Here is a 72,089-nt window from a genome sequence, read left to right as displayed (position 1 = left end):
AGAGAAGACGTTGCCAGTTCATATCACAAATGTTGTTCTCTTGAAGCCCATGAGTGAGTGAAAGAAGGTAAGACCCTGTGTGAGGCCACAGAGTGGAAGGGACAGCCCTTGTAAAATTACCAAGTCCCAGAAGATGTTGCATGCAGCAAAGATATAAAATTAAAAAATGCTTCAATATCATGGGAAAATAATTTGATAAATCAGCATCAGGGAAGAATATTCTTAACATGTTATCCAGTTTACAAGTTTCTTTTCTTTTTTTTTTTTTTTTTATCTTCCAAATATCTCATGGGACATATTTATACTTTATTTTTTATTTTTATTTTTTTTTATTGGTGTTCAATTTACTAACATACAGAATAACACCCAGTGCCCGTCACCCATTCACTCCCACCCCCCGCCCTCCTCCCCTTCTACCACCCCTAGTTCGTTTCCCAGAGTTAGGAGTCTCTATGTTCTGTCTCCCTTTCTGATATTTCCCACACATTTCTTCTCCCTTCCCTTATTTTCCCTTTCACTATTATTTATATTCCCCAAATGAATGAGAACATATAATGTTTGTCCTTCTCCGACTGACTTACTTCACTCAGCATAATACCCTCCAGTTCCATCCACGTTGAAGCAAATGGTGGGTATTTGTCATTTCTAATAGCTGAGTAATATTCCATTGTATACATAAACCACATCTTCTTTATCCATTCATCTTTCGTTGGACACCGAGGCTCCTTCCACAGTTTGGCTATAGTGGCCATTGCTGCTAGAAACATCGGGGTGCAGGTGTCCCGGCGTTTCATTGCATCTGTATCTTTGGGGTAAATCCCCAACAGTGCAATTGCTGGGTCGTAGGGCAGGTATATTTTTAACTGTTTGAGGAACCTCCACACAGTTTTCCAGAGTGGCTGCACCAGTTCACATTCCCACCAACAGTGTAAGAGGGTTCCCTTTTCTCCGCATCCTACAAGTTTCTTTCATATATGAATATATTATAGTAATCTGAATATATACAGTTCTATGAGACAGGTAGAACCCAGTGTTCTTTTCACTACATTACACTACTGTGATGGTTGACAAAACCCTTCTCAAAGGCTTAACACTGACACACACACACACACACACACACACACCCCTACCTCTGCATTTCTTGTCTAAATGCTTTGACTGGAATGTACAACTTGCCCCAGTAAGAATGGCATGTTATAACAGGGAAATGATCTTTGTTGTTTAATCCAAAAACATAGTGGGGCAACACTGCGTCAAATGATAAAGAAAAGGAATACTTTCTTCCTCAGATAAGTACCCCTCAGGCATAAGCTGGGATGCTTACTAAACATTAGGATTTTTCTTTGTTGCCCAGACCTCTGAAGCAGACGGTAATTAAGCATACTAATATTTGAGTAGCACTGTCCTTGACTAACTTGCTCTTTGGTTGATATATGTATATATATATATACTCTCCCTTCCCTATTACCTACCATGTCCATTGAAGATACCAATGTTGCTATGGTAGAGATCAATTACAGACTTATTTTGCTGTGGGCACTTAGCCCATAACTCCTTCATGTTTAACTAGTGATAGGAAAAGGAATTATAGTCTGATCTAAAAAACCTGCAAAGGGTGCTGAGTTATGCCCTAGACATCCATGTGGCTGCATCCCCGAGTCTGTCTCTTGAGTGCATTCCACATAGAGGATGGAGGTCAGACTTTGATGGGGAGAGGGAAGATAAGAGGGAGTCTCAGAGAGACTCTGGTAATTATCTGGGGACTGAGATCTGTTTTGATTCCTATGTGTGCTTTTTGTAAGTGGTGTCCTTTTAGATAAAAAAGACAAATTTTCTTTTGTTTATGTGACTTATGTTTGGGATTATTGTTTTTTTTTTTTCTATTAGCTGTTCTGCTACTACTTCCGTATCAGATTACTCTCCATCTCTTGCCTCCCCTCTCCCTTGTTAACCAAACACTATCTTGCACAAGTTTCTGCTCTTTACATGAAAGCAAGTGTTAGAATCAGCCACAAGGAATGGAAAATGGTTGGTCTAAGTCAATCAAAGAGGATCTGTGTCTTTGTCAAAGATTGGTCTAGGCAAGGTCATGTGACATCATTCTGGTCAATGCCATACAAAGGGAAGTCTGTGGAGGGGGTTTCTGGAGAAATGTTTTCTTCATTCTCAAAAGCAGATGTTCATGAAGAAGCAGATATTTTCTGCTGCTGACATATTTCTTCCTGTATGTGTTGCTTGGAACTGTGGCTATCATCTTGAGATAATAAAGGAACTAACCTGAGGAGACCATGCTAAGTATGACTGAGCGGAAACATAGAAGGAAACCTGGGTCCTTGTCAAGCTCATGGGGCTTCCTGATTGACTAAGCCTACAACCTCCTCATCTCAGGACCTCTTGTCATATGAAAATCGATTTTGATTCATGATCTGAGTTGGAAAGAAAATGGCACCTACTCACATTTGGAGTTCATGGACACAGCTCAGAAGTTTGAGGAGACAACTTGTACGTTAGCATGGAGATTCCAGGGCAGCATTTCCAAAAACTTAACGTGCATTTGAATCTGAGGAACTTGTTAAAGCACAGATCTGATTGAAGAGTTCTGGCCTCAGACCATAAATTCTACATTTTTTGTGTGGTCCCAGCAGATACCACTGCTATTAGTCTACAGACCACGATTCCAAACATTGGAGGCTAAAAACCCATTCAACTCAACTTTCCTCTACCAGGGTTCCATTTGGGTCAGGCCACCAAACATTGAGCCAATTACTATTCTGGAAAAAAAAAACACCAAACCCTTTTTTTTTTTTTTTTGGTAGAAAGTTTGAGATTGAGTTCTCTAGGATACAATACTGTAGAAATGCTATTTGACTCAGAGAATAGAAACCTGAGAAGTCTCATTTTGATTTTATGCTATCTTGTATCTGTGACAGAGACAAACTTCACCCCTCCTAAAAGGAGAAAGATTTTGAAAAAGTAATGCTCTTTTCCTTCTATGCATAAAGTGCAATAGGAAATGAGTGAGCACACGCCAGCAATTGAATGTAAATGTTTAGACAGCCATAGCAAACCTAGAATAATGGATGTTTCAACTTTAAGAAAATATGTTGTCATTGAAACTCAGGGATAATGCCACCATCAGTCCCTGCAAGCAGCACCTTTTCTGAATAGTGGTGAGGGAATGACACAGAGTCATTTAATATGAAATCTGACTTGTCTCATGTAAGTTATGAGGGCATTGGACTGGTCAAGGGTGCAGATGCTGCTGTTAAGGAAAATGTGACTAATGTGTCTATATGAATCTTGAAAGTGTCACTTTAGTCTCAGGAATACTCTGGTTCAACTAAATTACAATCCTTCAGTTTATTCATTAATTCATGGAACAAATATTGAGAATTTTCTATGTGCCAGATACTGTGCTAGGTGCTATAAAAAGCTATAAACAGATAAGTTCTCTAATCTTTAGGAATTTAAATACAAACAGTGAAAAACACTGACATGGAGGTACATTATAGTAAGTTATAGTGAAGTTATAGTGAAGTTATAGTATAAGGCAGTCTGTGGATGTAGAAGCTGTGGGGTTCTGGAGAGTATTTGCCTCATCTAAAGGCACTCAACGGAAATGAAAATTAAACTCTGTCTCCCCATCGTATGCCTCACAGCACATCCGTGGCAGGATTTGGCTGATAGGTTTGTTATGTTTTGGTTACTCTTTTGGATTAATATTATTTTAAGGAGGAATATTCTGAAGTTAATACTATTTTGTTTGAGGCTAGGAGCATTAGGAGGCTTCAATCAGGAACTTGAGGGGCCTATTTTGGACCCTGTGATTACATTGGAGTCTAGAGATAAAATCGAGTGGTCAGAAACCTAAAACCTACATTGGATTCAGCAGATTGGCAAATGGTATCATGGCTGTAACTGGGGTCTTCAGATTTTAAGCTAACATTCCTACCCTCTACTTGCTTGGAAATAAATTTAATAACCAGCCTCTCATCACTGGAGTCACTTGGTAAAGCAAAAACCAACTTCTGTCTCAGAATGTTTTAGCATTCCCCCGGGTAATATGCAGGATTTCCTAAGTCTGGGTATCTGACTGTTCTGCTGGTAGGAGCATGGAGATGGGACCCAAATGTCAAAAGGGCTAAATCCTTCAGTGCATTTGAGAAGTGTTAGGGAGAGATTATAAGGCAAGTGTAGGAATGGACCTCCTCAGAAACAGTCTGTGGATACCTACAGTGTTAAATAGGTGATGGGGTTGAAAGAAGGCACCTGTGGTGATGAGCAGTGGGTGTTGTACGGAAATGTGGAATCACTGTATTGTATATCTGAAACTAATATTACACTGTATATTACCTAGCTGGAACTTAAATAAAAACTTAAAAAAAGAGAGACACTTGCAATAGTAATGTGATCTATTCATTCCACCGTGAGCTACCCTAAGGGATGTGTCTTTAGGGACTTGAATCTGGGAGAGATTGTAAAACGTACTGGAAAATTTTTTTTTTTCTTTCTCATAAACTTTGGTAAAATTATCCATTGGAATACAGGCATATCTGATCTCCTGTGCAGTTGTAGGCACTAGGATATTAATCAAGTCCAGTAGGTTTTCACTATCTAAATCTGTCTCTGTTTTCACTGAAGTTGTCCCAGAAATCTGCAGGACCACAAGCCACAAAAAGAGGATCCATGCACTGCTGGAGAGTAGGGCTGCCAGATTTAGAAAATAAAAATATGAAACAGTCAAACTTGAATTCCAGAAAAATAATAATTTTTTTAGCATAAGTGCATTCTACATACTTCATTAGACTTCGGGTCATTGAACATTATTGTATTCTACAGAGTTCTACCTAAGAGAAATTGTACCAGAAAGCCATTTGGAAATTGACTTTCACCTAATATGGGAATTAGCTATCAAGAAGTTCCTGGAGGGATCCCTGGGTGGCGCAGCGGTTTAGCGCCTGCCTTTGGCCCAGGGCGCGATCCTGGAGACCTGGGATCGAATCCCATATCGGGCTCCTGGTGCATGGAGCCTGCTTCTCCCTCTGCCTATGTCTCCGCCTCTTTCTCTCTCTCTCTCTGTGTGACTATCATAAATAAATAAAAATTAAAAAAAAAAAAAAAAAAAAAAAAGAAGTTCCTGGAATTATAATTACCCATTGTAAACCAGAAGCCTTTCCATCATTCATGTTCATAGAAGGAATAAACCTTTTATGCTACAGAGGGGCCTTTATGAAGGAGAGATGACCTGACTTGTAGAAAGTGTAGGAGTCAGTAATTAGGATGGTTTTATGACCTCCTTTCTCAGGAAAGAGGAGCAGTTGACAATTTGGCTTCTGATCCCCATTTACAAAAGGTGTCGGAAGTTACTGTTTTGAGGTTTATAGCATTAACAATTTTGTAAGACTTCGAGAGTCTTTGTGATTCCTCATCTCTTTTATTTTAGTAATCTCTGATTTCCCAGAGCAACTGGCAGTGAAACCCTTAAAAAAATTAAAGAGTGGGTTTCTGGTCCAGGAAGCATGGCGAAGTAAATTAACTAAAAATTCGCTACTACGGTTTTCAGAAGTGTGGGGTAACATCTAATGCATATTATTCTAAATGCATAACTGAGAAAAGCAAGAAAATAAAATCTCAGGTGTTGGAAACTAAGCTAGAATGGGAAACCAGAGCAGAAAACATGTGAATTGCTGTGGCTGACTGAGTTGAGGCTGTCAGCTTTGATGTTACAGCATGGATTTTAACCCTTGTGAAGTGAAAGGGGATAAGTGTTGCTCCTTTGTGAGGTGGCTCTTACACATCTGCCCTAAGTTAGACACTTAAGTGACCCACCTGTGGACTAGAAAATTATTTCCCACTGGGACAAACAAAACACAAGGTATTTTTCCTGTTTGTTGGGTTCTTAGTAAGAAGTCAAAACTATGGATGTCAGCCTCCATCGTTTTGGGGTTTGAGTTTTATAACCACTGTAGTCTGAGACTTCAATTCTTCCACTATACAAGTGAGCAAAACAGATTTTGGTGGATATTTAAGCAATTTCCTCTGCATTATTCTTTTATATTTTAATAATTTCAGATTGTGGAAGGCCATTTTTATATAAGTTGCAAAACCCCTAGGCCATAAAGAGAATTGATTAATTTAGCTCTATAAATATAAAAAAATTATTATCTAGCAAAATCACCATGAAGAAAGTAAAAAGATATGATTAATCTGGGAAAAAATAAAACTCATTCTGTTAGAGAAGGTTCTAACTCCCAGATGTATGAGGATGGCCTGAATCAAAACAAAAGAACTATGTCTATGTATTCTTCTAAGGGTTTTATAGTTTTAGTTCTTACATTTAGGTCTTTGATAATTTTCTGAGTTCATTTTTGTATATGGTGTGAGGTCGGGGTCCAACTTTATTCTTTTGCATGTGGATATTCATTTGTTACAGCACCATTTGTTGAAAAGGCTTTTATTTCCTCATTGAATTTTCTTGAAATCTTTGTCAAAAATAAATTGACTATAAATGTAAATATTTACTTTGGATACTCAATTTTATCAAATTGGTCAATGTTTGCCCTTTTGCTAGTACCACACAGTCTTGATTATAGTAAGTTTGTAGTAAGTTTGAAATGAAGAATTATGAGTCTTCCAAATTTTCTTTTTATTTCTTTTTAACTGTTTTAGGTATTTTGGGCTCCTTGCACTTCTACATGCATTTTAGGATAGGCTTATTCATTGCTGCAAAAAATATAGCTAAGAGTTTAGTAGGGATTGCATTGAATCTGGGATTAATATGGGAAGTATTGCCATATTAACAATATTAAGTCTTTTGATTAATGGGCATGGAATGTCTTTCCATTTGTTTAGGTCTTTCATTTCTTTTAACTTTTTAAAGAAATTTTCAATGTAAAATTCTCACACTTCTGTTGTTAATTTTATTCCTGTTTTATTTATTTATTTATCTATTTATTTATTTATTTATTTATTTATTTACTTTTTATTTTTGAGAGAGAGAGAGAGGGAAAGAGAGAGAGAGAGTGTAGGTAGGGGAAAGGAGCAGAAGGAGAGGAAGAGGTACAGAATCCCAAGTAGGCTCCATGCCCAGCATGGAGCCCAACACAAGTCTTGATCTCACAACCTTGATATCATGACCTGAGCTGAAATCAGTAGTTCAACACTTAAATCTATTGAGCCACACAGGTCCCCCATTTTATTCTTTTTGGTGTTATAATAAATGAAGTTGTTCTCTTTTCTTTTCTTTTTTTTTTAAAGATTTTATTTATTTATTCATGAAAGACAGAAAGAGAGAGAGAGGCAGAGGGAGAAGCAGGCTCCATGCAGGGAGCCCAAGGTGGGACTCGATCCCCAGTCTCCAGGATCACGGCCTGAGCCAAAGGCAGGCGCCAAACCGCTGAGCCACCCAGGGATCCCCTGTTGTTTTCTTAATTTCATTTTCTTAATAATAGCTTTCTTAATTTTTTATTGTAAAGGTGTATAAAACTTCAATTGATTTTTGTATATTAACCTTGTATCCTGCAAATGTGCTAGATTCATTTGTTAGCTTTACTAGTTCTTTGTGGATTTCTTAGGATTTTCCTCATACAAGATCACGTAGTTTACAAATAGAGATAGTTTTACTTCTTCCTTTGCTTATCTTTTTTTAATATTTATTTTTTTTAAATATTATTTTAATATTTTAATATTATTTTAAATGAGCAGAATTCATTTATTTGACAGGGAGAGAGAGAGAGAGAGAGAGAGCACACAAGTAGGGGGAGTGGCAGAGGCAGAGGCAGAAGTAAGCTCCCCACTGAGCAGGGAGCCCAGGATCATGACCTGAGCTGAAGGCAGGGGCTTAACTGACTGAGCCACCTAGGTGTCCCTCTTCTTCTTTTTCAGCTGGATAGCTTTTACTTATTTTTTACCCTGGCTAGACTCTCCAGTATAATGTTGGATAGAATGGCAAGCATAGATATCTTGTTTTGTTCCTGATCTTAGAGAAAAGCACTTTTAGTCTTTATTAAGTATGATGTTAGTTATAGCTTTTTTGTAAATTTCCTTTATCAGGTGAAATTCTCTTCTATCCTTTGAAAGTTTTTTTTTAAATAATGGAAAATGTTAGATTCTGTCAAATGCTATTTTCCGTAGCTATTAAAGTGATCACGTGATTTCGTTCTTTATTAATATAGTATATAGCATTGGTTAATATTTGCATGTTGAACAAACCACGCATTCCTAGGATAAATCCCACTTGACCATGGTTTATAATCTTTTTAATATGCTATTGGACTTAGTTACTGGTATTTTGTTGATAATTTTTCATCTATATTCATTAGGGATATGGGTCTATAGTTTTCTTATAATGGTTTTGTCTAGTTTTGGTATTGGGATCTTCTATTCTTCATAAGAATTTGTGAAAGATTGGTGTTAATTCTTCTTAAACATTATGTAGAATTCACTAGCCATCTGGGCCTGGGCTTTTCTTTGTGGGAATTTTTTTGATTACTAATTGTTTCTTTACTTTTTTGTGTTTCTTCAGAGTTTTATTTCTTTTTTGGGTCAGTTTTAATCTTTTTATATGTCCAGGAACTTGGCCATTTTATGTAGGTCATCTAATTGGTTGTCAAGTAACCATGATTAGCATCTTATTTTCACAGGCAGTTGTAAGAGTTGCTGAAGGTTGTAGTATGGGAACATATGATGAAGATAGTTATGGATTAGGGGAAAATAAGAAAGAACCCACCAAAATTGATTTGTCTATAAGCGATAGGGGGAAAAGTGTAACTATGATATTTAAGAATGTTTTGGAATAAATATGGTGCTCACATGCAGATGCCATGCAGTTGTACAGGTGTATCAGTTGCCCAGTCTACATCCATGGGAAGTGAGCTTACTTTCATTCTGATTGGTTAGTGCCTGCACTGTACCAATCTTAAATTTTTAAAATATGACTCTTGGATAAATACTAGAAGCAAATGTAGGATAATTAGAATAATAGTAATGTTCATTTAATAGAATGCTTAATTCTAGAGTATGTGATGTGAAGAACTAGACATTATGAATTCTCTGCTGGACAAAATGAGAATGCACAAAAAGTTAGACCATTGATAGTCAGAAGTAGGAGAAGCTATTGCTAGAAACTAGAGCAATAAGGAGCATTTAGAATAGGTAGTCTTGTTAAAGGAGAAAATAAACAGTGACTAGAAAATAAAATCTTTTAGAACTTCAGAGAAATAAATGTAAGATGGTAAATTAGTTTAGAGTAGATATAATGGAGATAGCAGAGTTGATTCTTGTTTTATATATTGATGAGCTTTCCCAAGTAGGGTTTTCCCTTATGTATGACACTTAGAATTACAGAAGGGACATCTGAGGTCATGCAACTCCTCCATCTCTGATGAACAATATATGTTTGTAGTTATAAATACCAGCTCCTGACTTCCACACTTTCCATACTGTGTAAGGCAATGTGCTTCTGGTTCTCACCTGTGGTTGAAGGATCTGTTAGCCTTTTTGCTTTATGCTTAATATTTCTTGAGGCCTTCCAAGGAAAAAGCCATCTTTGCTATGATTTCTATATAAGATTAACATATCAATTATATTCTTAGACTGGATTTAAGACAGCTAAGAAAATGATCCCAAAGCATTTTGTGATTGGTCCACTTCCTAGGATACCTTACTTGTCTTAAATCTTGAAAAATTGAGCTACTCCATGTAACTTAAGTTTTCCCAAATGTTATTTAAGTATCATACTTTTTAATTTTAAGCATCTTAAACAGCATCTTTCTGAAATCTGTTACACTTCTCAGCCTTGTTGAATAGAATATATAGGACACGATTTTATCTTTTTTTCAGAAGAAAAAAGATTTTTTTATGATTATATAAAATATTTTTTATGATTATATAAAATTTTTTTTATTGTTCACACCACTTAAAAGATTGTATACTATTCACTTGCATGAAAATTTATAACTTACCAAAGAGTTTTTTTTATTGTTGGTTAATAAGTCTATTTCAACTTTTTTCCCTCCTTTTCATGAATGCTATCATGATGAGCACCTTTATATAGGCTATTATTAAGCATATATATTATGTGGTGTTACTTAAAATCTGGTGTCTTTCAAGGTCACTGAAGAACATGGGGTTACTTGGCATTACCCTAAAGGTATAGTTAATTATGCTTTTATTCTCATAATTTCCTATTTTAATGGTTTTCTTTTCTCCCTTGATGTCAGACTGTTCCTCCCTCCAAATGTTCCTGTTTTCTTAACATTTATCTCCTGAATTCTATTTTTTCATATTTCAAATTAGTTGTAAAATGGGAAACCAGGTAACTGAGTATGATATACTTGCATATGAAGAAAGGTAGGTATAGTGTAAGGAGAAAATTACTCATGTTTTATTAAATAGAATTATTTACCCAGACTAGAAAAAAATTTTTAAAACAAAACTTCTGGTTTGTTGGATGAGGTTCTTGTTACTTGACAAAATTAAAAAAAAAAAATCTAAAAATAATAAGAAGGTTTCAGTTGAGGCATGCCCCTGGTCACAAGAAAGTCCGTTGAGATTTGTGAGTGAGGAGAAATATCTTATTTTTATGACCTGGTGAAGTGGTGTGAATCCAGGAGGGTTTAGGAAGAAGGGAAGCATTAGAATTTATGGATTTGAGGAGATTGGGATGATCTGCTTGGTTGCACTCTGGCACTGCTCACTCCCTAGATGTATAAACTGCCACCTGATTTAATGTGTCGTTGAATAGTCATTTCATCTAGGGCTCCATGACATTTGTTCCATGACACACAGGCCTCTATCTGATCTATTTGGAATGTAATATATTATCAGTCATGGCGGCTAATGCTAATTGCTGAATATCAAAGCTTATAAGCTAGCTTCCACTTCCTAGGTGATTATCCCAGCAGTTCACAAGGGAAAGTACAAATGTACAAATCATTATACATGACTTTGAACTCCCTTGCAAAAACCCTGGGGTGGTATTTTTGAAGTAGATTTGGCTGAATACAGGGCACAGAATTGCCAAATGTAAATTTGAAGATTGGATGCCAGGGGGTTTCTTACATGGCTAATGACACCTAGAAAGCTTTTCCATGAGAAACCAGGATGTATCTTCTAGAATAGAGTTGACCAATAAGGCAGGCTGGGATGGCCAGAGAGTTCATATGGAGGCTGTCTCTTGTCCTCGGTAGACCCTGTGTTTGGCAATCTCTGTTTTACCCCAAGATGCCCCTAAATTCATTTGGGTGGGGATATGAAATATGACATCTCTGAGTGAAAATGATACGAGAAAATGTTATATAATATGAGAAGACAGCTTTTGAACTATTTTACTAAATGTGAAACTCACACATATATAGAGACACACACACAAACAGACAACACACACACATACACACTCACACGCACCAAACCAGAAGATCTGAGTTTTAGTCCTGGCTATAGCAATCATTTATTCTTTGATCTTAAGTCACTTAACTTCTCTGTGTCTCATCTATGATATAAATTGGAATAGATAATGGGCAATAGTTCAGTTTATAATAGATTAGAAACCATGTGCTAACTAGGGAGTAGGTGAAGTAGTTATAGCAAAAAGATGTTACTGGACTTCCTTTAAAAATTATGGGGGCACCTGAGAAGCTCAGTTGATAAACTGTCTGACTCTTGGTTTTGGCTCAGGTCATGATCTCAGGGTCATGAGATGGAGTCCTGCATTGGGCTCTATGTTCAGCAGGGAGTCTGTTTCCCACACCCCGTCCCTGGGCTCATGCTCTTTCTCTCTCTAACAAATGAATAAATCTTTAAAAAATTATGTAAAAGCTTTGATTTCCCCAAACTATATTTCATAAAATTTCATAGTACTCACTAGAGTGGTCAGTCTAACAGAATGCAATGATAAGATATTCTTTATTGACTTTGTGTTCATCCATTCTTTTTTTGATTCTATATAAAATAATTATATTCACAGATTCACTTATCTTAGTACATGCAGATTTACAATCCATACTCATGTTAAGGTTCTGCTCACCTTTTGTGTTTACATTATTTTGAATTCCATCATTCATAGTCCTTTAAAAATATCTACTTATGCACTTAAAGGACCCTCCTTTGAGTCAGTGGTACATGTACTTTAATTGGGAGAAAAATGTAACCTAATGGTAATGATTAAAATAAAAAATTTACCCTCAAATATAAGCTAAGGATAGGAACCCCACACCTGAGATAAACTGCATCTTGTTAACTAAATCTAATCTGGAGCATAGTGACTAAACTAGTCCTTGCAGGGTATGCATAACCTTTGAGAAAATGACAATTAAGAAATTCATGAGATGTCTGTTGAAATCCTAAATACATTTACATTCAAATTTGTAAACCATAGTTGAACAAAAGAGTATCATTGCCTTTCTCCTCTGAAATCATCCCTTTATCCACCATAGTCTGGTTAAGAAACACCGGTCTTCACACAATACCTTGAGACAAACAAGAAGCTGCATTGAAGGCACTGCTACAGGTCACATGGTTGAGTCCCACATAAACCAGTGGTTCTCAAACATGGCTGGATGGCAGAACCCTGGGGGAGCTTCTAAAACATATGGATTCCTGGATCTTATTCCTATCTTCTGAGTTCAAATCTTGGGTTGCTGGGTCTAGAAATTGGTACTTTTTTAGAGGCTGGAGAGCTAGCCTAGCCCTTAGCTGCATGGAAAGAGGGGCATACACATTATTTTGAAAATTCTATAGGAACTTTTTAGTTTCCTCAGATATCTTTGGCTGCATGACTTCAAACTTAACAACTCTTATAGTTTGGAAATTCTTTTTCAGATCTAACCCATGTCCTTCATGCTCAGATTAAGTCTATTTTGTTTTGGAGACTAAAGAACAACTGTTGATATTCAGGCATCTTTTGCATACGGGAGCCTGGCAAGCCTCACTATTTCTTTTGTTTAGATAGCTAGTTTTATTTCCTTTACTGTACTTTTTGCATATCATTTCTATTTCCTAACTTTTAAATTATTTAATATTCTCTTTCAATGCCCATTCTTCTCCAGCTGGAGAGAAACAGGGGGAGTAGAATAAGCAAGAGACAGGACTCAGAAAGCCTTCCATGTGTAAGTTGCTAGGTATCTTACCCTTGTCAAGTCATTCATTTAATCATTCATTCTTTTGAAAAATATAAATTGGCTAGCTATTGCTAAATAACGAACAACCACAAAAAAAAATCTCAGTAGCAGATAATGAATGTATTTGGCTTACATATCCATGGTGTCTGTTGATCTCTGCTGAGTTTGTTCATTTTCCTGTGGGTTGGTTCAAGGTTACCCATGAATGCTGGGTCCAGCTAATGTGGTCCTACAATACACATCTCTTGTACTCCTGCCTGGCCCAGTAGACTGACCTGGACATGTTCTTCTCATGGAGATGATAGCGGGACAAAAGACTAATGGAATTATACATTGTCTTCCAGCATTTGGAACTGGTAATGAAACAATAATTTAATTTGCCTCAAGTGTCTACCATAAATGTCTTCCAGGGCCATTTCTTTTTTTATCTTTTGTAAAATTGAGACAGTGATGCCTGCTTTTGATTCCCAACCTTGGAAGTTTTTTGGATGAAATCTGAAACTGGTTCCTGTATGCAGAAGACAGAGAGAGGCCAAAGAAAGAGACCACTGCAGATCCATAGGTAGCAGGTGGGTTTTTTTGTTTGTTTTTTTGCTTGTTTTTTTTTGTTTGTTTGTTTGTTTGTTTTTGTTTACAGAGAGGGCAGAGAGGAAGACAGAGAAAGGGAGAGAAAGGAGGGACAGAGGGAGAGAAAGAATCCTAAGCAGACCTGTGCCCAGGACAGAGCCCAATGCAGGGCTGGATCTCACAACACTGAGATCATGACCTGACCCCTGACCCAAAATAAAGAGTCAACACTTAACTGACTGAGCCACCCAGATGCCCCTATAGGTGGTATATTTAGTAAGTAAGGAAGCTGACACATGAGGGTTATTTTGGGGGCTGCAAGATGAGTAGATGTCAGTACCCACCTGCCAGATCTTAAGTTTATATAGAGGACTTAATGGGGTTAATTCATGTACACGGGGCAGATGGACTTAATAACACATTATTCTCTCAAGGCTGCATCTTTGAAAATGGCTCCAGCTATGGGGATGGTGGGTAGAGCATCCATTCCAAGGACAGGGGCCAGGGTGGGGAACCTGTGATTGCCTGTGTGCAGCTCTAGTGTCAACTAGAGGTCATGTCCTCTCGATGTCCTCCTTCAATACCTACTTTGGGAACTTCATTGTTTTGTAATAGGATTGAATGCGATGTTAAATAGCTTAGTCAGCTTTTTTACCATGGAATCTTTGGGCTTTCCAGACCTGGTTTTCAGCAGAGCCTACTAAGGACAGTGGAGGGAGGGCAAAGCTGCCAGACACTAGGTAGATAATGGTCAGGATGGAGGCCTCTGACTTCATGGAACTTATAGACAGACATGCATCAGAGAGTCATAAATGAAACGCGCACACACAATTTAAGGTGCCAGGAGAGTATATATTGGGAGTGATTAACCTCCCAACACAGAGAGGTCAGACAGGTGTTCTCCAGGCCATTGAGATAGAGATGAGCCCTTAGAGTTAACTAAGACCTCACTTAATCAAAAAGGTTGTGCTGGGGAGGGGATTGGGAGCCTAGGAACATGGCCAAAACTGATAGGTGAGAGGGACCTACAAGGCATGAGGCCAGGCAGGTGAGGCGGGGAGGAATTTGAGGGACATAGATGGGCACTTTTGTCCTGTAGCGTGAATCCTAATGGGCTGTTTTCTAGATTGCATGCTGAGGTGCTCTGGGATGCCGTGATGAATTCACAGGGGTGTCGTGTTTTAAAATCTTGAGGGAAACAGCAACCTCTGTTGGACACCATGTGAACTACTACTCTAACTTGCCTGCACCTAATTATTTGATAAATGGAGCAACTAGGTATTCTTTCTGGCCTAGGGGCTCTGGGGAAAAAATGCTGGGACATAAAGTCACTGTGAGCTGAGCAATTTGGGAACCTGTCCTAAGGGTGACCTGTAGCCATAGAGGGTGACTTTTGTTCTAAAGAGGATGCTGATAAGATTTGCATATGGAAAAGAGGACTCCAACTAAAGGTGGGGAGTGGCTTAAGGGGAGCTGATACAGAGCTGATGTGGAAGCACAGGGATAATGAGACAGAAATAAGAATGAGTCTGGCCTGGGAGGCCCTGAAAGCCAGGTCAAGGGTACCCTTGGCTCTTCCTCTATGGTCCAACACATAGGTTCTAATCCTTATTTGACCTGCACAGAGCATGTGTCCTAATGGGTTTTTTTTTTTTTTTTTTCAAATGGGAAACTTTATCTTGGGTGTTTTTTCCTAGATATAACCTGAAGTTGAGTCTAATTGGCCTATAATAGGCTTGCAGAAAGTTCTGAGTTGGTGCAAGTTCCTATACCCTATGCACAGTCTTCCTTTACCCATAGTAAGGAAAAGGACATGAGATATATGACATATTCCAGACCAGATCACATGAATTGAAATTCCAGCTCTGCTACTTACAAATTCTGTCACCCTTGGGATGTCATTATGCTCTCCTGCCTCATGCACTTCACAATTGCAAAGATTAGAAGACAGCCACATGAATTGCTGAGAGCAGAGTCTGGCACACTGTTAAGATTTTGCAAACATTAGCTATTGTCATTGTTAGAATCATGCTTACCTCCCCTGGATACTTAGGTCTCATAAAAATTCCAGAGGCATATAGGGGTGCCTGGGTGGCTCAGTTGGTTAAGCGTCTGACTCTTTATTTTGGCTCAGGTCATGATCTCAGGGTCATGGGACCAAGCCCCGCATTGGGCTCCATGGTGGATATGTATCCTGCTTGGGATTTTCTCTCTACCTTTCCTTCTACCCAACCCCTCGCTGTCTCTCTCTCTCAAAAAGAAAACAACAACAACAAAAACAAAACAAAACAAAACAAAACCAGAGGCATATAATACCACGTACAATCTCATCCACAAATGAGAAATAATAGTTGGAATGGGTATAACAAGATTGGAGTACCGTGTTATGGGTTTTGATACCAGTGATCTGGGATGCCTTTCTTCTAGGTCAGGTTGGAGCAGATTCTTCTTGAGTTTGTGGTGCTCACACACCATACTGTGGTAGAGGTGGCCATCAAGACTCCATGTTCACTGCAGTGTAGGCTACAGGTTTGGGCATTTTCATCTGGGCAGCCAGTTTGCTCAGCTTTGTAAGTATGAGACCATGAAAAATCACGTCTGTTGTTTTTTTTTGGGACAAACACATTACTGCGTTGCTTTTGATCTGTGAGATTACAAAGGATGCTGTACTGTGTCCATGTAGTTAAATTAGGTAATTGTGATGAGTGGGAAACACCAGGCTCCTCACATTCTGTATAAGGTTGAACAGGGATTAATTTGAATTTTACCCAAGCATCTTTACTTCCATCAATCCTTCCCCCAAACCTCTTTAAATAAAGGGAAAACAAAATAAATTTCCTGATACAAAAAGGATAGTAAAAATGCTTTAAGAATAAATCCTTACAATTGTTCCTAATATTTAGATACATAAAAGATGTCAGATAAGACAGAGTCTCAATATATTCTGGTCACAACTGGTGGGTTGAAGACTCGCTTTTCACTGTTCTTTGTTCATGACCTTGTGACCAAGATTAAATAGTGTGAGAGTCAGCAAATGCCAAGGGTGACATTTTGAGCGGGTTGGCCTGCCAGTGAAGTGCCGTAGCGCGTCTCTTCACACTGTGCAGCTCCTCTCAGCCTCGGCCAGCTGCTTGGCTGTTAGATGTTTTTCTTGTGAAAAAACCAAACAAACAAGCCTGACCCTTAGAATGGTAAATAGGAACAGGCAATCACTGAAAACACAGCTAAAAAGAGAAACCATTTGAACAAATTCCAAGAGAACAAATGGCCTTGGACATATTCTCCTCACATATGGAATGAAGAGAATTATGTTTTTAGAGTAATGGTTCTTAACCCTGGGGCACATGTTAGAATCATCTAGGACTCTTACAGAGCACCAGTCCTGGAGCCATCGTGCTATGAAGTCAAGGGATGGGAATGGAGGAGTGGGAGGGGGAACAGGGGCACCATGTTCTACTGTAACTAGGGTTGGGTGCCCCCTCCTGATACAGGAATGTTTATGGAAGTAAGTAGTAACAGACGATCAAGAATCCTGAGATCTCCAAAATAGAGGGGCTGTATTTAGCATCTTGGAGTCTAAATCCTTATTCAGCCGATCATTACCCGAGTTACTTTGGGAAATTGTCCAACATCTGTTAGCTTCAATTTCCTCCTCCAAAAAATGATAATGATTGGCATGAGAATGCCTATTCCAACAGGTTTTTGGAGATGCCCATGAGATGTGGCCAGGCAAGTCTCTGTCCTCACCCCCCCCTCCCCATATTTACCACAAAGCAGGACTCTGGCATTTTCTGTACATTGTTGCACACCCCAAAGCAAATCTAAAGTCACACAGCATTAGCAAGGGGGGAAAGATTTTGCTGACAGCCTCCCAGAGGGTAAGAATGATGTGGGAAACAAAAGAAAAAGAAAAATTAAATTTCCTTACTACCTACAGCCCACTGACAAATCCTTGAAATAGGCAGAGTGACCTTCCTCTAGAAACTCAGCTGCCTTCAAGTTAATACTTTTGCTAAGGGCAAAAGGCAATCTTAGCCCAACCCCCGGGATCCTGTAAGTCTACTTTAACATATAAAAATTCCTTTGGAAACTTCCTTTATCTCCCCTCCTCCACCCCAGAAATGTGCTGGCAATCATCCTCCAAGGATACGACCCACTGATATACCTCTGAAGGGTCTCATGACTCAGGTTTTATTAGACAATAATATCTAACCTTCTCCCAACAATAACTAGCCTCCTCCAGATCCTGGAAACCTTGCCTCCAAATTCCCTAGAGACTTAGGCTATCCCTAACCTCCTCTTAACTTGAAAGGATATAATGGGCCACTCCTCATGACCCCAGGGCAGCTCTTTCTGCCCAGGGGTCCTGTCCCCATGCTTTAATAAAACCACCTTTTTGCACCAAAGATGTCTCAATAATTACTGATCCTAGGCTTCTAACTCTAACATCTTTCCTGCATCAAGAAGACATGGCTTTCGTCTTCTTCATGTAGCAAAACTTAACAGTAACTTCTCTCTGACCTCTCTGACCTTCTCCAAATCCCACAGCTGTCCCACCTCCTCAAATGTCCCTCCTCCAGGAGATCCCAGTCTGTTTGGAAGCCTCATGGCTATCTGCTCTGTACCCCCCCTCCCCACAGCCCAGGTAGCTGGCTATGTGGTTGTTGGCCTAGAGTAGAAGAAATGTGAGGTACAATCTGAGAAAGTGGAAGGTCTGGAAGTTTCCTCCTTCTATTTCTTAAAAGTTTGGGAGACTGAGGGACATGGAGAACACATTTTTCCTGTAGGGTGTGGTTTCTCAGCAGAGGCACTGTTGATATTTTGGAGTAGATAATTATTTGTTTTGTGGGGGATGTCCTGTGTGTTTGTATTGGTTTTCTATGGCCATATAATGAATTACTACAAACCTAGTGGCTTTAAACCACATCCATTTATTATCTCACAGTTTCTGTGAGTCAGAAGTGCATATGGCTGGGTGCTCTTCTCTGGGTCTCACAACGCTGCTTGGGACAATGCTCACCTGAGGCTCTGTGGCCTCACGGTTGTAGGGCAGTGGCCTCTACTTCTTCCTGGCTGTTGAACAGGGCTTGCTCTCAGCTCCTTGAAGCCGGGGGCAGTTCCTGCCTGATGGGTCCCTCCATGGGCTGTTCTCAACACAGATGTTTGCTCCTTCCAGGCCAGTAAAAGCATGTCAGCTGCAGCTCCAGACCCACATGGATATTCTCCCCTTTGCTCAATTCAAAGTCAGTTGATTAGGGATGTTCATGCAAAAAATTCCTTGTGCTATATCAAGAAACAATCATAGGAACCATGTCCTATCATATTTGTGGGTTTCCTCCTAGTTAAGTGGAGGGACTGATGTAGGACATATGTAGCAGCAGATGGAAGTGGTGTCCACCACAGCATTCTAGAATGTTCAGCAGCATCTTTAGCCTCTGCTCCCTAGATGTGAGAGCAAACCCTTTCCCTTTCCAAGTTATGACAATGAGAATGTCTCTAGACATTGTCAAATGTCCCCTGAGAAACAAAAATACCACTATCATGGAGTCTAAAATGAAATTACCTCAAAGATTTCCTCTTCACCAACCCAGGACAGACTAGCAAAGCGAAAGCATATAGAGATGCAAATGGGTTGAGCTTTCCTGAAGCATTCGTGGCAGGCACAACACTCATAACCTCTTCTATGCACCCACCTCTACTGGAAGGGAACCAAGAGCCAGTCAGCCTGCTGGGTGGGGCAATGCCAGACTGCACCTGAGGCCAGATACTGCCTGGAGAGCACTAGAGACTCCAAAGTCTTAGGGAGTGAGATGGTTCAAAAGTCCCATAAGGTAGTGGTCAAAGCAAGAGGAATGAGACTTTAGATCACACCAGCCACCAAATCCAGCCATGCGTGCCAACAGGAGGACTAGGAACATTGGCCTAGAGACCACAGGAGCCAGAAGACTCCTTCACCCCATTGCCAAAAAGTCACATGAGCCACCCATCTTCAAGAGAGTGATGCTGAGACACAGCACTATAGTTAAAGAGGCTGAGAAATCCAAGAGATGTGATTTAAACCGGCTTTGATAGGGATTGGACCCTGAACAGACTAACCAAAAAGAGACAATTTCAACCAGAAAAGACCAAAATGTTGATTGGCTGTTCTGATTTGTGCCTTTGTGCACACAAACATCATTTAGAAGCATAGGGGGTAATAAGGAATAGGGGGCTTTTAGTGAAGAAATGCTGACATGCATTTTTTTCTGAAGTTTTATGTGTAGTGTGAGTAACTTGTGACCCTGTAACAGTGTGATAAGTATTGTTAGAAGAAAAGTTCTGTGTAATAAACAATAGAGAGATAATGCTCATTGAGTTTTTTTTTTTTTTTTTTTTTTTAAGATTTTGTTTATTCATGAGAGACACAGAGAGAGAGAGACAGAGGGAGGAATATGCTCCTCACAGGGAGCTGGATGTAGAGCTCAATCCCCAGATCTGGGATCATCTAAGCTGAAGGCAGACTCAACCACTGAGCCATTCACGCATCCCTGCTCATTAAGATTTGATACCATTGCTTTGTATTAATCCGGCATCCTTCCAGTTGAAAATAACAGAAAACACACTAACAATAGCTGAAACAAGTGGCTTCCAAGTTTAGTTGCATCAGAATCACCTGGAGGACTTGGTAAAGCATGGAATTCTGGGCTCCACTGTCAGAGTCTCTCATTCAGTAAGCCTGGGGTGATGCCCAGAAATTTGTATGTCTAGCAAGTTCCCAGGTGTTGCTGATGCTGGTCTAGGTACTTAATTTTCAGAACCACTGGCTTAACTCATTGGACATTCATGGTTTAATTAGCAAGAAGCTGCAGACAAGTGATTCTCAGAGTTGGCTTATCAGCTCAGTGATGCATTGGGGACCCAGCTTCTTTCTATGTTTTGAGTCCACCAGGCTTCATGTGCTAACTTTTCATGTCACGCATATCCTGTGACCGTTACAACACAGCTGCTGCTGTGCCATCATGTGGTCATCACACTCTTACCTGGCCTTCAAAGGCAGGAAGAGGGGAAAGGAAATGGGAAAAACCCATAAATATTTTTCAGGCTAGTTCCCTGGATACATGTGTAACTGGAGATAGCTAATGAGGCCATTTTAGGACTGGCACATTATCACACCTTGGGCATGTTTTCCTTGTCAGAGAGGGTAAAAATTGGGTTATTAGTTGATCTATGGTCATGTTGCTTTTATGGAAGCCACATTTACCTCCCCTGCTATTGTTTTGGAATTATGAACTATTGATATCCTTGAAGGAACTGACCCTGTCAATAGCTTCCCATAAGTTAGAGTCTTTGGATCTTTTTAATATAGCCTTGAGAACATCCTTGAAATGCTATTTCTGTCCTTATCTTGAACAGACATTGATTGAATTGGGAAAATAAAACCTCTTTGAGAAAACCTCTTGATACATGTACTAAATTTTATCATATGCCATATCTTAATATCTCATGTTTTTAAATCAGAAAGTCTTTGGCTTGTTTTGGTTTTGCTTCTGATTTTTCTTATCAAAACACTGTAAACATTTTTCTCTTAATCTGATCAAAACTGGCTAAGTCTGAAATTATAAATAATTCTTGTTTTTATATGTTTGGGATGTCATAAAATTGTGCTGTAGGCAGAATGCTATGGACTGAGAAGATAAGTCTGCTTGAAAGGGAAGGAAATATATGGTCTCTGAACTCCATCATTTCCTTAAAGGAAAAACTGACCTGTGCCTTTAAGATTCTGATTAATTCATAGGCTTCTGTTCAAAAATTTCAAGGGGGAAATGTGTCTTTGGGTTGGGTGTTTTGCTTCCTAGTTTGGGTTACTGCCAACTGGAGAAAATGCTGTTCTAGCAGTTTATAGGCCAACTGGAAGCACAGGATCTGTGTACTCTCCTGGGAAAGTATTGTCTTGAAATTCCCAGGGGTTGGTGTACATTGAAGCTAAGAGATTGACAGGAACATCTGGCTGGAACTGGTGTGTGTTTCTCTGCTGGGGGAGCCCAGCTAAGCTGGAGCCAAGTAGTATGTGCTCTTAAGGTGCTTACATGGGACCCCTGAGTTGGCAGTGGCTTTGTCTGGGGGCCACTGAGGCAGGGACTGTGCTTGATTCCAGCCAGATTTCTTTCTGTGCTCTCAGGACACTTACCGGCAATGTTTCTTTAATGGGCCCATTGCATCTCCTAAATTGGGAGTGGGAAGGCTACTTCTGAAGATGGACTGGGAACTTGGCTTCTCATTTCCAGTTAAAGTCTCTGCTTCTCAACCTAATGCAAACTCACAGACAAGGTGTGTCTCCTCTTCTCTTGTTTTATTAGCTCCTGTGGTTAAAGACATTGGCTATTGATTGAAACGATAGGAAAGAGGACAAGACCCTCAAACTTACAGACTGGTGGAGAAACTTGGTATGGGAGATTTGTAGATTAGAAGCAGGAAGGGTGGTGGGGAGACTTCTCTGGTGGAAATCAGGAGGAATGAGTCAAGAGTAGCATTCTTTCTAAATTGTATTTGTGGAATTTGAATCACAGGGGTGTTCTTTTAAAACAAAACAAAACAAAACAAAACAAAAAGAAACCCACAAAGGATCTTTGACCCCTGTTTCAGATTAATTGGATCAAAATGTGGGGGGTAGAGAGGAATATCTTACAGGCTGAATTGTGTCCTCCCAGAATTCATATGTCAATGCCAGCCCTGATCCCCAGGACCTCAGGATCTGATTGTATTTGGAAATGGGGTCTGCAGAGAGGGAAATGAATTAAAATGAAACCATTAGTGTGGGCCCTAATCAAAGTGATCTGACTGGTGTCTTTATAAGAAATGGTAAGACCACCTGAGGACACTTCGAGAAGGTGGCCATTCAGAAGCCTAGGGGAGAAGCCTCAAGAGAAACCACGTCTGCTAACACCGTGATCTTGGACTTCTAGCCTCAGAACAGCAAGAAAATAAATTTCTATTGTTTAAGCCACCCAGTCTGTAGTACTTTTTATGACAGCCCTCACAGACTATTACAGGTGGAAATGCATTTTTAAGATATCAAGCAAGTGATTTTTATGTATGCTAAATTTAAAGAATGAACATTTTAGGGTTTAGAGAATGGAATTGAGTGGAGCCCCATTTGTTTTTTAAATTCACCTGGGCAGCTGATTAAAATGATCAAGAAGAGTAGAAGGTCGAGGAGGGGTGAGGACACTCAAGCTCACAAATCCCTATTGAGTAATGGCAAAACACAGGTCCAGGATTATGTGGGGTTTGTTTGGCCTTCAAACCAAGAGGAACCAGGAATTCAGCAGACACTAGAACTTGGCAAAACACAGCAGAAATAAACAATTGGCAGTGTCCTTAAAGGTGGATGGGCTGGTTCGTGTCACACCGCATCAGGGCTTGGACCAGGAAGAGGCAAGCAGGTGACTAGGGCACAAGATTTCAGAGACAAGGTTGGACAAATGCCGACCACCTATGTATACACCAAAAAGCTTGGGGCAGAGAATATAAAAAGACACTCACTTCCAGGGTCCTACAAGGACAGGGTAAGCCCTAGTGTGACCTTGCCTTTTTAAGTTGCAGGATTCCTCACCTGCTTGTCTCATCCTGGTCCAGGGCCTGGCACTCCTGGTCCATTTCCCTCTGAAGAAATTGCCCACTGAATGTTTATTTTTGCAGATAAAGAAGGCAGTGTGTGGATCTGGCTGAGTCATAGAGGGTGGCAGGGACGTTGTGTCCCTGGAAGCTGTGTCCCTCTCAGTGTTGTGCCAGGGCTGGGTGTCTGCTTAATCCCCAGTTCTTTTTGGAACTGAAGACCAAACAAAACTCAGCATGTTTGTTGACTGTGTTCAGGTTAAGTGACGGCTTAGGGAGAGGTAGGGACAGTTCCTCACCCATTCTTTGTGCTTTGTCCTGGCGGCATCTTTGCCATCCTACCTGCTAAGTTTAAGAGAGTGCAAACAAAAGCTGGCAATGGTTTTTGTGGAGTTTTCTGTTGCCTGGGGTGTGTTTCTCCCACAAGGTAAAGTGTCATCTAGGGATTATCCAGTCCAAGGACCAACCCCAAGGAGGTTTCCAAGTTCATCTCAATATCAGCTCTCACAGTAAAGGATTCTAGAACTTTAAGGGACCTTAGGGATCATTAAGCTGATCCCTTCATTTTGTGGATGAGATCATTGAGACAGAAGGGAATCAAGATACCAAGCAACATAGTGGAAAAAGAGGGCCTCACAGCTACATTTAGACAGACCAATATCGCCTGTCCTACACTAGGCAGAGTCAGACCAAGCAGACAACCAGGTGGCTTCTTAAGGGATCCAACTGATATCTTTATATGTTAAGGCCAAAACAGAAGGACATACTCTGTGCCTTCCTGATAGGCCTCAGAATCACATGTCTTCTCATGGGAGGTGCTTCTGAAATACTGTTGAATGAGTTAATGTGCTACGTTCCCTCTCAGCTGTCACCAAATAGGTGATTTCTTCTGAGAGTAAGCAAATGAATTAATTCGTCAAGAATGAAAGAATTGTCCTTGAGTACTACCCTAGAGTATTGCACCTAGAGACTCACGATTGCCCTAGAGCCAGGGGCTCATACCCTGCTGCAGGCAAGGAGTCTCTGGGCCTGTGGAGACCATATGGACACTGTTGTATGTTTTGCAGCTTGGGGTTCTGTTGGTGAATCTTTTGCATCAACTTGACTGGGCTAAAGGGTGCCCAGACAGCTGGTAAAACATTATTTCTGGGTGTGTTTGCCAGGGAATCTCTGGAACAGATGAGCATTGGCATCTGCAGACTGATAAAGACGAGGCCTCACCAGTGTGGTGTGTCTCACTTAATCCATCAAGGGTGTGAATAGAATAAAAAGGCAGATGGTGGGATTCTCAGCTTCCATAACTGCATGAGTTAATTCCACATTAAAAACAAAATAAAACAAAACCTTTGTCCAGGGGTGCCTGGGTGGCTCAGTCAGTTAAGTGTTTACGTTCAGCTCAGGACATGATCACAGGGTTCCTGGATGGAGTCCTGTGTCTGGCTCCCGGCTCAGCAGGGAGTCTGCTTCTCCCTCTGCTTCTCCCCCTGGCTCGTGCTCTCTCTCTGTCAAATCAATCAATCAATCAATCAATCAATCAGTCAATCTGCTCTCTTCCTCTCTATCTCTGTCAAATCTATCTATCTATCTTTCACAAAAAACCCCGAAAACCTTTGTCCATTCTATATATATATATATATATATATATATATATATATATCCTAGTAGTTCTGTTTCTTTGGAGAACTCTAATTCAAGTTATTTCTTTATTTGCATTTTCTTCCTCTTCAACAGCACTGCGCGTGCCTTCAACAACAACACTTCAAAATCATGCCACAATTAACAGAAGCAAAGTAAAGTTTTATTTGTCTTGTGGATGCTTCACTTGGGAAGGTGAGGCCCCTCCCTGCCCTCAGTGTGTGGACTTAAGTGAGTACCCTTGGACCTGAAATGAGGTGCAAGCAACCTCCTGGGCCTCAGCTAGGAAAGATGGCACCAGTGGTGCAGTGGAGTAGAAAAAGAAGAATATCTGATCAGGGTACAAGGGCTTCCTGGTACGCATTCAAGGTGACCTTGCCTCTGATTGAGAGACAGCCCGTTGGGAGGAGTAGGGAAAACTGCACCATTTTCTGAAAGCTGACTCTGTTTGAGACCAGCTTTGTCACCAGGGAAAACTGTATGTTACAGTGGTTTCAAAGTGTGGAACAGAGAATTAGATTGATCGGGTCTCAATCCAATTCTGCTACTAGTTGGAGAGGTAACTGGGACAGCTTATCCAGCATCTGTGTACCTTTAATTTCTTATCTGTGCAGTGATGACAACCCTAGCACCTATACCTCACTTGAGTGTCCTGAAGCTTAAGTCAGTGACAACACAGAGCTTGGTACATGGAAAGCAAACAAACATTAGCTGTTCAATTGCAAGGGACAATGATGTACATGTACCGATCCTGAGGGGAACCATCATTAGCTCTATAAAAATATATAGTCTTGTCAAGGTTTACCTGTCGTTTTTCTTTTTTAAATTTTTATTATCTACATTTTTTATTTTCTTGAAAAGACTTTATTTATTTATTTGAGAGAGAGCACAAGCGTACAAGCAGGGGGAATGGCAGGCAGAGGGAGAGGGAGAAGCAGACTCCCCACTGAGCAGAAGACCGATGTAGGGCTTGAACCCAGGACTGCAGGATTATGACCTGAGTCGAAGGCAGATGCTTAACCAACTGAGCCACCCAGGCGCCCCATTTTTTTTTTAAGATTTTATTTTTAAGTAATCTCTATACCCAATATGGGGCTCAAACTTACAACCCTGAGATCAAGAGGCAAATGCTCCACCAGCTGAGCCAGTCAGGAGCCCCTACACCTCAAATTTTCAAGTTAAATTACTTTATTTTATGCTTTCAGTAAGATAGTTTGGTTTGATATATTAAAAAAATTCTCATTCTGAGTAGCAAAAAGCATTAGAAAGGGGCCCATTGTATTAACCAAATGCATTACTTTGTCCTCATAACTTGGATTCTCCGAAAAGAGGAAAGTCTGGTGGCAAATTTAAGTGCTTGTTTCTAAGATTGTTGAAGTGTTATTTCTCAATCAAGTTCTGGCAGCATTACTGAAACCACCGAACTCTCCAGGGCAATTCTCTTCATCTTGCTTTTGGCCAGCGTGATGCCCAGTGGGCAGCTGACACGCTAGCACTGCCTCCTTAATCCTCCACAGAACTCTGTTCCCGTCTTCTCTATCACCCGCAAGCACCAACTGGGATGCAGTTAATTAAGTTTGCCCTTTGGAAAACTCCAGAGGTCAGGAAATTTAACCTGCTCTCTCCCCTCTTTGTTCAGGTAAGGGACCCAAGCTGCCAGGTTTTAGAACACTGAAGCATTTTGCGCCATACCACCTGCTCCTTAAATGTCAAAACCAGCAGCGGTGTTTACAGTTCTATACAACAGATATTCTCTAGCAACCCCAAAAGCAAATTTCAGGGCGTTATGTATCCACTGCCAGGTGAGAAGGTTAAAAGACTAAGAACCACGAAAGTAAATATTTGGCTCTCTATGTACACATAACACAAAAATCCTCTTTTCTTCACAGTAGCAGTTTTAAACTAAATTGTTTTATTAATGCTGATAAAATTAAATGATATATTTCTTTGGTGTTTAATTTTAAGACATATAAGAAGAAAGCTGGGGTTCTGTATTTTGCTATTGTATAACACTCTTGTTCATTTTTGTCCTTTGCTTTAGGCCTGGGCAGAGTCAAGATAGTGCTGAAATTTGGGGAAATGAATGTCTTTCCAATGCTGCCTCTGGTTTACTGATAACACTGATGCAATGAATAAATTCTCATGCTATTTTGTGTATCCTTCTTTGACCCCAGGAGAACCTTCCAATTTTATGTAGTAAGTCTGTACATCACAGGTGCTGTTGAAAGAGAGAGAACACCTGGGGACAGAGACCGGCCAGGTATCCAGTCTGCCAGCCTTCTGCATGGGTTTTGGGAGCCTGCAGAGAGTTGCTTGGGATGCAGCAGTGGTTCTGATGCTCGGAGTTCAAGGTGAGGTCAGATACTTACTTCACTTTCTTTCTTCCATGGGGACGGTGTCTCTGTTCTGGGCTGCTTGGGCTTGGGGAAGGGAGATAGAGGAGTATGAATCTATCAGTGAGTCCTTTCTTATCCCTGTGCTTCTTCCCTCACCTGGAAACCTCGGCTTTTGTAAAAGTATTTTTCTTCACGGCTAGTTGTTTGTGGTAATTCTGGGATTGGGGAGAGGGGAGAGAGAAAACACTGGAAATTTCTATGCTACCATTTTGCTCACATCACCCTTGTACATAGATTTTTGAGAGAATGTTGGAAGCAGCAAGAACTGATGTAGTCACAGAGTTTCAGGGCAGTGGTGGGGCTTGAATCAAACCTTGAAGAGTAATTAAGACTAATAGGAATATAGGAAGGAAGAAAACCTTTTGGAATTGAGATCAGCCTGAAGAACAGCCTGAGAGTGGGAAATAAGATGAAGTATTTTGAGGAAGATTATTGATTAGAGAAGAAATTGCATCATGAGAAATAATGGCTGATGACAGATTATAAATAGCCTTGAACAATCAGGCACAGTTGTTTGGAGTTTGTACAGAAGAGAAAAGGTGACGCTTTGGGTTCTTAATATTTGGAGTGATGTGAGAAATATTGTATTTTAGGAAGAATACTGTGAAAGCATTACTCAGAACATATTTCTAATGACGTGGTGGGGAGGATCTGGGATAGAGGGTAGAGAGACGGGTAACAAGAAGATAAGCATAACATCTGTCTCCCTGAAGCAGCAGTCTTCCTAACCACCTAATTTATATCAATTGAAGGTACTTTTACATCTTCTAGGCAAGAAAACTTGGAATCATCTTTGCTTCTCTAATCTTTATTTTCTGAGTCAGTGGAGTCACCAAATAGTTTAAAGTGGCACTTTGGCACATACATCTCTCTTTCCATTCCCAGTGTCTTGGATCATTAGTTTAGTTAGGATGAGAAGTTCATTTGAAAGTTCATTGAGGGCAGCCCCGGTGGCTCAGCGGTTTTAGCACCGCCTTCACCCCAGGGCCTAATCCTGGAGACCCGGATGGAGTCCCACATGGGGCTCCATGCAGGGAGCCTGCTTCTCCCTCTGCCTGTGTCTCTGCCTCTCTTTCTCTCTGGGTCTCTCATGGATGAATAAATAAAATCTTAAAAAAAAAAAAAAGAAAATTCATTGAAAGTTTAGTTAGGATGAGAAAGTTCATGAAAGAGTTTCATTCAAAAGTTCATTTGAAAAATCACATCGAGACTGGATATCTAAATGGAGAGGTCCTCTAAGGAGTTAGAAATATTAGGTGTAATCATAAATCATATTTTCAGACTAGAGATGAAGACGTGGGAATCATCCACACACCCTGCTAAAGGAGTAGATACATTTATTGGAGAGTGTGTATGCAGGGGATATTTGTCCTGACAGACACCTATACAAAAGCATGTGTAGAGAGGGCAAGGTCCAGGCAGATAAGAGAGGAAAGAATATAGAATGGTTAGAGGACTAGAAGGACCATACAGAGCAAAAAGAAAGGAAAAAATAAATTGAAAATGCATTTGATGAAAATGAAAAGGAAATCTCGAGTAAAGAATTAAGAGTTGAATGTTTCAGAGAATTTAGGAAAGTGATGATGGAAAGAATACTGGGTTTTATTTATTTTTTAAATTTTTAAAAAGATTTTATTTATTTACTCATGACAGAGAGAGAGAGAGAGAGAGGCAGAGACACAGGCAGAGGGAGAAGCAGGCTCCATGCCAGGAGCCCGACATGGGACTTTGATCTCGGGTCTCCAGGATCAGACCCTGGGCTGAAGGTGGCGTTAAACTGCTGAGCCACCAGGGCTGCCTGAATATTGGGTTTTAAAACAAATACATTTTTGTTCTCCAGCAATGAACAAGGCAATTTGAATTAAACCTCATGCTAAGAACAACTAGAAAATCTGAACAAATATTTTTTTAATGATTTATCTATTTATTTTTTGGCATAAATATATTTATTTATTTATTTTTACATATATATATTTAATTGGAGTTCAATTTGCCAACTATAGCATAACACCCAGTGCTCATTCCATCAAGTGCCCCCCTCAGTCAGTGCCCGTATTTATCTATTTAAAGTCATCACAGAAACAACAGGGTTGACTCATGCTGAAAGGTGAGCCTTACATTCGGGCTGTTTTTCCCTTAGACAGATCTGCTAAATCTGGAAGAGATAATTGAGAAGTGAGGATACTGGGCAGAAATTTTGAAACCATTTGTGGTGAGGGATAAGAAAATTAAAGTTCAGAACCTTCTGGTAGGACATGGTAAAATTCCTTTTTTGGGGTTGAGAACCCAAATGATTAAATCCTGGGAGTTAAGGGGAATTGGAGGTAGATCAGTCTGGGAAGCGACTAAAGTCATGCTTTGGATGATCTCAATTCATGAAATTGAATCAAAGGCAATTCCATATGGAAATTAAGTACATGGGAAACCTACAGCTGCAAAATGCAAAGTGAAGTATGAAGAGTTAAAATTAGAAACAGGAGAAGAGAGTGTAAACAATACTGCAAAAGAGTTGGAGCCCCTGGAGCAGTGAAGACAGATAATGAGCCAGAAACACTGTGCAATCTGATCAAATCTGAGAATTTTCTAAGGTTAGCAAAAAGTATTGTCACATATTCAATCATCTTTACAGACTCCAAGCAGGAGAACAACCAACAAAACAACCAACTTAGGCTCCTTAAAATATAGCATCTGAAACCAAAAACAAAGAGGAAATCACAAAGGCATCCAGAGGATGGAAAAAGCCAAACTACTCTCAAGGAAGCAGCTATTAGAATGACAAGCTGACTTCAGAATAGAAACAGTCAAAGTTTGAAGGTAATGAAATGTTATCTCTAAACTGTTCATGGTAAATAAATGCTGCTAAGAATTCTCTTGCCAGTGAAAATACCTTCCAAAAATAGATAAATAACATTTTCAGATAAGTAAATACTGGGAGAATTTATCACCTGTAATCTATACCAAAGACAGAGAGAACATTATTCAGGTTCCAAATTTGAGATACCGGAAGAAATAAAGTACAGTGAAAATGAGAAACAGATGAATAGGTTTAAATGAATAATGACTATGTTAAAAATAATAGTAGAGCCTTATGAGAAAATATGACAATATCACAGAAGAAGAAAGGGAATGAATACAATTAAAATCTTCCAAGTTCTTTGCACCGGTCTGGAAGAGGGAAAAAATACCAAAGAATATCAGACTTTGATAACTCAAGGGTGAGTATTGTCATCTTTAGGGACATCACCAAAAGAATTTTAAGGGCAGATATTACTACTAAAATAATAGTAAGAAAGGAATGGAATAATAAAATGCTTAATCCAAAAGGAGAAAAGAGAAAAAAAATAATGAGGAATAGGTGAGGCAAATAGAAGGGACTAAGTCTGAAAGCAGATGGAAACCCAGATATGTCACTAAATATATTAACCATAAATGAACTAATCCTCCCATTTGAACACAAAATTTGTCAAATGAGATAAACAGTTAACTATACAGCTTATAAGAAAAACATCAAAAATACAAAATTAAAGATAAAAAGAAAGATGAGAGAAGATACACCATGCAAACTCCAACCAAAACAGAGCTTGTGTGTGTGTGTGTACACACACATACACCTGACAATATACATTGTAGGCAGAAACATAAACAAAAGAAAGATAGAGGGTTCAAAATAATATAATACTTCAATGAGAAGATATAAAAATTCTATTTCTGCGTACATCGAATAACTGAGACATGTAAGGCAAAAATTAACAGAAGTGGAAAAATTCCCAATCATAACAGAGAATTTTATTTTTATTTAAAATTTTTAAAGATCTTATTTATTTTAGAGAGAGAGAGAGTGGGGAGGAGGGGGAGGAGGAGAGGGAGCGGGACAAGCAGACTCCACACTGAGCATGGAACCCAGTATGGAGCTCAGTCCCATGACCTGGAGATCAAGACTTGAGCCAAAATCAAGACTTGGATGCTTAACCATCTGAGCCCACCCAGGCATGCTGTAACAGAGATTTTTAAAATGCTTTGTTCAAAAAATGTTTGAGGAAGCAGACAAAAAGAAAAAAAGTAAATGGAATATTTGAAAAATGTAAATAACTACTATACTTCCTAATTAGAGATATAAAAACTGTAACCAACAACTATGAAGAATATACATTTTTTAAGCACACAAGGAAAATTTACATAAATTGACCATATGCAGGGCCATAAACCATTTTCAACAAATTTCAAAGCACTAAAATCATATGGAAAATGTCACTCAATACAGAGCAATTCAACTATAAAAATAAGTAACACAAAGTTAACTAGAACATCTCTAATTTGGAAATGAATACAGTCCAAATGACCTATGGCTCAAAGAAGACGTCATAAGGGAAAATAGTACATCTTTTGAAATAAATAATAATAAAAAATACTACTTATCAAAATTTGTGAAATGCCATTAAAGCTGTGTTTTAAGGATAGTTGAGAGCCTTAAAAACACATATTTAGGAAAAAAAAAGTTTGAAAGTCAATGACATAACTATTTCCAAAACATGTATCTGACAAAAGGCTTGTATCTAGAATGTACAGTGACTTCTTACAACCTGGAAACTACCTGAAAGTACATCTACAGTATTATGGGAAAATTGTGAAGTAGTCAGTTATATAGTACAAATGCCTGCAAAACTATGAAAATGGAGGAACTTGTTCCTTACATACAGTGGGATGGGTGCATCCAATGGCATAGGTGAATCTCGCCATCAGAATGTTGAGTGATATGAGCCAGACACAATTCCATGACAAGGCCGACACATGATTCTGTCCATAAAAAACTGAAAAGCAGGAAAAACTAACCGCAGAGGATAAGGATAGATATCTTTGGGGAGGAGGAAGGCATTAGTGATTGAGAGGAAGCATGAGGGATTGCTTATGGGAAGTTGACAGTGTTCTATTTCCTGGAAGGTGGTGCACGGCTGTTTTCTTTGTGATAAATTATTGATGTTTTTGTTTTATTCAATTTTCTGTTTGTGTTATACCTTACAATAAAATAAGGAAATACTATAGGGCAGTCATTGGTGATCTTCAAGAGAATGATTTCAGCAATGCTACAGAGACAGCTTCATGAAGGGGAAAGCTGGGCAGAATGTAGAAACAATGGTGAGCCGACCCCTTTCACCGGTGTTTGGCAGTGGAAGCAAAGGACAGAAAATAAGATTTCCAAGAGTGGGAAGACATAATTCTGTGTTTTTACTTCCTGATACTTTTCTGTGAAATCTTAATGCTGTTGGTTCCTTATCTTTTATTTGAATGCCTACTTAAATCGCACTAATATTAGATTTTGGAAGAAACAGACTTTCTGTTATAAAGAGCTATTTGCTGTCATATAGAATGAGCGTAATTTTGCTCATTCTGTATGACAGTGAGGACAGAAAATTGAGAGGAAGGCAGGGGATATCTCAGCTGCACAAAAGAAAGATAGTTGCTCAAATTTTTCCATTTTTCCTTTGAGGATTGCTGAAAGGACCTAGTATTCCTAGTGTTGCATAGGATTCTCTCTGGGCGAGGAGACTTTGCTGTATCCGATGGCCCCTGAAAGCATCTCAGCTCAACCAGCTGTCTAAAACAATCCGTGTGCTGATAACAAGGGAAATTGAATAGAAGGGTGCCTACTGTTGTTAGGGCTTTTATCACATTTTATTGTATGAACTGCTTCCATATTTAGGTCTCGGAAAAAAAAAAAAAAAGGTAAAATGAGAGTTAAAATTGGTTACACAGCAGTTTCTTAGAGAAAGACTTCTATCCTGGCTTGGAGATGAAAACAAAGTGGGTCAAGAAGAAGGAGAAAAGAAACTTCACAGATCCCCAGCTAGAAAAGAATTGAGCCAGAAATGGGTAGAATTCTGAGGGCTCAATAGAGGAATTGTTTTATTCAAATTCCTTTTGGTTGAAAGGAACCATCATTACCATGACTTTACTGTTTTGATCAGAGTCAGAAAATATTAGGAGATATGCAAAATCTAATCAATTGTCATTTAATTGTCTCTATGTGGTGAGGCCCTGCCAGCCAAAATTTCATCTGACCAAACATCTAGATCAGGTGACTAAATTAAGAATTTTGCCAGTGACCAAGAAAATTTATTACGGGTTTTATTACAAGAACATTAATATTAAGAATTTGATTTATTCCATCATTTTGTACCATGGAAGCACTGATACCATTCCAAGCAATTTGGGCTTCCTATCTCAGCAGATTGAAGTAGGAAATTCATTCTAAATTATAACTCAAAAACTTATTTCACCTGAAATATATGAGTCATCAACTTTTCAGAGATTAAGTTTGATCTTAAACAACTCCATGCAATAACTAAGGACCTATAGCTAAGTATTCTGTGTTAAACATCAAGCATTTAGATGGAGGGAACAGAATTTGTTTCAAAAACATTCAGTGCAACTTGAGCTATGAGAATCCTTAATGCACTGATCTTCAGTCAGTGACACATTCCTAACCATTATTGTGAGGAAAATATATCTTTGATTTCTAATTTACTATGGCACATCATTATTTAGAATCCTGGTGACCTTGCACTGCACTTCTAAGCGTTGATTTTATGTTGTCATTTCAGAGGACCTTACTTTGTTGTTTCCATGTAACTTATATATGTCTACCTCCAGGTACAATCCTGATCCAACTCTCGTTCTTGTCCAGGACTTGCTATTTTGTTAGAGAATAATCTTGCATTGCATCAGATTAGGGCAAAGATAGATTTACCACAGTCTCATGGGTTACTGGGCTATGAGCTAATTGTGTTTAACTATTGGTAATTAAATCTCATCTATTTATAATCATGATTATTCAGTGACTCAGTTTCAACTGTTTTGGGGTGAGTTGACCAGATGTTCTCATTTGAGTGAGTAGTGCTAGATTTTAGGGCCCTCAATCAGGGATGGGATGTGTTAGAAAGTAATCATTCAGCTGAGGATCATGGTTCAAACAGTAGAGGAACTGGCAGAAGGGAGTACAGTAGACTGACGGCATTAATGACCTCATTCTACACCTCTCCCAGTTCCCACTCCTTTTGCCTTGTCACTCTGCAGTGTCCTCTTGATTGGGCATTCTATCCCATACCTCGACTCTGGGCTTAGCCTATGTCTTGCCTTGGACAATGGCATGCTTGCAAATGTGACCCCCCCCCCCCGCCCCCACGTGGAGATCTGAACAATGCTTACATATTTTTCCTTGTTCTGTTGCTCCTCTCTGATTGTGGTGACCAGGTGCCTGGCTGGCCTGCTGTGAGGTGGGACATGTGGTCCAGAGCCCAGTTGTTCTAGACATCCCAGCTTGAACCCCAGAGCAGCCAATAACCTGCTACCACCAGACTGGAGAAATCAGCCTAGCTGAGGCCAGAGCTGCTCAGCTAAACCCAGCCCCAATCAACAACACACACACACTCTTAAACAAAATAAGTGCTTATTATTTTAGGACCCTGGGAGATTTGCCATATATCATTATTGTAGGTAACTGACAAAAGGTAGTACTGTCAACATTGAGTTTTTGGTTCCGTTGGTGGTGTAGCACTTCCCAGACTCATTCATTCTGCTTACCTGATGGTCAGAGAGGGCGAGTAAGGACCTTCAACACATTTGAAGCTTAGTCACTTGGAAGTACAGAAACATAAGGCAGAGATCATTTTGCCCCTTCTCAACCTAGCTTAGTTCTGGGTTTGGGGAACAGTGGGTGTCAAGTCAGATGAAGGACTCCTCCCCGAAGCTGTAGGCTTTCTTTTCAGCCCACCAGCAAGTCCAAATAGAAAATGATTGTTCTTCCTTTGTGTTTCATGGGCTCCCTTCTTCATTGATGGCTCAGAAGCCTCCTTACTTCATGTGAAGAGGAAACCACCAAGAAGCATTTGAAATGTGTACATCATGCCTTTCCAGTTGCTAAATAACTATTCCAGCTGGTTCAGTACATTATGGGGGACCTAGGATCACATACATTTTAAGATTTTAGATTTTAAGAAAGATGTTTAAGTCCATCTCGATGTTTTTACAGTGTAATGTGGAACATAGGTGCAAATGCATTTCTATAAGTGGATTCTTATTTAATGATCCTAATAATACTTATCTTTTTTTTTCTATATTAGCACCATAAATTTCTGCATACTCATCTCAGTTAAAGTTATCAGGGAGAAAGGAAAAGCAAAAGCTCAAAATAACCCTGAGAAATACTGTTTGGGTGATTCTGCTCACAAATCATCTTATTTCACAAGATTTTGGAAAGCGTCATCACTCCCTGCTGCAACTGGGCCATTTTGCAGCTTGAAGTTTTGAGGTGAGTCACCTGAAAATGGAGCTAACAGCCGACTGAATGAGAAGGCTCAGCAAAATGACAGATGTGATGTGTGAGACTTACCAAGAGAGAGGCTGTGCAGTGTTCTCTGTACCTCACTGTCATTGCTTGTCTGTCTGCAGGGTTGGCCCACTTGGAGAACTTTGGAATTTCTAGCTCATTAGGTGGTTTAAAAATATTTATGTTATGACTTTCAGATAATGACGGCTATTATAATTTGTACACTATTCCACTTCTACTATCTTGACTGACAGAATAATGGAAAAAATTATCAGGAATCAGACATCACCACTTGGAAATTATAAAAAGGAAATGCTAAAAAGCTGGAAACACTTCTTTTCTACTTAATGCAAGTTTTTCCAAAATGAAGCAGGGCAAGGAGGATATAGGGTTGATTGATACGCTCAGAAATGTTCCACCAGTGGCCAGTTTGGCAGGTGAGCCCTACAGACCATGGTGGACCTTAAGGAAAGTCAGGTATATCCACTGGATGCCTGTTCGTGGATGGGGATCCACACGAGATGAAAGCACTGCAGGAGGGAGACTTTAGAGTTCACGCAAGATTCACATGAAGCTGCTAGTGAGGTGAGATTTCTTCTGGACACATTTCGTTTTCTATTTGATGTAGTAAATAGCAGCCTGGGAAAGCAGGTTGGGCAAGATTTTCCATGAACCTGGCATTATGGGTAAACCAAAAAGAAGAAAAGACCAGAAGCTGACCCTTAGCAAAGTGGATCCCTGGAAAGAGTTTCTTCTCCATTTCCTCAGCCTCTGACAGCTAGCTGCACATGGAATTTATAGACAGCAACCTTGCTGCCTAACATTTGCAAGGAAATTTTTAAGAAAAATAGAAGAGTCAGCGATGGGGATCCAAAGAGCATGAACCATCCTTATTAACTATGGATGCACTGAACAGGGCAACTCAGCGCCAGACCAAACCAAGTGTTCTGAGGCCTGAAAGGAAGAAATGCTCAAGTTTTATTTCTAAAAGAAATAATTTTCCAGAGGAAGAAGAAAAGATTCACAATAAGCTTTTTGTGCTTTCAATAAAACTCTAGAAAATACAGAAGCATACAGTAATAAAACAAAAGACTGGGTTTAAAAAGGGAGCCAGGTAGGGGTGCCTGGGTGGCTCAGTCTGTTGAGTGACCTACTCTTGGTTTTGGCTCAGGTCATGTTCTCAGGGTTGTGGGATTGAGCCCCAAGGGGGGCTCTGCATTTAGTGTGGAGCCTGCTGGAGATTCTCTCTTTTCCTCTCCCTCTGTCCCTCCCCTGTTCTTGCATGTACACACTCTCCCTCTCTTTCAATAAATAAATGAAATCTTAAATAAAGGGGAGGGGGATAAGCTAGGAGACAGAGCACAGAAACACACCATTGGACAAGGTAGGGAAAGAGGAAAGGCACTAACATGTAATAGCTGATTCAAAATCTGAAAATAAGTCAGAGAAAGACAAATATTTGATTTCACTTATATGTAGGATCTAAAAACAAAACAATTGAATAAACAAACAAAAAGCAGAATCATATCTATAAATACAGAGAATAAACTAATGGTTGTCAGAGGGAAGGGGTGGGAAGAGCAAAATGAGTGAAGAAGAGTAGGAGATACAGGTTTCCAGTAATGGAATGAGTAAGTCATGGGAATGAAAGATACTACATAGGGAATATAGTCAGTGGTATTGTAATAGTGTTGTATGGTGACAGATGGCAGTTATACTTGTGGTGAACATAGCGTAAGGTATAAACTTGCCAAGTCACCATGTTGTACGCCAGAAACTAATGCAACATTGTGTGTCCACTCTACTCATATAAAAATATATTTAAAAATCTGTCTGAGGGGCGCCTGGGTAGCTTAGTGGTTGAGCATCTACCTTTGGCTCCGGTCACGATCCCGGAGTCCTGGGATCGAGTCCCGCATCAGGCTTCCTGCATGGAGCCTGCTTCTCCCTCTGCCTATGTCTCTGCCTCTCTCTGTGTGTCTCTCATGAATGAATAAATAAAATCTTAAAAAAAAAAATCTGCCTGAGAAGGACTAAAATTTGCATTAGGAGAATTAAAATGGAAAGGCTTTTTCCCCCTGATGCAAGGAGTTATAAAGGAGAGGACAAGTTTGAAAAGTTTTTTTCAGAATTCAGATGAAGAAGATAAAGGGATGACATTCAAGAGGAAGGAAATAATTTGGTCCATGCATTCTAAAGATGTAATAGAAAGACCATGATCTTTCTTTCTTTTCTTCTTCTTTTTTTTTTTTTTAAAGATCTTATTTATTTTAGAGAGAGTGTGTGTGAGCAAGAGAGAGAGACATACAGAGAGAGAGCCAGCAAACATATGAGCAGGGTCAGTGGGAGAGGGAGAAATAGATTCCTCCACTGAGCAGGGAGCCCAATGTGGGGACTTGATCTCAGGATCCTGGGATCATGACCTGAGCAGAAGGCAGATGCTTAACTGACTGAGCCACCCTTGTGCCCCAGGACCAGTCTTTCGAATGTCCTCACTTTTGGTGTCTTCTCCGAAACACAGGACTAAAAGAATAAATGAATTAAGGCTTTCAGATTTTAAGGAAAAAATGTTTGTCCTGAGAATTTTATGTTTAACTGAGTTTTCATTCGAATGAGAATTAAAAAGTACATTTTTAGATGTTAATAAGCTACAAAAAGTATATCACTAATAATGTAAGTTATTTTAAGCCACAAGAGATTTATAAGAAGATAGAAAAATAAAGGCAAATTTAGAATGGGACTATTTTTATAAAAAACAATTAATGGCAAATATTGAAAAACTTTGCAGCAAAATAAAATCGAAAGGATTACTGTGATTATAGTATAAAATCAGTTATGGTTACTGAAAGCTGTTAAAAATTTTTTTAAATTAGAAACGAGGTCATGTTAACAAAAACAAAGTAGGAGGTGAAGATAGGGTATAGGTAGAAAGATAAATGTTTTCAGTTATATGTAAGAGAATACATAGGTATATATTTTCTGATATGATTTTTGAGACTACAGTTATATGTGAGGTTTTTCTTCATTGTGAGATACAACATTCTATACAGAATCATGCACACAATGGATGTGTAATAATTGTAAAGTAAATACCAGTGTAACCACCAGTCACTGAAGAATGAACTTTATCCCAACCACTCAGAAACCTGCTTTGTTCTGATTATACTTCCATTCCTTCCCACTAACTTCCCCTCATCTGAACTTCCCTTGCCTTCAAATAAAATAGCATTGCCACCTATACCATATGGTGCACTTTCACCTGCTTTTTAGCTTTATGTAAATAGAACATAAGCATTATTTTGTATTTTATTTTTGTGTCATCCATATTGATATAGGGCAGTTTGTTTGCTTTTATTACTTTGTAGGATTTTATTATCTATGCATACAATTTATTATTCTTCTGATGTTTGTGAATTTTTGGCTTATTTGCAGGCCTTGGCTCTTATGAGAGGTAGATCTTTAAATATTTTAAAAGGTGATGATATAGAGAATTGAAAACAAAGATGAATAGGTGAAAAAATGAAACATAATTTAAACATCAAAATAATGTTAAAACAGCAAGGAATCTTAAAATGGACGCTATAAAGTGGAATGGCAAAAGTAAACCCAAACACATGGAATAACAGAAGATGCTACTTTTTATTAAAAGGTGAATACTAGAATTGGGTTAAAACATTATCTGAGAGCCTCTGATCACAAGTACTTATACAATGAAATAATTTAAAAAGGTTAAGTATGAAAGGTTAGGAAAATCTACATAAGCAAAACATGAACAAAACAACTGGAGTTACAATAATAAAATTAAACAATTAGGATTCATTGTGAAATCATTAAATAGGATAAAGAAGGTCCATAATTTTTTAAAAGAGTATAATAAATTGTGTGCTTCAAATTAAAAAACCTCACCAAATTATATAAAAACCAAGGTCCATAATTTTTTTAAAGAGTATAATAAATTGTATGGTTCAAATTAAAAAACCCCACCAAATTATAAAAACCAAGCTGTTAGAAATTCAAGAATAATTTTTAAAAATATTTTATTTATTTATTCATGAGAGACAGAGAGAGAGAGAGAGACAGGCAGAGACACATGCAGAGGGAGAAGCAGGCTTCATGCAGGGAGCCTGATGTGGGACTTGATCCCCGGTCTCCAGGATCACACCCTGGGCTGAAGGCGGTGCTAAACCTTGAGCCACCGGGGCTGCCCCTAGAATAATTTTTTTTCAAGAATAATTTTAAAACACAATAGAAGTGTAAGATGTTAATATGTTTTCCTCAGTACTTGACAGATTAAGTAGGAAATAAATGGCAAAAACATATCCAAATAATAAAATAAATTTAGATAATTTATTAGATATATATTGAGCTATTTTTTCTATAACAAAGGGTGAAAAGAAAAGGTACTCAGCACATAACTAAAAAATTAGGTAAAGAATAACAAAATATAGCTTACAAAGGAGAATAAAAATTATGCAAATAGCAAAAATCAATGAGGTTAAAAAACATAAAAATAACTGATGCCTCACTACAAATGAGGACAGATATTGAGAGATAAAAAATTATAAGCAAATATTATTTGATTCTGCCCTAAATAATTTTCAAATCTCAAAAAACAATGAATAGGAGGAAATATAAATCATAAAAGGGATTCAATAAGGAGAAAAAAACAGAGTCTGAGCATATAAACAAACAATTGAACTACATATTGAAGATGTTTGTCAAAAATAACTTTCTGAAGGGGTGCCTGGATGGCTCAGTCAGTTAAGAGTCTGAGTCTTGATCTCAGGGTCATGAGTTCAAGCCCCCCTTTGGCTCCACATTGGGTGTGGATTCTACTTAAAATGATAAAGCAACAGCAAAAACCTATCTGAAAATGCTTTGGGCCAGAACACTGGAGTTCTGTTACTCTGTGAAGGATAGGTAAGAACATTCATCAGTACTGTGCTCTATGAACTCTGCTATGGCACAGAGATAACTGAAAAAACTAGTTATTTTACAAACCAGTATTTCCCAAATTGGATCATGAAAGCACAAACAAACGAAATAAAAACTAATTTCATTTATAAATATATGATCAACATTCAAAGTAAATTTATGGTAAGTTAAATCCCAGAAAAAAATCATACAGTTAGTTACATATTAAAAATAATTTTATTACAAATCTAGTAAAAAGTGTGGATGAAACTTTTGGAGTGGGCAAGGTCTATTTAAACATAACAACAAAGGTAGAAACTATTAAAAATAGTTCATAAATGTGTATCAACAATAGAATGATCCAAAATAAAATATAACAGCCAAAAAGGAAAATAAATGGCAAAGTTCTGTCAAAGCACTCATATGCTTAATATGTAAAGAGCTCTTACAAATAAAAAAAAATGCTTTAATAGAAAATTGGGCATAAGTGCAAGCAGACAATTTACCAAGAAATTAATGAGCATTATTAATAAACAACTCAGTTTCTCTAGTAATTGAAACATTAGAAATTCAAACAACTATTTGGTATCAAGCTATGGTCAGTTCATTTTGACCTTGTGAAATTCAAAGCTATTTAGGAGATCCTGATGTATTCTTAGGGTTTATATTCTCAAGTCATCCCTGACTCTGAGTTTTCATTTCCAGGAGTTGTTTTGGGAATCAATCTGATGCATGTTGATTTTGTCAACATAGGGAAAATTAGGCCCTTTTCAATAAACAGACAAACACATACACACATGCACACATACACACACCCTTCTCCACCATTTGGTGGCCTTTTTCAGGAAGATGCCTCAGCATTACCATACCAGGTTGTCTTATTTCTTCCTCTCCCACTGGCACTCTCTCTTTTTTCCCTGCACCGTCCCCCTTTCTTCCCCAGCAGTTCCTCCTATGCCGGTGGTAGAGCAGGTTAGCAGCCTGCTGCCTTAGCTTCTGCCTTCAACTGTCCTGTGAGAGTCTCATCTTCTATACCAAGGAGTTTATCAAAGCAATGTCCTAACAAGACAGTTCTTTAAGAAAAATCTGTTGGCTTTTAGGATAATAATGCTTCTGCTACTGTATTAAGACCAAACGCAAGATTTCAAGGAAAATGTATTCGCTGTGGGCTACTTTAGATTACCTCCCACAGATCTCTACTAATATTTTCTTGGGACATTTGTTTGCTTTCTACTATCATCAGACAACTTTGAAAATCCCCCAAGTGAAGTATTATTTACCAGTTCAGGAATCTTCTTTCAGAATTTTGGTTTCCAAAGTTTAGGAGGACCGTTCTTACCTTTGTCCCCATGGTGACTAGTGACAACCTAGTGAGCTGGTCTTGGTCGTAGTTATGGCGATTTATATTAAGAGATCTAATCATCTTTAATTATATGGAATTTAATTATATGGAATTCGAGGATTTATGTTGGAATCCTGAGTCCTATTCATGGTGGTCCAAAATATGGAACTGTAACTATTAAGCATTTCAAGTCATTTGGGCTCTATATTCATTAATTGCATATTATGTACATATGGCCAAAAAGTTATATGTGATTAAGACTCTACAATTTTAAATAAATTGAAATTTTTATTTGGGAGAAATCAGACCCCTGCAAATCCTTGACTTAAAGAAAAGAGGAAGGAGCATGGAGAATGATTATTTCTTGGTTATCTAAATGTCCCAGGTATTACTTTATTTAATGCTCACACAAACTCTATGTGGAGGGTCCTATTATCATTTCCATTTACAGATAAGGAAAGAAGTTTTGGGAGGTTACTGCTTTGCTCAAGGTCACACATCTAGTTAAGTCAGACAGCCTAGTTTTTGTATGTAATCTTCACAGGAAACTCTAAGATAATTTAGACAGTGGTTTTTGTTTGCTTCATCTAAATTACAGAAATTACCTGAATGAGTGGGTTTTCTGTAATGGAAATCTAGCAAGGCTATTGAGAACCTGGAACCAATTTTCCAGAAGTCTCTTGGTCACCCTGAATCGTATTAACTACCTTTGCTTTAACTTGTTTTTTTTTTTTTTTTTTTTTTTTAATCATTGTATTGGCTGCTTTTTAAAAAAAATTCCCTCTTTTGTTCTTTACTTATTGCTGACTTCTAGTCCCACTTTGTCTATTACAGCCAAGACACTGACATTCACCAGTAGATCATTGCACTTAAGACACCCTCTTAATTGGAAGAGGGTGAATGTTAATCATCTGAATTATTATTATGATATTTTCAGTACCAAGGGTGCCCAGGAGGCTTTTTAATATGGAAATCCACCAAATGATAATAGGAAAAAATTTATTTCTTCCCTGTGCAGTTATAATTTAAAGGTGAAAATAAGTACAATACAGCTAAATGGAATTATTAGTTGGTGTTAAACATTATAACTTTACAAGCTATGAATAATGAATTTCCCCACAGCCTCCTCCTGAGCTGTTTGTAGGAAATTGAAAGCACAGCATAGATACCTCACCATCACTATATATAATTTAGAATTCAGTTTTTTGGATTTAATGTCCTTGAGTATAAGAACAAATCTACTAGGACTAACTCTTAATTTAGTTACCCGTAAGACATGAAAATTACTGCTTCAACTTCAGGAAATGTAAAGTCAACATCAGATTTCGGTAGGTGGCTGATGATTAGGAAGGTTTCTCATCTATAGCTCGCTTGGACTATATTCCAGTGGGTAATTGGGAAGTGGCACTTTCTTATTGCCAGATCCCAAAGCCAAGAGTTTACTTTATGGCCCTCTCAGTTTGTCTCCTTGTACTGATCTGTGAGTGATGTTTCTAGTTCTGGGGGAAAAAACCCCACAACAAACCAAACCAACAACCATGAATCAGCAATTGCCCACCTTAGTTTTGAAAATTCTCTGGCTCATCATGCTACTTTCATATCTTTCGGAGGCTTAGGATATTCATCTCTCCTTACTTGAAAACAATTGGGATGAACACGGTTGGTAAGGCTCAATGACAGCTTGCTTTCTTATAGTACCTTTTATGTATGAATCACAAAGCCTTTTCTAAATCATAACTCAGTTCTTGCAGCTCCTCAGAGAGGCAGGTCCCATTAACACTGTTTTACAGATGGCCATGAAACAAGTCCAGGGAGTGTCAATAAGCAGCCTAAGGTCAGGCAGTGAGTCAGTGGGAAAGTCTGGGGACCAACTTGTGGTACTTTTGACATGTGCCTCGAATTTGATGCCTTAAGAAGGGTGAAGAATTAATAAATGAGCAAGATAAATGGACATCCACTTGAAGAACTGTTTTGCAATAGGCAATAATTGTTCCGATGAATCATTCAAATTATGTCTTAGCTTAAGAGAATCTGAAATTGCAGAACATTTTTCCTGGCAGCCCACCATGGCATACAATTTTTTTGGTAAATTAACCTTTGGGTTTTAGCATTTAAGTTTATAAGTATATAAATGTGAGATCACAGGATCACTGCTAGGATGGTATTTGGTAGTTTCTGTTATGTGATGTAAATAACTAAAGAGGGAGATCTTTAAAATACCCCACAGTAGAAAAATGCAGTGGGAGACACAAAATAATTTCAAGTAATACAGTGTAATATTTGGAGATGCAACAATAAACAATTAAAAATTGGAAGCTACTTTTTTCTAGAGGTCATTTGGTTTGTCCAACCTCTGCTACCCGTAAACCATTTTACTTAAAAGAGGATTATTCTATTTGCTAAGAGCACTTGGAGAAGGAGGTCTTCTTTAGACAATGTTATAAAATGGTCTATTAGCAGGATGTGTAGCTCTCTGGTGCAAATAAAATTATTTCATCATTGAGGGAGGTAGATTGGCTATCTAAATTGGGTCTGTTGTCTGCACTATGTTTAGAGTCACTAGAAGGCCAGGGCCTGCTCCTCAACTTTACATGCTAGGCCTTTTAGTTTTGTTAGTTTACCCAGGGTTAGCAGCCCCTGGAGGACTGGGTCAAGTTAGCCAAACCTTAAAGAGACTGATGTATAAACTACACTGGCTATTTAACTCACATGAAAATCAGATTAGCTTATTTGTGCTGGATACTTGGTACATTTTATTTCTAATAGGCTAGGCCAATTGGAAAACCAAATTAATATCAGAATTCTATTTGAGAGTCCAGTTCGAGAGGTGAATGATCTGAATGACATGTTTATTATGTCTGAAAAAGATGTATTTGCCTAGTGGCCAATAAGAACACCTGCTTGGCTCTCAGATGCCCTGCAGGTCTCTACCCTTCTACAAAGATCACATTACCCTTCAGATGTTTGCATTAGTTGAAATGCAGTTTCTCAAATAATAATTATCATTTTGCCTCAGTGTAGAAGATGTAGATGACAATTTAGTCTAAAGAAAAAAAAAAAACATTTAGAACCTATCTCTTCCAAAATTGATTAATTCTGAAGATGTCCACACATTTCATTCATTTTATCTCTTTCAGTTTTGATGGATTCAATTAACCTCTATTTCCATTCCCACCTTCAGATTCCGGGTCAGCACTACATTGGGGACTACTATTATTCTTGAATTATATATAATACATAATTTAATCCCTTACATTGAAAATTAATCATTGCTTTTAGCTCTTCTTAGTTATTTTTTAGTTTTTTTTTCTCTTGTGCCCATTTATCCTCCAACACATTAGCTATTTTTGCATCCCTCTTAGAATAGTATCTCTATCTGAAAGCTACAGACTGAAAAGTTGTTTTGGCTGTGGAGCCCCCAGTGGGTTTCTAGGCAAAGAAAGAAAACTTTGTAGCTGTATTAATATCAAGAGGGGAAAAGGATGCTGAAGTTAAGAGATGATGTGAAAGATGAAAATGGCTATCTCGGGTCCAGTTGATTCTTTTTCTGTAGGGTCATTTTTTAATCAACCTTTAGTTCTTTTGTTATTTAACAAAAGTAATTGCTGGCTTTAGGTTCACATCATAGTTCAGTAACAGAGATAACTGTGGTCAGAAAAGCAAGGACTGAGCAATAGTCTATGGTTAGTTTAAGAAGACTGAGCCTTGACCTTGAGCGGCCATCTTAACTATGGCTAAATTGCATGTGGGGAAAGACATTATCTTAAAACACAAAAGATACTTGTGTTGTTTCACCCTATCCCTAAATAATAGGAATTCAGTAACAGTAAGAGACATCCTGAGGACACCAACTCTTAGAATATAAAATTGAGGCCAAAAATGAAAGGGCAATCTAGTAGTTGGGAACAATTCACTCTTTCTGGCATTACTGCTGGTATTGAGTATTTCTAGTGTTAATTCCACCTTCATAATTTTCAATCCACAACAAATTGCAAAGCAATTTCACTGAAAATCTAACACTGCATTAGTCTTCCAAGGGCTGACCTAGATTGGTAGAGTTCCCATAGTTTTGAGTAACACCTGGGGGTCCCATGTGTCTCACTACTCCTTCTGTTGTGGAAGGCCTTGAATTCACATATTCTCCATAGATTCTGGAGTTTCATAGTGTTTCATGAGAAATAAAACCAGAAGAAAGATTATTTCGAAGGGCTGAAGCTACTTGAAGCACTGAGGACTGCCTTTAGCTAGACTCACTGCCTTTGGAGCATACACCTGCAGCTAAGTGACTGGAATCCCAAGGCAAAGCCTTGTCAAACTGGGGAGTCAGAGAGAGCTGTTTAATGCACAGGTACTAATTCCTATAGGAGTCCCCATCATAGGAGATTCATGGAGGTAATGAACCACCTATTCACTTTGAACATTCTAATAATGAAGAACGTGAAATTCAGATTTTCTGAGAGGAAACGAAGTCTCTCACAGAGATTTCTAGTTCTGGCATCCTGGCAACTCTGTCAGCACAGTAATTTTGATTTCATGGCCAAAATGACATTTTCAGTCCCATGTACTCAGCTGGAATTTTGTTCCTCCCTCACCAACAAGGAGTCTATTTTGCCTTCCCCTAGACATGAGCCTCTGGGACACCTGTGACAGAGCATGTGGAAAAAGGAATGCCCCATGACTGTGAAGCCCAGGTCAGAAGAAACACTAAAGCTTCATCCTAATTCTCTCTTCTGGGACTCTGGCTTTTGAAAGTAGCCACTATGTTGGAGAAGTCCTTCATGGTCACATGAAGGGCCACGCATGGGTATCTCAGCTGCCAGTGTCAGGGAGTGAATGAGCTTTCAAGTGAATAAGTCCCCAGATGCCCCATCTCTTCCTTGTGTGGGCAGCTGAGGCAACCCAGCCTTGCGGTGCTTTGCCCAACATCTTGAGCCACAGAACCCCAGGGCACCCCAAATTTGCTCTTTTAGCCATTAAGTTTTGGGATAATTTGTCACAAAGTAATTGATAAGCAGAAAAGAGAGAGGGGTCTTTTGGAATATATATGCATGTGTGAGCGGGTCTTATTAAGTGGTCACATTTTCTGAATACAGAGTGAGTTGAATTTTTAAAAATATTTATGAAACCACTTAAAATATTTATTATTTAGATATTTATTCAACCATCTTAGTACACCATTAAACCATTTAAATACTTTTTAAAACACCATCATGATTCTTATGCTAACATTTTTGCCATATTTTTATATCAAGTTCATCATTATCCAATTAATACTCTTATTTATATTAACTCACTTTCTAAACAAAAAAGCTTGCTTCAGCCTCAACCTATGTAATGATATCCATAAAATTGTGGCTTAGATAATTCAGCCATATTTTATTAATACATTTGAAAATAAATATGTGACAATTAAAAGTAAAAAGTATTTATCCATTATTACCTAAAATGTACTTGCATTTCATAGTTAGCTCACATCTCACTTTGGGAAAAATGGGTCCTAAATCTTGAAAAACAACTGTGATATCAAACTGACAATAATAATGTCTTTGGGGTGTCAGTTCTTTTTTTTTAATTTTTTTTTTAAATTTTTATTTATTTATGATAGTCACAGAGAGAGAGAGAGAGAGGCGCAGAGACACAGGCAGAGGGAGAAGCAGGCTCCATGCACCGGGAGCCTGACGTGGGATTCGATCCCAGGTCTCCAGGATCGCGCCCTGGGCCAAAGGCAGGTGCCAAACCACTGCGCCACCCAGGGATCCCTGGGGTGTCAGTTCTTAGGGACTAGCCTATATTGAGGAAATAACACAGTGTGATTGGCATTACTTGGAGGAAATTTTTATAATCTGCTTATGATCTAGCTGTGTTTAAGAAATCTTGTAGTTTTTTATTTGCTCTTTACAGAAACTCCTCTGGAAATCCAACTGTTACTTGTTTGATGCTCAGTTTGCATACAAGATTTTTCCTAGGGTTGCATAGATAGAGACATGGATGTTTCTTTAGGGGCTCTGAGTTAGGGTTTAGGACTGTTTTTTTTTTTTTTTTTTTTTTAATCTTTCAGATGGAAAGTGTTTGAAACATGGTGTCTTGGTCTGATTTCCCCTAAAAGCAGGGCTTGAAATAGTTCATTTGGAAATTTTATTTCAGGGACTGCAGCACATGGGGAGTGACACAGAGGAGGGGGAAGACACCACAAGAAAGTTTTAGCAAGTTGGCCATGATCGTGAACAACTCATGTGCGATTCCAGGGGACTTTTTGGAAGAATTTCATACCTGTCTACCTGGAGTTCAGAAGGTGGAAGGATCTGCCCATTGGTTTGCATTCCCCATTGCTTAAGCATCAGTCCACTTCTGGGTGGGCCCAGAGCATAGGCTTCCCTTGCCATGACATAGAGAAGACACAGGACAAGAAGCAAGAAGTAGACAAATGACCTTGACATGAAGAAGCAGTGTACTGGTGCACCCCCATGGAGCTGGCTTAGCCTGTGCAAGAAAGTACTAAGAAATGGAATGACACGAGTTTGAACCAACGCACAAGAAGATCTGATACACTTGACAAAGATACTCCCTCTCTGGGACTTATTTTGTTATCAGTCAGAGGACAGCATTGGACTTTAAGACCCAGTTCTGATAGTCTAATTATTAGCGTGAGGTAGCGCTGGCCCACACTACGCTCCTAATCAGGCAGATGGGACCAGGGAGGCAGGAATGTGTTGAAAGCACAAAAGCATGGGTGTTGGGAAGGTCACCGAAAAGACATGACCACCGACTGACCCGAGAGCTGGACTCGGGCACTCAGAGTCTCCTCACCCCCTCCCCTATCCTTTGATGTGGGTTCTGTTGTCCTCTCCCACTCCCAGAGGCTGCTTCAAGGACACAGCCTTGAGATAATGATATGGTGTTGAGAACACCTACACAACATGTGTGAATGAACCCAGTTAAGGCCTCTTTATCAACTTTTAAGATTTGGTGGGCGGATGCGGGTACCATTTGTCTTGCTGCCGCCCAAGACAAGCCTTCTATATAAGTTCCCTTTGCTCATTAAAACTTGCTACCTGCCAGGTTGGAGTGGCCCGCCTCACTCTTTGCTCTCTCCCTGCCCTCCGCATTGGGGGTGCCGATTTGGGAAGCTCTGAGAGAGTTGCCAACCAACAACTAGGTCAGCTAGGTGATGTGAAGAGCAGATCTACTTTACACTTCTGTGTCCTACCTAGCTCCTAGCATCCTGATCCTGCTAGGTACCTAGTAGGTCCTCAGCAATCCTGAATCAGGGAAGGATAACACATTTTGAATGATTTGGAGTCTTTTGTCTCAGGCCTATACAAAAACATTACTCATATGTGGTCACAACTGGGTTTACCTCTCATATTGAAAGACTGGGAAGGGAACAATGCCAGCTACATACACATGGGACCCTCCCACATGACAGTGTGTCATACCCCAAACTTGAGATTCTGCTCATTTTTGTTGACAGCACCCTGATTTTGATCCCCAGTGGAGGCACATATGAAAAATTACATGAATTTGCAGACAGGTATCAAGAGTAAGAGAATGGTGGTTTAATTTAGGATTTTTCAGCCTTGACGCTGTCCTTGGAAGGTTTATTTTTATAGAAGTCATGTAGCTGGTGACTGGTATTCTCAAGTTCTAAATGCAGAAGTTATTTTGCTGGTTTTCATTTGTGTCTCTCACCTTCTGCTTTCTGCCCTCCAGTCCCAAAGACTCAGACGTTCTGTGATTAATGCTTTTTGAAAAGAGTTTGGAAAATAAATTTCAGTTCAGTTTTGTGGTGCAAATCACTCAGCCTTTGGGGGTTCATAATGTCTTGGTTAATAAGGATTCTGGTGATTCAACTCAGAGGTCTGTGTGAAGTGGAGAAAAAAAAAGGCAGAACAATTCAGCCAAGATGTATTTAATTTTTAAAACAACCATTATGTTCTGTGCTTAAATTTTGAGTTCCTTTTTTATATTTCTTAAGAGATAATGAATAGCTTCAATTTGAGAGTGTGAGCATCCTGGAAAAATACAGAATGACAAAATCTCATTTAATTTTTATTAATTTTTCAGCAAGTCCACTCTTCTCCCATTGATGAGACTAAGTAGGTTTTTTGAACTGGCATTGGTCAACATTATTACCAACTTTGTGATGAATAATATCCTTCTTGCATATCAAACGTTCAGCCTCCCACACATGCTTAATTCATTTTATTCTCAAACGCTTGGCCTTGTAAGTGATTGCTGTGATTCAGTTTTGAATGAAAGAATTGCTCAGTTGCAGCCTGTGATAATTATTGTATAAGGCTTAGATTGTTTTTTACAACCGAGAGCAAATTCTCCATCAGTGATGAAGATAATGGGTAGCAGGTCTTTAATCTCTCCTCACCAGCTCTCACCACACCTCCCTCACTTCACACTCTACAGACATGAGGATAATCCTCCTAAGGCTTTTCCTGGAGTTGAAACTTCATGTTGCATGTAACTACATGGTGATAGCTGCTGGCCAGATCTTTCTTACATGCCAAAGAAGGGATGATTTGTTGATCTCATATAACAAGGTTGTAGAATTGTGTGGAGTTTCTTCACTGTTGCAACTTATAGTCAGTCAAAATGATGTGTCTAAATGGTTGCAACTAAAAATAGAATGCACATGGGCATTAGTAGCTTTTCTCACTCTGCGGTGGATAGAGTAAGACACCAGTCTTAGCTGTTACCTAGAGAGCCTGCCTGCCCTTTTGCAGGTGTCAAATAGCAATCTGTTGAGTAGGTCCCTAAGATTTAATTACTGAATGAAATAATTGATTTGGGGTACCTTGTGAGTGGAAGAAGACTACTTATGTAGTCTTCCATGTAGACTATATGTAGTCTATATGTAGACTACCTATGTAATGATTTCAGAGTTTGTGAATCCTGTTGCTTTTTTCCAAAAGGTCTTACAACTTAGACCTGCAAACTCAGTTCACTTCTCTGCTGTTGCTGAACAATTAGTTGCAAGTCTTTGCTGTTATAGATAATTGTAATTTCAAATTGTGGCTCCAAGCTATTGATGGCTCTCTGTCTTTTCCTGCTTGCTTTGTAGTAACCTTGCATTTCATTCTAATGAAGGAAAAATTGTCAAAGGTGTATAAATGAAACAACACATGAAGTACAAGGACAGCAGTGCTTTTAGCTTACTATTTAAAAGTTTTACTTATTTTTTGTTATTGAGAAGCTGGAAGAGAAATGAAGACTATATTCTTTGTAGTATCATTAATGGAACATCGATCGATTGGTTCTTTTTAGAACTTTTTGCTGGAGCTTAAATGAAGGCATCTCATCATATTTAAATATACCCAGTGCAGGTTGATAGTTCGTGGCTCTGTCTTACTTGAATCTCAACTTAGTCAAATATAAACTGCGTGATCTTGGGAAGGCATTCAACCTCCCTGAACATTAGCTCCTTTGCGTGACATGATACCTACTCCATAGGGTTGCTGGAAGCATTTAATGTGATGGAGAATGGAAAGCCTCTAACTCGCTGCCTGGAGGAGGGTCATGTGCACAAAAAATGTTAATTTCCTTTTCTCCTAAAAATGTTGGAAGAGATTTTCTAAGATGCTTTTATTTGCAATTTTCAACTTTCAGTGGAAAAGAGGAATCAGGACAGAGTAATGTTATACAAAAATCTCTACCATCTCAGAAATGTGGTAATGGGTCCTGCAAACCAAACTTCTGTGTAACCTTACTACTGACTCTCTTTTTTGCTTCTGTCACTCGATTAATTTGCATGATTAAGTACTTTTCCATCGCAGGCAATGAATTCATAGCTGGTAGAAGCCTGTAAACTACTCATCTATTTAAAACAAGGAAGCCAGCCCCTGTGACCAGGGACTCTGACCTTCAAACACTAACTGGGACATTCCCCAAAGTGGGAAGAGCATAGTTATAACATTGTGGAAAGCAGTCATCTTGTTAATTTCTCCCTTGGCCTGAGAACACGCTGCGAGTCACTGAGGGAGAATTGGTCTGATCCCTGGGAATTATAATACAGCTCACAGCACAGCACTGTCTTATTTGGGTGTGTTACTGGCTTCCAATTAGAAACTTGGGGAGCTTCCGACATGGCTTTAGAGTAATGAGTAGCGATGGATGAAGCCTCTTGCAAAGGGACTTCTAATGAGTCCTAACATAAAGCTGTTTACTTTGTGGATGTCTAAAACATAGCCTATCTGTAACCGTCAAAACTATGTAAATCCTTGATTGTCCCTCTCTCCTACTCGCCCCCCCTCCCGCCCCAAAAGCCAGTTTACAACACAAGTTGGGTCTTACAGCTGTTTTGATATAGAAATATCCCTGACCCCTTAAGCTATGACAGTGAGCTATGTTAAAGTGACTTATTTTGCCAGAGGCAGAATGGTTGTGAACAGGTAGGTGGAGAGGATCGGCCTTTTAGGTGTTCAGAATTGACTGTCTTGTAGGGAGACGAGATAAAGGAGAATGATATCCTTATATGGTTTCCCCAGGAATAAAAAAGAATAATTAAATATTATAGGGCACTGTTCACACATTCATCCATTACCAAATACTGACTAAGTGCCTGCTTGTTTACGTGCTCCTCCCCATATCCCTGATGTAGACAATCCCTTCAAGAGCCTTTCGTTTGTCCACGATAAAAATGCATGCTATCTACATGTGTCTGTGCAGAAAAAAAAAAATCTTTTGGGTATATTGAGCATCTTGGGAGAAAGACACTGTACCCTTTTAAATTAACATTATAATAATTTTAAAATTTAAGCCTGTTTCACTGGCATATTAATGAGTCTTATGAGTCACTCTTATCCATTGTTATTAGACTAAAAATTTTAGGAATAAAGCTCATCCGATTTATTTAGAAAGAGACTTGGCTACAAACGCAGACCCACTTAATTAGCTTCTAATTTGTTTTGCTGCTTGAACATAATAGGTGAGTCCCACTGCCCTCTACCCTTCCTGAATGTGTCTTGCTCTGGTCACTTGATTTATCTTCTGAGCCAGCTCATACTCTAAATCTAGGTCCTTGTGTCCTTTTTCCTGACAGGTGTTCTCATGGTCATCTTGAAGCCTATTCAAGGAGGTTCCATGTCTATTAGAAGCCCCGTTAGCTATGGAAGAGTGGCTGATTAAGTTATACTTAAAACATATTAAGTGCCAACAACAAACCAAACAGGGCGTGGGTTTGTAACGAGTCCTGGCTGGAAGGGAGAGAGTGTGTGATGGTAGGATGGTGGCATGTTTGGTGTTACCATCAGATCACCACTCATTGTATCCAAGCGAGATGAATAAGGGACAAAGTGTGGGCTGGGATGACCTGTAGCTTTGAAGCTGTCAAGTAACCTTCTTAATCCTGAGACTGAGTGCAGTACAGAAGCCTTATGATTTAGTTACCAAACTACTAAACTGTCTTTATGAGGATGAAGGCTTCTCAAGACACAATTAACCTAGAGATTCACAAGATGTTCTAAAGCATGCTGGTCTGAGCCAAAGAGGCCAGGCAGACCAGGGCGGGAGCCCCACCCACCTGCAGGGATATATAAAAGCTCAGGACCTGAAGGGACATTCACAATTCAGGAGCTAGCTTCAGCAAGTTACCCACTGCTCTCTCTCTCTGGCACCATGTCCTTCAACTGTTCCCCAAGGAACTGCTCTTCCAGGCCGATTGGAGGACACTGCACTGTCCCAGTAGCTCCAGCTGCCACAGCTTCTACCCATGATGCTGACTGCCTGAGTGGCATCTATTTGCCCAGTTCCTTCCACACTGGCTCCTGGCTCCTGGACCACTGTCAGGGGACTACCTGTGAGTCTGCTGTTTGCCAGCCAACCTGTTACCAGCCAAATTCCTGCAGCTCCAGCTCTGGACAGGTGACCTGCTCTCGACAAACCACCTGTGTCTCCAATCCCTGCTCAACTACCTATAGCCGACCACTCACCTTTGTCTCCAGGGGCTGTCAGCCCGTGGGTGGCATCTCTACTGTGTGCCAACCAGTGGGAGGAGTCTCCACTGTCTGCCAACCAGCCTGCGGGGTCTCCAGGACATACCAGCGGTCCTGCATGTCCAGCTGTCGAAGAACTTGCTAAGTGTGTAGGAGCCAGTGAGCGAATCAAGACTCCAGGACCTGCCAGCGGTGTTTCCAGGCTCGTCCAGCATGCTGCCTGTCCCTGAACAACTCTTCATTGCTGACCACTGTTCTGACTGCCTGACTGCTTTGGCTGCTAGCTCTGAAGAAGCTGCCTTTGGCAGTCTATGATTTTTCTGGCTAGCACCAAGCTTATTTTAAGGGTTGATCACTGGTGGCGCATATGCCTCTGGAAGTTTCCAGAAGCTTTACTCCCCATATCCCAGTCTCTGGTGGTTTTAACATGTTTTGACCTTGCTGCTGTGTCTTCTGGCTTCTGTTTCTGTGCCTCTGAGGAAGGGAACTTGTCTCGCTCTGTATTTTCTCAATAAACCTGCTTACTTGGCATTGCAAATGTACGTCTCAATAGAGTTCTTTATTTGCCAGGGTTTTCGCTGTCTATGAATCATCCTTGCGGATCAGAGTTTGACTTTCTTTTCTGAGCATAGAGTATGGGTTCAGTCATTGTATTTCATGACAAGCAAAGGAATAAATGATATTTTACCTGGTAGGAGAGTCTTTGGACATGTAGTGATAGAGAGTGATGGGTCCTCTACATTTACTCTGGATTTTATGGGTGCACAGAAGGACTTCCATGTAGGAAAAAGAAAAGTTACCCAAGTAGTTTCGGAAATTATAGAGTGAAGGAAGCAGCAGAATCAGAGTCTCAGAGTCTTACTTTACCAGAGGACTGCAGTGGAAAACTCTGTAGAAGATGCCTCCATGATCAGACGAGATGGAGGGAAAGGAGGAAGGGTGGAGAAGTTGTTTTCATGGCATCAAAGGGTGGTTCCAGCTTTCGATATTCCCCTCACTTCCTGCAGAGGTTCAGTAGATCCCCCACACCCTTCCCCTGGCCAAATGCTCTGAATAAATCCAAGCTCCAGGTATTAGTAAATCTGGGCAGGAGAGACTTAAAAACAAACTTCAAAAACACATAGGGGTTTATTTTCATAAGAGCCTTGTTTCATGCTTATTTTCCCCAGGAACCAACCCGTGTACTGATAAAACAAACCATCTAGACTGGTGGTCCACACCCTAACTCCTTTATTTTGTTTTGTGTTATACACATAAGGTGTGTGTGTGCTGAGAGCAATGGGCACCTTTTCTTATAATGAGGAGCTCAGTACCTGGAGCAGACTGATCTGCAACCCCTGTTGTCAGCAAAATGGTTTTCTCATTTCACTCATGGTTTTTCAGAGAGGTACGGATGATTTCTGGATAAATGGAATATTTTCAAATTTTTCCTACTGCTCATTCTATGCTTAGAATTAAGGCTTTCTTTAATCAGACATGTTAGGATGTCTGACTCACAGTAATATCTCATTAAAGTAAGATATGGTTTTTGTTATATATTATTCCCAGCCCCACTACCTTTATTTTTTTTTTATTTTTTAAAGATTTTATTTATTTCTTCATAGAGAGAGAGAGAGGCAGAGACACAGGCAGAGGGAGAAGCAGGCATCATACAGAGAGCCTCACGTGGGACTCGATCCAGGGTGATCGAGTGTCTCCAAGATCACACCCTGGGCTGCAGGCAGCGCTAAACCACTGCACCACCGGGGCTGCCCCTATCCCCACTACCTTTAAAAGCAAAATTCTAGGTTTCAGATACATTCTGGTTTATTCTAAATTATAAGTCACCAAGAGAACCCTTCATGGTTGCTTGAAAGCTGTTGCTTACATGACTGAGATATAGTCATTTCACATATGATCCGGAAAATTCAGTTTTTTAGAGGTTGAAACATTATTTAATTTTTTTGTTTTTTATTCTTTAGCTTTCTAAGCTTCAATATAAGTTATAAGGATGAAGATGCCTTCCTTTTCTTTCTTATTTAGATGGCTAATCCTCTTAATAGATCCATGTATTAGTAATTTGTAACTACAGGTTTTATGGGCTGCTATGAATAAACTTTTGCTTGGGCAATTTATTATGATGGTGTGAACATCCAAGGATGATGTAGCTATCCTGCCAAGCTGCTTCCTTGCCTTTATTTCTGTTCGGGGAATTGTTCTATTTGTACTTGAACTTTGAAAGTTCTATTCTTTGCTTTATCTCACAAAAATGATAAAGTTTCTGTGTTTGCCTTTGAAGACCATCTTTTACAAGATAGGGCAATGATTTCTTTCTCTTCTTGGTCTGGGGCAAGAGAATATGTATGTATGTATGTATGTAATATCCCATAGCTGTGGGGAAGCAGATCCAGGGCCTTTGGTTCAAATCCTTGTTCTGCTGCTTGGCTGCAGGTTTGTTAAGCTACCTAAGCCTTAGCCCATCTGTCAAATGGACATGATGGTGGCATCTCCTGCCTCTGTCTTTGGGAATAAACTGAGGTAACATGTGTATCTCCCAGCTATCAGCTGAGGCATCCTACATTTTATATTAAAGTGAACCTGGTGTTCTTGGGGCACCAGAGTGGCTCAGTTGGTTAGGCATCTGCCTTTGGCTCAGGGCATGGTCTTGGGGTCTTGGGATCAAGCCCCAAGTCAGGCTCCCTGATCAGCAGAGAGTCTGTTTGTCCCTCTGCCCCCCCTCCTGATCTCTCTCTCTCAAATAAGTAAATAAAATCTTAAAAAAAAAATAGTCAACCTGGCATTCTCAACTCCTTTGCCTCTTTCGTAGAAGTCCTGGCTCTTCCTGGCATCTCTGGGGGGTCTGAGTCCAGAAGCTGGGAGGAGTTGATTTACTGTTTTCTTTCCTCATGCCTTTGGCTCTGAACTTATACTTTAGAAGAATGAGTTCATTTTACAGGTCTTCTGATTCCATAGTCTGTTTCTGTTCAGACTATAATGATTCAGACATCTTAGCACTACTTCTTTCCCTTGATGTCCATGAAATCCATTTACACAGGGCATCTGTGTTTCTAATAGACTTTATAGAAAGTTTGAGACCTAGATGGCATTTATGTTTTAGTGAGGGAAACAACTTAAAATGGAATTTTAGACATTAAGAAGTTCCTGGGCCATTGTCTCTGGAACATTATCATATTCAGTTCAGAAGCAAACCTTTCCTTCCCTTCTTCCCCTCCTCCATCCCACCCTTCTTTCCTCAAATCCCAAACCTCTAGTATTCCAGCTTCTGTGCTGAGTTTGGCTATGTGGTGGTAAAGAAAACCTCTGGGATTCTTGCCCTCATGAAGTTCATAGCTAAGCTTGAGTAATTTCTGTAGAACTTTGATATTTTCTTCTGTATCTTCCTCTACAAATGCTTATCATTGCTTAGCAAGGTGCTGTATTACATAAGTAGGTTCTTTGAAAAGGGTAGGTTTTTTCACCTTTTTTCATATATGATGCTTATTAATATTACAACTATGATAAAAGCTGAGAATACAACCAACCCCTGGGACATTTGGCTATAAATCCAGGAGACATAAACTTGTGAAAGTCAAGGGAATGTGCTGGTAATCGATCAAATGGCAAGAATAAAAGGTTGACAAACTGGGATGTGGACTAAGACTAGTGCCCTCTAAAACAGCACTCTGCCTTTTAGAGAAGGTAGGCTCTGCTAGAATATCTGCTTGGTCTCTTTATATTTTTTGGAAACTACCACTCCTGCTTAAGAATTTATAAATGCTTTCATATCTGAAGGGCTTTGTACTAGCTTTCACGGGGTCAAGATCTTTATTTATTAGGATCACTAGCTCCAACTTCTTTTATATGCTCTATTTTCCTATACCTAACTGCCTGCTAGACATTTCCAGAAATATGCTTTATAGTAAAATTAAAAGAAATTTTCAAAACTCAGATTGGTCATAATGTAACATTAATTGGGGATATAATTTGTGTTGCATATTTCAGATTATATAACAGTTGTGATCAGGAACCAGCTCCCATTAGCACAGGCCAAGAGCTATTATAAGCAAATATGAAGGCTTTATGGAAGTTGTTCTGTGCTTTATTATGGAAATGGATGATAAAAGGGACAACACTAAGAATTGTGTAAGAATTGTGCTAATGGTAGTCCTGGTGACTGTGAGAAAGGCTGGTGATCATCTTGAGCAAAAACTGAGTGTGGTCAGGGTAGGATTTATTTAGAGGTGTGCTGGTTTCATAGCTACAGACTTTCTACCATGAAACAGTTTTCTATTAAAATTCCTTCAGAAAAAGTGACTTTATTAGCTTGGATCTGAAAGTTGAGTTCCACTAAACCACCTTTTCCAACAAACGTTTTATTTTATTTTATTTTATTTTATTTTTATTTTATTTTATTTATTTTATTTTATTTTATTTATTTTTTTATTTTATTTTTTCCAACAAACGTTTTAATACAAGTTTTCTTGAGAACACATCAATTGCAGCGTGGCAGAGAAGACCTATCACTCAAATGAGATACTCTTTTACAAAAACTTCTCATTATATTAATTCTTGCCTCTTGGTTAATGCTGCCACTATCTTCCAAGTTAACCAGGATGGAAATCCCATGACTGTGTTTTACTTCTCTTTCCCCTAACTTCACACATTTAATTCCTTTTTTTTTTTTTTAAACATTTTATTTATTTATTCATGAGAGACAGAGAGAGAGAGTGAGAGGCAGAGACACAGGCAGAGGGAGAAGCAGGCTCCATGCAGGGAGCCTGACAGGGGACTCGATCCTGGGTCTCCAGGATCATGCCCTGGGCCAAAGGCAGGTGCTAAACCACTGAGCCACCCAGGGATCCCCACACATTTAATTCCTAAGGGATGTAACAATTCTTTGTTTCCTCAGCATTTCCTCTACCTCAGCCTGCTGTGGGCAGTCGTGACTTACACTACAGTAGAGAATTAAGCTCATAAGAGATTTTAGCATTTCTATGTCCTTTCTGGAGAGCTCTAACAGATCTGTCAGTATTAGCTCACCAGGGCTGCCATAACGAAACACCAGAAACTGGGGAGTTTGAACAATAGAAACTGATTGTCTCCCGGTCTGGAAACTAGGTATCTGAGATCAGGTGTCAGCAGGGTTTGTTCCCACTGAGGCTGTGAGGGAGAATCTGTTCTATTCCTCTTCCTGAGGTTCTGGTGGTTTGCTAGCAATCTTGGGTGTCCCTTGGCTTTTAGAAGGACCCTGATATCTGTCTTCATCTTCATGTGCCATTCTCCTCGTGTGTGTATGTGTCTGTGTCTGTGTCCAAATTTCCTCTTTAGATAAGGACACCAGTTATGCTGAGCTAGGGGCCCACTCTACTCAAGTATGACCTCATCTTAACTAATTATATCTGCAATGATCCTATCTATTTCCAAACAAGGTCACGTTCTAAAGTCCTAGAGGTTAGGACAGCAACATAGAAATGTTTGGAAATAGAAAGCAACTCATAATACAATCAAGGCACAACTCTGATAATGTCACTTTTGTACTAAAAAATATCAAAACATGCTTACTGCCTAATGAATGCTGTTTAGGCTTGCTAGCCTAGCATTCATAATTCCCAGCAGAGTACTTAATAAATGCTCAGTAATCATAAGAAGAGTATAATGTTTGAGTTTTGGGATATTCATTTCTATAATTGAAAGTCTAATTAATATTTGATATACTATATTCGTTGTGGTTCTCCAAAAAAATAGAACCAATAGAAATATGTAAATATATGTTATATATATATAGATATATATATATATACACACATACACATATATTTATATTTATGTTTCTTATATATAAAAGAATACTTATGTTCACACTCCATTGGCAAGTTCCAAGTCATATGACTACACTAAAGTGCAAAGAATTTGTTCATATGGTCCAGATGTGGGTGAAAAAGGAAGAGAAAATGGGTTTGGTGAACAGAGACCCTGTGTCTGCAACATTTCATCATGTGGTTATAAGAATGAAGAGTGTAATATGGAAGTCTGACTCATTGCAGGTACCCAGAAAGTTGTGAAAAATCTGAATTAGACTTCCATTTCCATCTGTCTATCAGAGGAGACCTGTTGCAGGAAAATATCCCTTTATGGAAGGGATGTTTGAGCAGTAATCTAATATAGTCAGGGGTTGCTTGTAGCAACAGATTTAAGGATCTGTCTTTCTAGGAGACATTTTTTTTTTTTAAATCCAAGGAAAATCCTTCTAGACAAAAATTGAATGTAAACAATTAGTGCTCATTTAAAAGGAGTTAATTCTCATAATGGCTACAATGAGTGGGAATAATTGAGATGTTTCTAACTTGAAATAAAATGGAAATTGGCCCAGCAACAGTTCCGTAAACGAAACACTATTCTATTTCCCTCTAGTTAGCATAAACTACATAACATTATCTGAAATTATCTAGTCCTCCATTTTGGCCCCTGTTTTCATTGTTTAACTATTTTCTGAGAGATGTCAGTGCTAGAAGAGACTTCCAGAGTTACATACAACTCCGTTATTTAAAAATGAGGAAATAGAAAGGGAAGGACTTTCTTGTCCAATAAACATAGTTAGTAATAGATCCACTAAATGCCTTCTGATTTTTTTTTAAAGAAATATGAAGATTTTGTGGCTTCTTATTCATTCTCCTTTCTTGTCGAGTTATCCTGCAAGTAGTCTATCCAGGAGTATCATGTGCAATGGCACCACTGTTAGTTTCTATATTCTTCAACAAGAGCTTCATACACTTGTAGTTTATCTCAAATTCAAATGTAACTGGGAGTCATATATATATACACATATGACTTTATTTAGCCAGCATGTGAGCAGGGGGAGGGGCAGGAGGAGAGAGAGAGAGAGAATGTCAAGCAGACTGAATTGAGTGCAGAGTCTGATGCAGGATTTAATTCCACCACCCTGAGATCATGACCTGAGCCCAAATGAAGAGTCAGCTGCTCAACCAACCAAACCACCTTGACACCCCGGGATTGTATATTTTCATTTGGTAAACCTGGCCACCCTAGATGTGGCATCCACATCTAGCGTCAGTGTACACTTAGGGAGCTGCTGTACTCCAGAGGACTTAGCCAACTATCCAACACAAAGGCTGACCAACTCTTCTTGATGTTCGGCCTATCCTGTTTGACATGACCCTCAATAGTCCTCAGGGGCATATGAAGGTGTAATAAGACTAAATGGACATACAACTGACCAGTAACAAATTGGTCAAGCTGAAGATTCTGTTGTAGCTTGTTGTCCTTACCCACCCAGGACATCTTCCCTATGCTCTTCATCCTCCACTGTGTCTAATTATCTGTACATCTAGCCTTAGTCTTTTTTTTTTAATTGAAGTTTGATTTGCCAACATATAGTATAACACCCAGTTCTCATCTCATCATGTGCCTTCCTCAGTGCCCGTCACCCAGTTACCCCGTCCCCCTGCCCACCTCCTTTTCTGCAACCCTTTGTTCGTTTCCCAGAACTAGGAGTCTCAAGATTTGTCTCCCTCTCTAATTTTTCTCACTCATTTTCTTTCCTTTCCCTTATAATCCCTTTTACTATTTCTTATATTCCCCATTTGAGTGAAACCATATGATGATTGTCCTTCTCTGAATGACTTACTTCACTCAGCATAATACCTTCCAGTTCCAACCACACTGAAGCAAATGGTGGGTATTTGTCCTTTCTAATGACTGAGTAATATTCCATTGTATACATAGACCACATTTTCTTTATCCATTCATCTATTGAAGGACATCAAGTCTCCTTCCACAGTTTGGCTATTGTGGACATTGCTACCTAAACATTAGGGTACAGGTGTCCCAGTGTTTCACCACATCTGTATCTTTGGGGTAAATACCCAGTAATGCAATTGCTGGGTCATATAGCCTTAGTCTTTTTTAAGTAATTTTTTTAGTATTGGCATGCCCATTTGGGACAAGTACCAGGACATACTTATATTAAAATTTTGTTGCTTATCTGAAACTCAAATGTAACTGGGATTCCATGCTTTTTTCTGCAAAATTCAGTGGAAGTCTTGTTTGATATCGTGTTAATTTTAGAATGGAAAAAAGGAGTCTGTTGGGCAAATGTTTGAGAAGTTCAGATTCAATTACTTTTGCATGGTTTGTTTATTCATTCCTTTCAGATTTTTAATATTGCTACAATGTGCTGTGAATCTCTACTAGAGAGAGCCATATGATGCAGGTGTTCATCTATTAACTATCTATTATCCATCTAATTAACCTATTTTCTTTTCTTTATTACTTCTTTTTTTTTTTAAAAAAAATGAAACCTTTTATTGCAGAACATCTGGCAGGATGATCATTTTCTGAAAGTATTTTGGAAAACACCGATGAGGAGCTACAACTGGGTGACTCCGGGAAGTCAGCCAGCAAGGTAGATTCTATGCTTCCTGTAATGGAAGGTAACAGTGAAAAGACCAAGACAGTTACACCAATCTTAAGATAAAATAGAAATATCCATTTGATTTGCACAAGAGCCAGTGCAGCAAAATTTTGATGAATCATTAAATTGTTCTATCTTCTACACTGTGTAATATGAAGAGTCAGAGACAGGCTGGTTGATCAAATTCTTCTCAGATTCAAAGTTAAGGCCATTCCACAGGTACTGCTAAATTAGCATGTCTAAACCATGTTCTCTTTGAATGGCTCTCAAGGCTGCCTATATCTCTGGTGCAATGGCAATTGGAAAGGCAAGCTGCATTTATGAGTGAATAGTGCTGACTGAGCTATGTAATACTTTGATGGGTAGTTTTGGGCCTTTCAAAGTGAAATGTGACATTTGAATGCCAAATAACCCCTTTGCAAAACAACCCCAAACCTTTGGCATTTTAGAATAGTTTCCTGATTCTTTTTCTTCAGAGAACTTATTTTTGTGTAGAGCCTATCAAGTGAGTGATTTCTCAAAGCTGCTGACTGGTCTTCTCAAGGTCAAGGGAAAAATTGATGGTTTAGAATTATGATTAGATTCTCCACCTACTCCTTTCCTTCTTTTATTTCTTACTTGATGGCTTTATTTTCTCATTTTATCTCCTAAGTTTGCATATTTCCCTGGGATGGAAGGTGGCCTCAGAGACTTACTGAACAGAGAGTTTCCAGTATTTTTGAGGTATCATTTACACATTTAAGATCAGAGGACGCTAAAATGACCTTATAGTTTAAAGCAAATGTTCAGTTAATCATTCATTCATCTAGCTAATATTTTTGAATATATGATAGCTCTTTGACAGTCTCTCTTATGAAGATTTAAATATAGTGAGGAAGCAGATATATAAATAACCAAGTAGCATGAAGTAAGTGTTATAATAGGGAGGCATATATAAAGTGAAATAAATTTAAAAAATGCTGAGTGAAGGAAAGTTAACTTGGTTTCTCTACTGTAGATTTTATCTAAGTTTTTAATAGAGTAGTATACGATATGACTCTCTAAGAGTGGAATAGAGCTTGGAACGTATCTAAAGCATTTTTCCCCCCTGGAATATCTGGAAGGACCAAGGTCCTGTTAAACACATTCTGTAAAGCCATACATTAAGGTGTATATACCCAATTGGAAATGGATGATTTTTATTAGAATGTGGCTTTCTATATTAGCTACCATTTTTTTTTGAGTTTTCAAGGTGTGTCCAATCTCAATATTTTAAATAATTACTGTATAAAAAAGTAGTTATTTTGAATTTCAGGGTTCAATCTTAACTTACTCTCTCTCACGCTCTGCCAGACCAGAAATAGTTTCTTTTAGTTCTTTCTATATGTGTGGTACATGTCATCAAGGAAAGCTTTTTGCTCATATAGGTACAATATGTTTAGGTATTGACCCATGTGTATATATGTGTGTCCAACCGATTTTAATAGTAGGATTTTTTTGTTCGATTTCAAATAGGCTAAATCCAACCTAATATTAAAGGGAGGTTAGGAGTTGCTAGTCCTTCTGGCGGAAAAAGAGACATGTATTAAATTGCTGGAAGATTATGCTAAATGGATAATCAGGAAGAAACATACTATAGTCCAGTAGAAATGAATGCACATAATGTTTATATACAATTTGAAGTGGGAAAAGGATTTAAGAGAATGTGACAAAATTTAGGGAGACAGAAGACACTATTTAAAATATGTTGGCTCTTTCTCAACATTTCCCTCATGCACACTTGTGTATTGGCAGTAACACCGCCTTGACTCGGGTCCCTTATTATCTCATACCTAGCTGTTATAATAGCTAGCTAATAAGTTTCCATAATTATAACCTCTTATCCAAATTAATTTTCTTACTGCACTGTTGTGATCTCATAATCAAGCTTTATGAGCTCTAATAATTTATTAAAATCATCAAGGTGTAATGGATAAGACATTGAACTTCGAGTGAAAAAGTTATGTTTTTGAGAGCTACTTATGAGGTGTATAACCTTGAGCCTCTTTCTCAACATCTAGAGGCAAAACTTTTTCTACCTATAAAATTCATATAATAATACCCTTGCTACCTAATTAATAAGTTTGCCATAGAATTTCAATACAATGTGAAGGGTCTTTATAAATCTTGAAGCAAAACATACATATGAACTTATTGTTTTTGCTCCACAAAATCTACATTTCTTAGGCTGGCAATCAATGCCTTCCAGGCCATGATTTCCTTTCCACTACATATTGACCCTTTGCTTGCATGAATAGGGCAATTCATTCAAACTAGAATGCCTCAGGCTTTCATAGCTAAACATCTTTGTTAGTTCCTTTCCTTTCTCCTGCTGATTATTCTTGCATCCTTTAAAGTATTGTTATATCTCCATGATGCCTTCTGTAGAAGTTTCCTGTGGCTACTGGAAAAAAACTACTCCACTTTGGATAGTTGAAGACAACAGAAATTTATTCTCTCACAACTGTGGAGGCCACAAATCCAAAGTTAGGGTGTTGCTGGGTCATGCTCCCTTGGGAGGCTCCTGGTAAAAAAAAAAAAAAAAAAATCTTCCCTTGCCTTTCTTTACCCTCTGTTGGCCCCTGGCATTTCTTAATTTGTAGAAATATCTCCAGTCTCTGTTTCTCTCTCACTTGGACTTTCCCTGTGTCTGTGTCCTCTCTTTTGCTGTCTTTTACAAGGAAGGGTATTCGTCTTGGAGTTAGGGTCTACCTTAAATCTAAGATGATCTCATCTTAAAATCCTTAACTTGATTACATCTTCATAGACTCTATTTCCAAATAAGGCCATATTTATGAGTATTGGGGGTCAGGACTTGGACATATAATTTTAAGGCCACTATTCAAACCACTACACCTTCTTTGGTTATTCCAATCTGGTTTGTTGTTGTGTGGCTAGCATGTACTTCATACACAAACTTGAAATAGCTGAGAGGAAACCACTGATGATGAGCCAATTAAATGGGCAAATTGCAAGAACTATTTATGAAGGAAGAGTTTAGTGTTTGGGTCATCCAACTTTTTTGTTTTAAGATTTTTATTTATTCATGGGAGACACACACAGAGAGAGAGAGAGAGAGAGAGAGGGAGAGAGAGGCGGAGACACAGGCAGAGGGAGAAGCAGGCTCCATGCAGGAAGCCTGACTTAGGACTCGATACCGGGTCTCCAGGATCACGCCCTGGACTGAAGGTGGCGCTAAACCGCTGGGCCACAGGGGCTTCCCTGGGTCATCCAACTTAATTGTTTCTCAATCATAACTACATCCCAAATAAAGAAGTAGCACTATTTAACTTTCTATCAAGAAAGTTGAATTATGTAAGTACTTTTTAGAGCTTTAAACACTAGAAAGAAATTTCCTCATTTTTCACACACAATTAGTAAAGCAGAACTACACTTAATTGTAAAATATAAACCTTTTAAAAGCGTTATGGCTCAGCAATTTAGAAAAAAAATTGTATTATTATTATATTATTATTAGAAAAGCTAATGCTATTACTCTCACAAAATTATCTCTGAACTGGGTACAGATGAAAAGCCCAACCTTGACATTGACCTTTTATTGAGATAGCATAGACTGCATTAGCTCAATACACTAGGGATTCATGCTTATTGTGAGCAATACTTCTTGTGAGCTCAAACCCATTGCCTTCTGTAATGGTGGCCAGAACTCCTCCTCTCTGTTCTCATCCCTTTGGTGGGCTTGTTCCTCTTTGGTGGCATTAAAGACCAGAGAGTACATCTATGGCTACAAACCTTGAAATTATTCATAGCCCAAACCAATTTACAAAGCTTGGGTTTCTGTAGAAAGCTGATACCAAGTAGAGAAGGGGGCAATGTATGTTCATGATTATTTTGTTTATTTACATGGAGTAGTCCAATATTCTAGAACTTGCTGTGCAGTATAATCCTTTTTATTTGTAATAGATTCATGATCTCACCCTTTGCTACATTGCAAACCTGTCCCCAACATTTTTTCACTTGCTTTCCTAAGGTAGAGTGAGGTAGGCAATGAAGCTTAAGAGAATCATGTGGTTTTTGTTTTTATGGTAAGTTCAATATGGAATGTTGCTTTTATGACACTTCACCAAAAGTTAACATTTTCGTCACTCACAAGAATGAAAATACACAGTAGCTTCTTCATCTTGTCTCTTTCCTTGGCCTTGGTAAATGATAGAGAGAGGTCTTGCTAAATGATAATCTTTTGTATTTACTTAGCCAACATTATATTTCTACTAATACATTTCCAAGAGCTTTCCCAAGTGTCCATAAACATGTAACTTTTAACTTTACAAATCTTCTAGCTAAACACATTGCATTGCTTAAGTTACTCTAATGAAATAAGTTTCTCTTTGGTTTAATACTAACAGTCCTTTTTGACCTTTCCTTTCCCCTGCTGAAACATAGGGAGGTGTTGACCAGAGGTGGAGTGATGAAGAATGGTGTCTGGCCACTCACAATAATGGCCTTCATGATAATATTTCAAACATTATCCTCTTGCTAGTAAGGAGTGGATGACTGGAGAAGAGAAGCCAGGGTACAGGTGGCAGAGACATGGCCCATGTGTATCTTTTTCTGTTCCAGCCACAAGAAAACCATACCAAATCCCTAACTGGAATGAAGTGTAGAGTCCTTCTTCACATACCTTGAGAATAAGATATTATATTAGCCTAACTTTGAGTTTCTCATTTGAATATATATATAAAATTGTGTTTTAAGATGTAACAGGAAGGAAAAATAAAGTGCAAGTAAGTTAGCCAAGGAATTAAAAAATTTGCTTCTGAGGAAGGGCAGAGTAAAGCATTGTGCCTCTTCTCCCTGCACAGATGAAGGTTTGTAGATGTTTCCTTTTAAATGTTATATATTTGATTTATAGAAGTTAAAAAATTTTAAGTCCAACTTTGCTCTTGAGATTTTTCAATTTTATGCATAAAAAGCATTTCAAAAGTTATTCTGCTTATTTTCAAATTGTTTTGGGAGCTTGATATTTTTAATTTAACTTCAAATCAATTTATAATTTAATATGGTTTATGGTGTAAAGTTATTTTTTCCCCTTCAAAAGTTGACCAGTTATTTTGGCAGCATTAAATGAGTAAATGCTTTTCTTACTGATTTATGGTTCTGCATTTGTCATATATTAAAATTTAAATCTATGAGAGTATATTTGTGTGTTTTGAGGCTCATAATCTTAAATAATATAATAATAAATCTTTTTTACGTCTTTTCCTGATCTTTAACTAACATTAAAATATGATAATCAGCATTTAAAAAAACATTCAAAAATTTAATCTAAGCAATCATGCAAATTAAGCAATTAAATAGCACAGGGTGACTTTTAATATAAAGTAAGAACCATTTTCTCTGCTCCTTTCCAGGCTTGATCCCTAGAAGCAGCCACCTTATCTTATTTCTTTAATAGTTATTACACTAACCTTAATTAATATAGTGTGCTATTATTCTTTATTTTTCAGATATAAGATTATCTATAGACTTCCTATATGATAGCTGAAAATTTAGCTCTCTTACAAGACCCATTCCTGGATAACTCCATTAACAAGTTCTTCCTTTTTTGCTATTATTTGGTGAGTCAATAATCATTTTTACAGATATTTTGTAGAGACAAGTAGTACACTACTATTATATTGCTTTTCTTAAATAGCTTTTTATTTTTCATGTACATTCTAATCTTGTTTTTTTTCTTGCACTATGTCCTTTATCATATCTTATTTTTGACGTCTCTTTTTCATTGAATTGCATGTTTTCCCATTTCTTCCAGTGAACTCCGTATTTTCTGTCTTCTTTCTGCTCAAATGAAACTGCTGCTCTTTCTGATGCTCAGGTGTCATCCTAGGATTCTACTCTTTGGTTAAATCCTTCAGTTAGTTGGAGCACGTTCTCAAGGCAATCTCTAAGGGTGTGTAGAGAATAACTTTCTGAACCATTGGGTGCATCTGACAGTGACTTATTATATTTCATACTTGAGTGAGAGACTAGTTATCAAATAATAGGTTGAAAATAATTTTCTATCACATCATAGACAATTTTCCTTCTCTGTCTTTAGCTCCCTGTGTTTTTGATGTACTATCTGTTGTCAGATTGCCTCTCTTTCCTTTGTACTCACAAAGTACACAGTCACTTAAAAAACATTTTTCTCTGAAAGCATTTAGAGCTTCCTTTTTGCCTTGGCATTCTGAAATTTCACAGCAGTGCAGGTAGGAGTTCTTATTTTAAAACCCAGCCCCCAAATTCTTTGACATTTTTCTTATCAAGCCATGGGGTCCATATCCCCTCCTCTTGAACCTGTATAGGATTGGGACTGCTTCCACAAATAAAGTCAGTCTACAGAAAGTGACACTGGGTGGCTTCTGAGGCTAAATTATAAAAAATTTTGCCCTTTTACCCTGGTTCTCTGGAACCCTTGCTCCCCAGAAACTCCAACTTGGAATTCTCCCTCTTGAAACCTTACTTGCCCTATTGTAAAAAGCCAAGACCATGAGAAGTCCTATGATCTCTTGATAGTGTGAGCTGAGATCAATTATTGAGTTATCCCAGTTCAGGTGGCAGACACAATGAGTAGAGAAATCTTTAGATGATTATACCCTCTAGCTGTTTGGGTCACTCTCAGCCATTCAAATCTTCCCAGCAGAGGCTCCAGACATCATGTGGCAGAGTCAGGCCATCCCTGCTGTGCTCTGTCTGAATTCCTGACCTGCAAAACCATGAGCATAAAAAAGTGGCTCTGGTTTTAAGCCACTGACTTTTGTTGGGGTGAGAGGAAGGTTAGTAATAGATAACCAAAACTCTTATTGTGGGCAGTTCATAATCTGAAAGCTTCTTCATTCATGTATCTGGCACTTGGGGTGTTATTGAAAACATTTCCAATTACATACTCAGCCTTAATATTCTACAAGGCAGAGCAGTATCATCCTTGATTTTATTCTTCTCGTGAATTTAATATTATTCTTCTTCCCCATCAGTTATGCCATCTTCCAGAAATATGTTGAAACATTATATCCTATGATGGCCCCTAAGAACAGTTCTGCATTATTGCAGACCCATTATTGCAGTCTATTATTGTGGATCAATGGCTGTTTTATTCCTTTACTACCATTTTAATGGACTCTCAGAAGGGGAGGAATATAAATTCATATGATACGTCTATTATCTTGGAACTTCTGAAGATTGCATAACAGCAGTGTTTTGGGGATTATGAAAGACTTCTAGTTGGTTATCAATATCCATTCTCTTTATTTTCCATGACAACAGAATTTACCTGGCCTGTGGTTGCCCAGTTAAAGCCTACATTTTCCAGCTTCCTTTGCAACTAAATGTGACCATGTGACCAGGTATTGACCAATAGAATGAGAGTAGAAGTGATGTGTCCTCTTTCTTTAATTTTCTTAAATGAGCTGGGTAGTGTATTCCTTTGGCAAGCTACTTGTTTGCTGAGAGGTGGCAAAAGTTAGGATCAACTAACTTGGGCCTCTATGTGGAATCTATTTTTGGAGTTGGGAGAGCTGTCTATCAACCTTGCCTACCTTTGTAATGTTGTACGAGAGGAAAAAAAAAAAACTTCTAACCTTTGAAATCATACTTATATGGCCTCGGTAAAATATAACTTACATCATGCAAATATAAACCTCACTAGCATAATGTTTTGTGATCAGAATTTAGAGGCAAAATTTAGGATAATAATTATAGTAATATAATAGTAATGCTAGCTAGTGCTCGTTTAGAACTTACCACGAGCAAGCACTGTTCTAAGACCTTTAGTGGATCAACTAATTTACTTTTCACACCCCGACCCTACAAAGTAATGCTGTAATTGTTCCTATTGTGCAATTGTAAAATATTGCAAAGATGGTTAGCTAGTGTGCGAAAACCTCCATAACTAGTAGTATTGAGAGAGTTAGGTTCAACAGGTAATCTGGTTCTGGAGCCCAAACTGTCAATCACCTTGATACAGTGTTTGTTCTTTGTGGTATCTGGCCTTTGTAGATTGGAAATAGATGCAGTCGGGAGCCATTTTACCAAATGTTATAGTCAGATGTTAATTTGAAACCATTAGTGATAGGGAACACTTACGTCCAGGGAGATATTGCTAAACATATTAAATATGGGCTAAGAGAAGCTAATGAATAAGAACATACTTGATCTACTAAAATCACTCCAGTGAGGAGTGAACTGCAAGTTTATTCCCTTCCCTTGACTTTTTAAATGTAAAATGCATTGAAATATAATGTGAAAGCAAAAAAGTACACATTAGTTCGGCAACACAATCAATTTTCACAAAATGAACGCACTCATGTCATTTGTACCCAGACAAAGAAACAGGGCAAGACCAGCCCACAAAGGATCCCTGTGCCCATTTCCAGGCAATACACATTTTTTGAAGGGACATTCCTTTTTTTTTTTTCAAATTTTTATTTATTTATGATAGTCACACAGAGAGAGAGAGAGAGGGGCAGAGACATAGGCAGAGGGAGAAGCAGGCTCCATGCACCGGGAGCCCGACGTGGGATTCGATCCCGGGTCTCCAGGATCACGCCCTGGGCCAAAGGCAGGCTCCAAACCGCTGCACCACCCAGGGATCCCTGAAGGGACATTCCTAATTTATTCTGTCAGTAGTTAGACTTCTATCTTGTTGTACATTTGTATAAACTGTATATGTATTCCTGTCTCCTTAAAGAGATAAATCTTCCAAATAAGCCAGATATGGACTTTGAGAAAGAAGAGCTTCAGATGAAGTCACATCTCCAGTGACTGGGAGAAGAGCTCTAATAACCTGGCTCCACAGACCTCATCCCCGACTCTGGATACACAGAGCCAAACCTCATATTCTGGGAATGCCATGCTTTTATGACACTATTTTCCCCTCTGGTTCTTCCATCTTGGGTTTTCTCTATGCTGAAGTTTATCAACCTGGCTATATCAGCTCTGCAGGTTTTTGATAATTTCTTCTTGGGCTATCGTTTGAGTTTGGCAGTGTTAACTCTGGTTTTTGTGGCCTTGGCTCTGGTTCTAGAAAAAAGAGAAATGATGGCAGTGCTATGTCTTTGGGATCTGGCTCTGGCTTAGGATGTGGCAGTTACTGAAAATTGAAGATTCAGCTGAATTTGAGCCAGTGGCATCTATCAAGTTCCATGCTTTGGATTTTAGGGATTCTGGATATATATAGATTTATCCTATTGTTTTACATTTACCAAGCTTCAAAAACCATTTCTTAGCTAATGACAGACTATCATCTTGGTCTTTCCAATGTAATAGGAACAATCTGTGATAGTCAAAATCTGGATTTTATTTACTCACAGCTGAGCTGCATGTATGTTGATTGATTAATAAGGTCACTGTTCTTTTTTAAGAGAGAAAGTGCAAGTGCAGGGGTAGGAGAGGGGCAGAGGAAGAGGGAGAGAAAATTTTAGGCAGGCTCCATGCCCAATGCAGAACCTGACTGGAGGCTGGATCCCAGGACCCTGAGATCATGACCTGAGCTGAAATCAGGACGCTTAACCAACTGAGCCACCCAATGCCCCAATAAGGTCACTTTTTCTAAAAGGAAATTTGGAGCATGTCTCCATCTTCATTTCTACTCTACTTCTCAAATAAATATATTGACCTCATCATACTCAAAAAGATAATCATATTCATCTTTATTTGGTTAGTTTCATTAGCAGATTTTGTGTTTTCCACGTAGGAGTTTAAAATATGTGATAACGAATGTTGACTACAACTCTGAAGGAGGACTTTTTCATTGTGACCTTGGACACTTGCTCAGGCTTCCTCTGACATTTCTGGCATTTGAGAGGGTGTGTGTAATTCCAGGCTCTTGCCAT

The 72,089-nt window shown here is 38.8% G+C and overlaps 1 protein-coding gene and 2 long non-coding RNA genes across 8 annotated transcripts; 2 read left to right on the top strand and 1 right to left on the bottom strand.

Moving 5' to 3' along the window:
* The first annotated feature begins 13,470 nt into the window (after positions 1-13,470).
* On the top strand, positions 13,471-54,369 carry KRTAP11-1 (keratin associated protein 11-1). Of its 6 annotated transcripts, XM_038581326.1 has the most exons (6): positions 13,471-13,687; positions 25,011-25,109; positions 27,130-27,265; positions 29,940-30,124; positions 35,428-35,615; positions 52,940-54,369. In XM_038581326.1, the coding sequence occupies exon 6, from the start codon at positions 53,515-53,517 to the stop codon at positions 53,974-53,976; it is 462 nt and encodes a 153-aa protein (XP_038437254.1). In that variant the 5' UTR covers positions 13,471-13,687; positions 25,011-25,109; positions 27,130-27,265; positions 29,940-30,124; positions 35,428-35,615; positions 52,940-53,514; the 3' UTR covers positions 53,977-54,369. The 6 variants fall into 6 exon arrangements, 5 of the variants coding, with proteins under 5 accessions (XP_038437254.1, XP_038437250.1, XP_038437252.1 ...); XR_005382253.1 differs by lacking the exons at positions 13,471-13,687; positions 25,011-25,109; positions 52,940-54,369 and adding exons at positions 26,196-26,553; positions 48,034-52,159; XM_038581322.1 differs by lacking the exons at positions 13,471-13,687; positions 25,011-25,109 and adding an exon at positions 26,211-26,553.
* LOC119867051 lies at positions 49,382-56,916 on the bottom strand. The gene is made up of 3 exons (XR_005382254.1): positions 56,605-56,916; positions 53,829-54,939; positions 49,382-50,516 (listed from the first exon to the last, which is right to left on the bottom strand). It is a non-coding gene; the product is annotated as an uncharacterized LOC119867051 (long non-coding RNA).
* Positions 56,917-57,022: 106 nt separating this feature from the next.
* Positions 57,023-69,624, top strand: LOC111093556. The gene is made up of 5 exons (XR_005381994.1): positions 57,023-57,275; positions 61,465-61,502; positions 62,141-62,232; positions 67,728-67,838; positions 69,523-69,624. It is a non-coding gene; the product is annotated as an uncharacterized LOC111093556 (long non-coding RNA).
* The last annotated feature ends 2,465 nt before the right edge of the window (positions 69,625-72,089 follow it).

Source organism: Canis lupus, chromosome 31 (genome assembly GCF_011100685.1).
Source record: "Canis lupus familiaris isolate Mischka breed German Shepherd chromosome 31, alternate assembly UU_Cfam_GSD_1.0, whole genome shotgun sequence".
NCBI classification, from domain to species: Eukaryota; Metazoa; Chordata; class Mammalia; order Carnivora; family Canidae; genus Canis; species Canis lupus.
This window is presented reverse-complemented; position numbering and strand designations above follow the sequence as displayed.

Coding starts and splice junctions, on each gene's coding strand:
- KRTAP11-1 (XM_038581326.1), top strand. CDS start 53,515: ATGTCCTTCAACTGTTCCCCAAGGAACTGCTCTTCCAGGCCGATTGGA.